Consider the following 60,948-nt stretch of genomic DNA (forward strand, 5'->3'; position numbering starts at 1 on the left):
GCCACAGCTCCACTTCCATGATTGATTTTTAAATAGAGCTTTAAAATAACAATTATGTCTTCCAGAAGTTATCTTATAAGGTAATTGCAGTTAGGTTAAAAAGATGATAAAACCTAAGGGAAATATAATTCTTAAATATTTTTTTGTTTATTTAGTTTTTAGTTATTAAAATGAAATATAAATATAACATTAATTTCCATTATTACTTATGTACTTGGGCATTTTAAAATCTATTCTTAAATTATTATGCATTATGCAAAAATTTTACTTTTTATATAAAGGATAATAAATATTATAGAAACAATTTAATCTCTTACTTGTACCTTTAAAAATTCGGAAATATTTATATTAATTGATTTTATACAGAAATATAAAATTGTGTTTGTATATATATATATGCCATATATATATTTTATTATTATTGTGAAAATACCATACAGAGGAGTTACAATTACATGGGCAAGATAATGAGTACATTTCTTTTTTTTATTGTGAAAATACTGTACAGGGGGTTACAATTACATGGGCAAGATAATGAGTACATTTCTTATCAAGCATTGTCGCCTCCTCCTTGTTTCCCCTTCCCATCCCTTCCCATCCTCCCACCCCCCTCTGTTCCCCCCATATCCTCCCTCCCTGGGCAAAGTTGTAAAGTTTGCTGTACATCTCATTGTTGTATATATATATATATCACATTTTCTTGATCCATTCATTTACTGAGGGGCACCTGGATTGGTTCCATATTTGAACTATGGTGAATAATGCTACAATAAACATAGTCATGCTGGTAGCCTTAGTATGGCCTTGTTTGTGATCATTTGGGTAAATGCCCAAAAGTGGGATTGCTGGGTCATAGGGAGCTCTATGTGGAGTCTTTTGAGGAACCTCTATACTACTTTCCAAAGCGGTTGAAAAAGTTTACATTCCCACCAACAATGCAGTAAGGTTCCCTTCTGGCCACATCCCCTCTAGCATCTGTTGTTATTAGATTTCTTGATTATAGCCATTCTAACTGGGGTGAGGTAGAATCTCAATGTTTTGATTTGCATTTCTTTTATGGCTAGAGAGGTTGTACATTTGTTCATGTGTCTATTGGCCATTCTTCTTTCCCCTTCAGAGAAGTTTCTCTTTAAGTCTTTAGCCCACTTATTTATTGGGCAGTTGTTTCTTTGAGGATTTGTTGTTGAGGGAGTTAATTTTTTGAGTTCCAAGTATATTTTAGATATGAGACCCTTTTCCATTGTATGGCTAGTGAAGATCTTCTCCCAATCCGTGGGTTTTCTATTGATCTTGCTAGCTATGTTCTTTGCCATGCAGAAGGTCTGCAACTTCATGCAATCCCATTTGTCCAACCTTTCTTTGATTGATTGTGTTTCTGGGTCTCTAGTGAGAAAATTTCAGCCTGTGCCAAGGAGACCTAGGATTTCTCCTATTCCTTCCTGTAATGTTTTCAGAGTGTCTGCTTTGACTCCAAGGTCTTTGATGCATTTGGAGTTGATTCTGGTGCAGGGTGATATATAAGGATCTACCTTTAGTTTTCTACAGGTGATTAACCAATTTTGCCAGCACCATTTACTGAAGAGGCTGTCTTTCTTTCATTCTATTTTTTTTAGCTCCCTTAAAAAGAGAATCACAAACATAGGCATACTGATTTCCTCTGATTAATTTGCCATCTGGGTAAATGGATTCATTTCTCTCAAAATGGTAACAGATTGGTTTAGTATGTATTTAAAATATAAGATTAGCTCTCCAATATTTAGTAAGAAATGGATGTACAGCGATTTGAAGACTCAAGTTACTTAAGACTTATACACATATCAAGTAACAACACATATACATACTGAAAATCATTGGTCATTGGGTAAATGCAAAACTGAATGTGTTGTCACAAAGTTCCACTTAAAATTGATAAATTTAACAGTTATATACTGTTAATGGAATACTACAAGTGTTAAGGGAGCATTTTATTCAACATAACATACACAGTAAGACAAAGTCAATCAAAATTTAATATATACATCAAAATACATAGACAATGTATTAATGAAATCTGATAATGGTAATTTTAAAAATTATTGAAGATTATTAGTCAAACAGGATTGTGAATATAAAGAAAAATCTAGAATCAATGTTTGGAGAGTAAGACAGTATGAGTTAAAGAGAGAAGAAACTAGACTTTTTCAATTCACACAGCTAAATAATTGTGGGTGATTTTAATAAGTGTTAGTAGAAATGTGCATGAGGTTTCAATGTTGATCAGAAGGGAAGCCATTGATATGACTCTTTCAGTGGACTTAGAAAGTAAAGAGTATGTGGAAAGCTACTGTGTAGAGAAACACAAGACTTACCTCATTCATCCTGTAACCTACCATACCACTCACTGGGAAGTGTGACATTTTATCTTAACATTACTTAGTGTGAGATATGAGGTAATGCATGTTTAATGCTACTTGCTTTCAGTAACATATTCTAATTAAGGTATTATTAAGATATTAAGGTATAAGCTAGGATGAGGTATTACATATGTTTTGTCCTTACTTGATGCAGCTTTTAAAATAATCAAAGACAAAAATACTTTCCTAGGGCTGGGATGTAGCTCAGTGGCAAAGCGCTTGCCTACCAAGTGCAACGTCCTGGCTTCGATCCCCGGTACCAAAAAAGAAAAGACAAAAAAAAATACTTTCCTTTTCTATTTTCCTACTTTGCTTGTTTGCATACATCTTAAGTTACTAGATCTTATCTTTTAGGTGTCTGAATAGATCAAATTAGTCACACAAATTAGGCTGAAAATGTTTTTTTACAAGAGGTTGTAAACTAAAACAACCAAGCCACCTCTTTTTGCACCTCATACAAACACACTGAGAGAAGAGTGTCCTCTTAAGCTTTGATTTTTGCCTTTTCTATTTATTTTCACAATCTTGCTTCTATTTCTGTTTCTTTCTTCACATGAAATGGGAGTTAAATTTTTACAAGAAGTAAATAAATCATTTCCTGAAAAAGATGGAAAAAGACTATAAAAGACTAGTAGCTTTGCTGAATGGTCAGCTGTTCCCACAGACAAAAGCAGCTAACACAACTGAGTGAATGAAGCAGGGCTGTGCAGCTCACACAACAGCAGCAGAATAATTGTGTCTCATAAAATATCATAAAAATTCAAATACTATTTTAGCACTTAGTTCATTTAAAAAATATTACAATACAGATTGAATAATTCAAATGAAAGAAACCAACACCTTAAGGATTCTATCTTAAATATTATCTTCAGTCATTAAAATGCTTCAATTACTAATGTAATTAGAATTAAAACCACACAGGAAAATTATAATTGCATTTATTTTTTCATAAAAGAGATATATCTAAGTGGAAAATTGTGTAATTGCTACATAATAAATAGAAAGCATATAATATGCTGTGATCTATACATTTCTGTTTAATATCTTAGTCAGTGAGTTTATGACTTGTTTGTTCCTCAGACTGTAGATAAGAGGATTTAACACTGGAATTATGACAGTGTAAAATAAAGAGTCCATCATGCCGTGATTGTCTCCTTGTTGGGAGGCGGGGAGCACATACATGAATAGAAGAGGGCCATAGTACAAAGACACAGATAAGAGATGAGCCCCGCAGGTGGAGAGGGCTTTCCGTAGGCCTTTCATTGACTTCTTCTTTAAAATTGTCAACATCACTAACGAGTATGATATAAGAACTGTCACAATAGTGAATACTTGAATTGTACCAGAAAAAATAAATACCAGCAGCAAATTAATGAAAGGATCAGTACAGGAAATGCTATACAAAGGCATTATATCACAATAAAAGTGATGTATTACATTGGAATTACAGAAGGTTAATCTAAATAAAAATCCCACATGAAACAAGGAATGAAGAAAGCCCCCCACAAATGACAAAACTAATAGCCGCAAGCATAGCCTATTGGTCATGATCACTGGATAACGTAAAGGTTTGCATATGGCTACATAGCGATCATAAGCCATTACTCCTAACAGAAAGCATTCTGTGGTTCCACCAAATGCAAAGGCAAAAAATTGGATGATGCATTCCGAAAGAGATATCATCTTCCTTGTTACTAACAAGTTCACCAGCATATTTGGAGTCACCGTGGATGATATCCAAGCATCCACAAAAGCTAAGCTCCCAAGGAAGAAGTACATGGGGATGTGCAGGTGAGAGTCCTTCCAGATTAGAGCAATTAATCCAAGGTTTCCCACAAGGGTGATGAGATAGATTACCGAGAACACTAGGAACAGTGGGACCCGAAGCTCTTGCCGATCTGTAAGTCCTGTGAGAACAAAGTCTGTCAGCAATGTTGCATTTCCCTTTTCCATGATCACAAGATGTCCTCTAAAGGAAAATGAAATAAATGTAAAAAAACAATCACTAGGATTTATTCGGTGAATATTGGAGGAGAGGAATTATTATAACTCACAATTCCACCAGAATTGCCATTTAATTTTATTCATCTAATATAGGAATGGAAAATATTGAGAAGAATTGAAGTGCTTAAAACAGCAGTCATTTCAACTTTGTGAGTGAATTATTTTTATAAATGATTATATAATCTCTTTATAAAATGCTCCCAGGAAGACTAAAATTTATGTAGAACTCAAACAATACCTGTAATTCTAACTACTCAGAAGCTGAGATCTGAGGATCATAGTTCAAAGCCAGCCCAAACAGGAAAGTCCATGAAACGCGTATCCCCAATTTATCACCAGAAAACCAAAAATAGAGCTGTGGCTCAAATGGTAGAGCACTAGTTTGAATAATAAAGCTCAGGGACAGCTCTTGGACCCTTAGTTGCAGCCCCAGGACCACAAGTATATTTGAGAGTGATGAAGTGAAAAAAGAAATTTATTCTAGCCAGGCTCCAGTGGATCACACCTGTAATCCTAGCTGCTCAGGAGCCTGAGATCTGAGGATCACAGTTCAAAGCCAGCTCAGGCAGTAAAGTCCGTGAGACTCTTGTCTCCAATAAACCACTTAATAAAAAATGGAAGTGGCTCAAGTAGTAGAGCATTAGCCTTGAGGTGAAGAGCTGAGCAACAGTACCTGGGCCCAGAGTTGAAGCCCCACAATCAAAAGAAATAAAAATTAAGAAGAAAGAAAGAAAGAACGAAAGAAAGAAAGAAAGAAAGAACGAAAGAAACAACGAAAGAAAGAAAGAAAGAAAGAAAGAAAGAAAGAAAGAAAGAAAGAAAGAAAGAAAGAAAGGAAGGAAGAAAGAAAGGAAGGAAGAAAGGAAGAAAGAAAGGAAGAAAGGAAGGAAGGAAGGAAGGAAGGAAGGAAGGAAGGAAGGAAGGAAGGAAGGAAGGAAGGAAGGCAGGCAGGCAAGCAAGAAAGAAGGGAGAGAGGAAAGAAAGAAAAAGAAAGAAAGAAAGAAAGAAAGGAAGAAAGAAAGGAAGAAAGAAAGGATGGAAGGAAGGAGAAGAAAGAGAGAGAGAAAGAGAAAGCAAGAAAGAGAGAGAGAAAGAGGGAAAGAGAGAAAGAGAGAGGGGGGAAGAAGAAGGGAGGGAGTGAGGAAGGAAGGAAGGAAGGAAGGGAGGAAGGAAGGAAGGAAGAAAAGAAGGAAGAAAGGAAGGAAGCAAGAAAGGAAGCAATCAAGGAAGGACAAAAAGAAAGAAAGAAAGAAAGAAAAGAAGGAAGGAAGAAAAAGAGAGAGAGAAAGAGAGAAAGAGAAAGCAAGAAAGAGAGAGAAAGAGGGAAAGAGAGAGGGGGAGAGAAGAAGGGAGGGAGGGAGGGAGGAAGGAAGCAAGCAAGTAAGGAAGGAAGGAAGGAAGAAAAGAAGGAAGAAAGGAAGGAAACAAGGAAGGAAGCAAGCAAGGAAAAACAAAAAGAAAGAAAGAAAAGAAAGGAAGGAAGGAAGGAAGGAAGAAAGAAAGAAAGAAAGAAAAAGAAAGAAAGAAAGAAAGAAAGAAAGAAAGAAAGAAAGAAAGAAAGAAAGAAAGAAAGAAAGAAAGAAAGAAAGAAAGAAAGAAAGGAAGAAAGAAAGAAAGGAAGGAAGAAAGAAAGATTTATTCTAAAATTTTCACAAGGCAGATTCCCTGGATGTTTACACCCACGCTTAACCTGGCACAAGAATCCTGCAAAGTAAAAAGCACAGTTTTGGTGACTAGGAAGATAGTCATAAAATATTCAGATTAGGAACTAGGATGTACTGAAAATTATATTAAAAGGATCAGTGGAACATTCAAGCAGGACATACTTCATGATAGGACTAATATCGGAGTAATACTAATAATAACTTTGGAGTCCTAGTAGTATTTGTAGGCAGAGTTGTGGATAACATATGCTTTGGAAAACAACACTATTGAGAAATCAGAATGGCAATTTTTAAAATGAGGAAGTTACATGGAGACAATAAAAGTGTCCACCAGTTTATCATCAGTGCTTGATCTTTTAAAACTGCATAGCTCTGGGTAACAAAGAGAAGACTGTACTTACCCATTTATCAATGGAGGCATACCCAAAATCTATTTGAATGTGGACAAATGCAGATAAATGCATGTGGACAAAAAGTGATTTTAATAGCTAAAGTGACAAAAATAAAAAATACCAAGACCCAGGTACCTGTGTCCTACATAGACACCAATGACATTCCAGTGTGAACAGCAGCTTCACAAGATCAACAGTCGTCACTCCTACACTCCTCTATCTAGTTTTAGGAGGTGATTTTAGCTATTCCCTGCATGACTTCATTCCTCCTCTCCCTAATGTGTACTTAACTGATTTCTATATTTCTATGTTAGAATTTTCCTTTGTTAAACTCATTTCTAATTGAACTAGAAAGACCTGGAGGTCCAGAGGTTGAAAAAAAAGAAACAATAAATCAAGAAAGAGTATAGTGATAAAGTAAGAAACAAGGAAGCTAAATATTATTGACATGAAAACAAGAAAGATGCCATGAATGACAAAATGTAGACCATTGCCAAATGCACAATTAAATGTTTAGGAAGAGAATGGGTATCTACAGAATAATGAGTGTGGAAAATAGGGAAATTTCAGTAGTGATAGTGACAGCACTTCCCTTTATGGAATAGACCTAGGATCTGTGAACAGAATGTGAACAGGAAGCAAGTGATACAGAGTACCTGGAATAAAGCAGGGAGCTCCATGAAATAGTGAGTAGTGCATATTCTCCTGAATGTCTAGTATCATTTGTTCTTTAAAAGGTTAGAAAACTAGCTGGGTGCTGGTGGCTCACACCTGTAAATCCTAGCTACTCAAGAGGCTGAGATCTGAGGATCAGGGTTCAAAGCCAGCCCGGGCAGGAAACTCCATGAAATTCTTATTTCCAATTCACCACCAGAAAACCGGAAGTGGTGCTGTTGCTCAAATGGTAGAGCACTTGCCTTGAGCTGAAGAGCTGAGGGACAGTGCCCAGGCCCAGAGTTTAAGCCCCAAAACAACAACATTTTTTTTTAAGTTTAGAAAACTTTTACCAGAATAGGATAGGTGCCTGAATGGAATGGGGAAAGGTGATCAAGGTAGAAAAGGGACAGGCAAAGATGAAGAAACCTTTGAGTGGTGAGAACAAAACACAGGGAAGGAAAAATAGGCAATAATAGCAGAGTCATAGAGGGATACATGTAGGAAAGGCAAGCCAATGAAGAGGGAAAGAGAGTAGGAGAGATTATGAGGAAACAAAAATACACAGTTAACATTGCTGTATATAAAATAGTCAAATACTCATATATGTTCATAAAACATAGATAATAATTCCTATATTTCTATACATGCATCACTATGTATTAATGTAATGAAATAAATACATGATTTATGTCTATGCTATATTAAAAGATAGTATATAAGAAAATTATTGTCAGTGTGGTAGTAATTACTATTGAGTTGCTAGACCTTAGGTTTTATTTAGAATGTGTGGTCATATAGCATGTATATTATAACCATCATAAATATTTTCTATGTAATAATCAATATATCACCAGTCTCGAAACTCTATTTTGAAGGCTTTAATATTCAAACTTAGCAGAACTTAAGTAGAATAACATTAAAATAAATCTTGTTACAGGGAACAATTCAACTACATCTATTCACTTATATAGATTTTAGTAACTAATTACTTTTTACTTTCCATTATCTTTGACAATTTTGGCATTTGATGCTCAAATTCTAATATTGCTATAAACTAATAAGCTTAAAACCTTATAAATTATACACACTATAAATAGTAATTACTCTTGGAAATAATTTCTTTTACCAATATCTTCCAAGAAATGATGAGATTCTTTAATAGGTTTTCAAATCAAAGATAATACATGATGGCACAATATGCAGAGAACAATTCTTTATACAGTGACTTATCTTGAAGGCTTCACTTGCAAAGCAGCAGAAATTTTCATTTATATAATTTTGCTTTGATCATAAGAATCAACCAATTGTATAACACTGTGTTTGCCAAGAGGATAAGGTAAAAGAACTGAAATTCCCCTAAGAGAGTCTAAGGATTCCCTATAGGGTAAAAGCAGATCTTCAACTGGGCATTGTTGGTTTTTCTGTGTGTGTGAAATCCAGGTCATCCCTCAGGACAATTTACAGGTTAGTTGATAAAACAATGTAAAGCCACTCTTGGTGACCCTGGTGTTAGCAATTGCAATTTCACGTTGCGCCAGTGTTCCTTACTACAAATGATATTTCAGGCTGGTTTATGAAAGTTCACTTTTATATAAAATTTGATGCCATATAGTCTATGTCTTTAATAAGACCAACTGTCTAGATCCCCATCGTGAGAAAACGTAAAGTGATGTTTTCTTCCTCATACAAACTACAGCTTAAGTTTCCCACATTCGCCTTCTATATGTGGAATTCTGATGCAAAGTTTTAGCAGGCAAATCACTGGAGGAGTATATAGGAAAAAAAAAAGGAAAAAAAATGCCCGTTGAGGAAGGTAGGCTAGATCTGTGTCACTCAGGCAACGATGCCTAAGAATTTCCTAGACTTTTTGTTAAAATGTAGATTCTGTTTAATTAATTCTAAGGTGAGACTCAGGAGTCTCCAGTTACAGGGAGATAATATCTGAGAGCCCTGGCCATCTACAAAGTTGTCATCATTGGTAGCCCAAGTTTATCACTGGAGAAATAAAATCTTATGGGTGTAATTGCCTGCAGAATCAAATATAGCAGGCAGAAGGAAGATCATTCCACATCAAGGTGAAGAGGCCAATATAAATGAGATACAAGGGGCCTTGTAGGTTAGCTCAGGATATTGTTCTTTACCTCAAGACAAAGGCGAGGAAGCAAAGATTATTGGGCATGGGACAATATGTTCAGTTTTTTTTTCCTTCTGAGAATAAAGATAATGTTTTCAAGGAAAGTTCAATCAGAAAAAGAGAATTACTGTTTTCTACATTTTTCATCTAAGTAGTAACATATCACGCTTCTAACAGTACAAATGGTTCTAACAACATACTGTTTGAGAAGGTAGTAATATTTAATCTTGGTTTAATATTATATACTATCTATTGTATAATAAGCACATTGCTTACTGATCCATATTAGGTACTATTTTCATGTTTTAGTTAACAAATAAATCTGAACAAATACAGACTTTTTCTATAAATGGTTTTCTATCTGTAGCATAAAGTTTCTACAATATTATGCTATTACAAATAACCAGATTAAAATTAGATAAAATCAGAATAGATATTTCTTTAAAGATAAATATTAAAAATATTCTTAGTTCATCCTTAGGGAAATGGAAATCAAAATCAATGAGATGCCACCATATCCTAGTGAAAATGGCTATTATCAAACAAAAACAGCAATATCAATTCATCAAATATTGATAAAGCTATCAATAAAGGGGAATCCTATACAGGCTTCACTAGAATTCAAATTATTGTTGCCATCATAGAGAAATCTACAGTAATTTATTTAAAAATCTATAAAAAAACATTCCATTATATTTCAAAATTCAGGATATGCTTTATCCTGAAAACTAATCAAATCTTACATGCTCCAAGGACAATTGGTATCATGCTTATTGTAATACTATTTACATTATGGATATAAAATCAGTTTAGATGTCCTTCACTAGTTAAATATGTTTTTAAATATATATATATACAGTTACATTCTTTATGTATATATGTATGTATATACATATATTTATGTATATGTATATATGCCTAAGCCAGTGGCATGTCTCTGTAATCTTAATTACTCTGGCAGATGAGTGTGAGGATCAATATTCAAAGCCAGCCAGGGCATGAAAGTCCATAATACTATTATCTTTGATTACCTACCAAAAAGCCAATAGTGGAGCTATAGCTCTACTTCATGTTCCTATGTATTGGTTAAAATATAAATCTAAATGAATATGTACTTTTTCTACAAATGATTTTCTATCTAGAATATTATGATATTGCAAACAAATAACCAGATTAAAAATAGATAAAATCTGAATAGATTGGTGTTAGAGTATAGAATAGGGTTAGTACTAACTTTGAGCAAAAATGTTCAGAGAAAGCAACAAGGCCCTGACCTGAATTCAAACCCAGGTCTGGTGCACACACACACACACACACACACACACACACACACACACACACACACACACACATTACTTATTTATTATATATAATATGCATATATACATAAATTCTTAGTGTATTTATTTATAATTTTAAATCAATATAACATTCTCATTTCAACCCATATTGCTATATACAGCAAGAGACCCAACCTAACAGAAATATCACTTTTAAAAGTAATATTGACTGTAAATTCACCACCTTTTGAAGATAAAAATATTTATTGACCAACGACTGTGATTCTTTATAGAAAAAATAGACTCCTTGATCTATGGCAAAGTAAGGTGACTATTATTTATTGCAATGAATTATATTTCTTCAAAAACAGAAGAATTATATGTTCTCATCATAAACAAAGGACAAGATTGTGGTTCTTTAGAAATTTCACTGGGTTAATTTGTTGTCATTTGAACCAGAAAAATGTCTTTCCAATGAGTCTAAATAACATGATCACTTCTTGCTCAGTAGGCTGGGTAAACACCTTGTCACCATGGTATAACCACTGAGATATCATGTGAAAGGAACAGTTATCAACCATATTGTTAAAAGTAATTACAAAAATATGAAGAAACCTCAAAATAAATAATTATATAACTAAACTCAAGATATTTAAACAAGCACTTTAAAATACAACAGATACAACTTTAAAATACAGCACATAAGTCATGAATATACAATGATATACTAACTGTAAAATACAAGTAAAATCATAGGAGTATGCATTAATGTTACTATGATACATATTAATATATTATTGATATATATATATATGAAGTAAACTAATGAAAACATTGGCAAGATTCCTCATATTGGAAGCATTAAAGAGGAGTTCTTATTATCAAAGGCAGGAAAGATAAAGAGGGAGGAAAAGGGAAAGCTAGGGAAGAAAAAGGAAGGGGAGTTAAGATGAATAAAATATTTCATTAGCTGGGTGCTGGTGGCTCACGCCTGTAATGCTACTCAGGAGGCTGAGATCTTAGGATTGTGGTTCAAAGCCAGCCTGAGCAGGAAAGTCCATGAGACTCTTATCCCCAATAAACTACTCACAAAACCAGAAGTGGCACTGTGGCTCAAGCGATAGAGTGCTAACCTTGAGCTGAAGAGCTGAGGGACAGTGCCCAGGCCCAGAGTTCAAGCCCTAGGACCGACAAAAAAAATTTTTTTAATTAGTGAATATTAATTATAAATACTGTTTTGGACATAATACTAGATATTCTGGCACATCCTGCTATTTATTCCATATTTTTCTTTTTAAAGGAGTAGAGAAAATTTTATTACCTCAAAGGAAGAAAATCACAGGAGTTGTTTCTTTAAATAGATGTACAAAGTTGTACAATGCATCTTGATCAATTTCACTCAACTTTCATCATTATTCTGCATCCCTCTTAATCCAACCAACTACGCTCAATTTTTGTATTTTCATGGAATTTGCTTCAAATATTATGACTTCATTCTCCCTGTCTTCTCTTCATTTGTCAACCCCACTCTATTTAACCATACACATTTCCTAAACACACTCCCTAAACTGTACACATTCCAGTTTCCTGATGCTCATTTTGTTGGACACTGAGTTACTTTTTCTAAGGAATTATACCACCTGAATTTTCCCCTGCAAATACCATGGTTTGATTAATATATGGGTCCCCTTCAAACAACTATATATATTTCCTTGTGTATTTATAAATTGGATCTAGCTTCCACTTATGAGATAAAATATGTTTTAACCATGATTTTTCTTTTACCTATAATATTTTATCTCTAGCAAACTTCTAAGAATGATTAATGAATATCTACTAGGTTCTCTTTCTATATTTCTAGTCATCACTTTAGTAGAATTTGCCTTTTATCTCAATGTCCTTTTACTATGGAGCCAATTAAGTATTATGTTTAGACCTGGAATATTAACGTTAGAAATCAATTTATATTGATTGTTATGAATGCATACTCACGAACCAGTTGCTTTTATTGAAGTGAGCAGACCAGGGCTGGCAGGGGCCATCTTGTCCACGTGACATAAGGTAGGGAATTGGGTTTAACTGGCCCTGCATTGTCTTCATCTTGGAGGAAAGTGAAGTCCCACCACCCAGGTGATAGACGAGCCTGAATTCAGGGAGGCAGGGTCAGGGTCTTAGATGATAGGTTACTGGACCTGCCAGTCTAGTTTCACAACACTCGAGTTTCCTGGGATCCTGCCTCTTCTCTTGACCCTTACTCTATTTAGGCCCGGACTAGCTCAGGGTGGGTTGGCCATGCCTCCTGTCCTGTCTATTGGCTCTCCTGGGGTCAACATGGTGTCCCACTTTAGCTCTCCACTGGAGCAGATCTGATTTGTTAGTATTATTTTTCTTCTGTTTCTTTCCTCTTCTGCTCTCATGTCTGTTTTCTAATAATGTTAAGTGTATTCACGAGGCTGTAGGTCTTTGGGATAAGAGTACAAATAATAGAGGCTTATAATAAAGACTCCCTATTTGACCTCTCAAAATGTGGCATCTCTGTTTTTTCACCATACATTATAAAAGTTATCATTACTTTTACATGGTTTACAAAGTACTTGTCATTGAACAAACCATTTCAAGAATACAATATATCAATATATCTCAATGTCACCCCTTTCAACCTTCTCTTCCATCTGCCCTACACAGTTGCTTTTCAAGAATGAAAAGAAATTAAAATATGTTGGCCATATTTTTATAATCTATCAATTGAATTGTTTTTCATAGGGAAGGGTAAGGCACAATGTCTTGGCCTAGCCTCTAGGCCTCATTCAAACCTACACAGACTCATTGCCATGGGCCTTTTCCCCTTTGCAATTTCTGATTTTTTCCTATACAAGAGTATGAAGCTTCTCTCATATTTCTAGTCCTCATTAATGGCAAGGTTTTACAAATATTAATTAGAAGCAAAGAGTTTAGACCTACAATCCACAAGTATTGAAACAAATCCACACATTCATAAAGTGTCTTGGAAATTCATAAGCATCCACAGTAGGAAGGCATAGATATAGGTTATGTCTTATTGAGGATGTGACTTCGAGTTTCTTTAGCTATTCTATGTCACATTTGCCTAATGGAATTTTTCCCATCAAATTTAGCTTCAAGTGAGGGAACAATAGATACTTCAGGAAATGAGGTGTACTTTTCCCAAACAAAGTACATTACTTAGAATTGGGTCTTGAAAGGGAACTGGATCTTCAACTTGTTAATGGCATATCTGGATAAACTCATAGTAGTCAAAAACTTCACAAGAGTTTTATAGAACTGGGTTTTCTATACATTTCATAGAACTTCAGTCAAATATGCATAAAGTATCATCTGTGGTGGGGATGTTGAATTAAGGTCTAATTCTATTTGTCCAAAGTTGAACTGTGTACAATGACTAAGCGTTGATGGTTCCTGAAGTCTCTGATGCCTGTGAAACCAACTCACCTCTCATACTCCTGTGCCCAGTAGCATGGTTTGCATTATCCTACAGGGAACCCTCTGGCCATTTTGCAGGAATTTTACATCACCACGCCTTCTGCTTCTGGCTGACTCAGTTTTCAAAGCAAACCTTATATAAACAGCATTCTACTAAGAATAACAATGAAATCTCCAACATGAATCAGTATGTGAAGAATTGTTACTTTTGTTATCATTAACACTATTATACTTATTTTTTTATTGTATAGTTTAATACATATTTTCTCTGTGGGAAAGATCTGGGGCTTGAACTTGGCCCGGGCACTGTCCCTGATTTTTTTTGTTGTTGTTGTTGCTTTTCTCTTAGGGCCAGCACACAACCATTTGTGCAATAGCTCCACTTGGACGTTTTGGGGGAGAGTTACTCAGAGATAAAAGTCTCATGCTTCCCTGTCCAGGTTGGCTTCAAACCTTCAAACTACAAACCTCATATCTCAGCCTCCTAACTAGCTAGGATTACAGGTATGAGCCACCAGTGCCCTTTTAAAGTCTATAACTTTCAAACCATAGCTTTCAATATATGGGTAAGGAAGAAATGGTGTATATATTTTAAATTCTTTACATTTTTGTTAAGTTGTTATGTAATTCATAGACATTTAGATTAAAGTTACAAGATTCAAAATCTGCCACATGTGAAACTAATTGCATTTCCTCTTTTTTCTTGTTCCTGGGATCAGATTTTTCATAAGCAAAAACCTTGTAAAACTGTGTTTCTGTAGTGATGTGTGTTTTGAGTCTGCATGTCTTTATTTGATAATGTGGAACTTTAAACAAAATTAATTTTCTAAGTTTAAACATTCAAGTAATTGTACTTATGTAAGAACTCTTCCTGAGGATTCTGATAAAATGTCCCATTGCATTTTATCTTGTAATCTTCCTAAAAGTTTCAAAGTCAGTTAAAATGTTGGTTCCATATTTTCTTCCACTTCTGATATCAAGATAGGGTGAAAATCTATTTCTACCACCTTTCTTGCAATTTTGACTAAACAAGCACTCCTATACAAATTAAATTTGTTCATTTTGACTTAGGTAGTTATTTTCAGTAGTAGAGAAACTCACACTCTACATAAAATATATCCAAACTGGAATTATTGCTATAGCTATCAATATTGCCTTTATAAAGTTCCTTTGTTTAGCTGCATAATATTTTTCCAAAAGAGTTGGTGAGTAAGAAGATGATCCCTGTTTAAACAAATTTTTAGAAAAAGCCTGTTTCAGTACATGAATTAACAAAGGTAAGGAAGTTTATATATTTTTTGAAATATTTGAGCTTTACCAGTGATGTTCACTATATATGTACATAATAAAGCAATCCATGTAGACAAACATCTCATAAAATAAATATTGTCTTATTGGTTTTGAAAGTACTAGCCGGGCACTGGTGGCTCACGCCTGTAATCCTAGCTACTCAGGAGGCTGAGATCTGAGGATCGCGGTTCAAAGCCAGCCCAGGCAGGAGAGACCGTGAGACTCCTATCTCCAATAAACCGCCAGAAAACCGGAAGTGGCGCTGTAGCTCAAGTGGTAGAGCGCTCGCCTTGAGCTGAAGAGCTGAGGGACAGCGCCCAGGCCCAGAGTTCAAGCCCTACAACCGACAAAAAAAAAAAAAAAAGAAAGTACTTAAAAACACATATTGCCAGCATATAATATAATATGTCAGTAATAAAATTATTGTGTTCATGCTGCTTTTATAATTAAAATATAGGGACTTTAAAATATGGAATAATCAGTATATTTTGAAGTACATTTGCATGCAAATTTCAAAGTATTTCATACTCAATCTTATTAGGTATTTTCTCTCTTCTTTTGATTTCTGTATTTAGCCACATGCCTTTTATTACTTTGCTCATTCTATTTCCTTCTTATTTTCTTTTTATCCATCTCAATATAGCTTGTCCCACTACACCCCTTAATTCCCACTAGTCTTTTTCAACAATGTTACTTCTTTCCTCCTTTTCCACCAGTTTTATCCCTCCCAACCACTCTCCCCACTTGGTTTTTATTTATGTCAAAGTGTTTAGTTTTTGTTTTCCTCCTTTTGTTTTTTGCCATTTAATAAATATATCTTGATCAATGTCCCCTCTTTGAACATTCTCACTCACCCCTCCCCCACCCACCGTTTACCTCACTCATCTGAATTTTGTTGCATGTACATTCACTTCTTGACTGCTTTCTCCCCTCTTCACTTCATTCCTCTCCCCTGTCTCCTTACTCTCCCAACCCTTTCAAGTACAGGCTTCCTGAGGACTTCTATTGCTGAGCTTTGATAACATCAGTTTGCTCAGTATCTTTTTATACTTATTTTCTTCTCTTAATTCTCAATTGAGGGATCTGTGTTGCAATGGGAAATTCCTTTATTAAATGAAAATAGACTGAGACTAGTGAGTTCAGGTAATCAGAAAAATGAACAGAAAAATAAAATTTAAAAGCCAGGCAAATAAACAGCCCAAATCACACCCAGCCTATCTCAATTAGAGCTGCTAGTCCCATTGTACCCTTCAGATATTGCAACTCACTTGCTGTTGTTTTTGTGGCCACAAAAATAGCTGTAGTCTAGGTATCCTTTCTTTAATGAAATTTTCACCTCGGGATCTCTTTTGTCCAGTTGCTTCTGTCTTATTCTCTTCGTATTCCTACTTCTGCATTTGTTTTTGACTGTGGAAGCCTAGACCATGTTCAATCCGTGTCCCAGGGAAATGAAACAGTGTCTAATGTTTTTGACTTCTTGAATAATTGTTCATTTCTGCCCATCCATCAAAAAGAGTCATATGAGCAATTCATCTAAGAAAAGGGCTCATATGGACCCATGTAATACATGGTGTCCACATTGTAGCTTCCTTAATGTAAGTTTAACAGAATACTGTCCTATTTCATCTTTATTTCTGTATGTTTAGGGTACTCAGAACTATGCTTCCAAGAAATTCCAATTACATCTAAGTAATACTTATTCTTCAGTTTATTACATGTAGATAATGTGGATGTTAAAAGATGATCCTTAAACAGACTAGACAAAGAACAAAAGTTTTCTTTTCTTTTCTTTTTTTGTCGGTCATGGGGCCTGAACTCTGGGCCTGGGCACTCTCCCTCAGCTCTCAGTTCAAGGCGAGCGCTCTACTAGTGAGCCACCTTCCCAGCCCCAAAAGCTTTAAATCTATGGTTTGAATTTTACTATTGAAGCCGGGCGCCTGTGGCTCAGCTACTCAGAAGAGTAGCTGAGATGTGAGGATCGCGGTCAAAGCCAGCCCAGGTAGTAAGGTCCGTGAAACTCTTACCACCAATAAACCACCAGAAAACCGAAAGTGGAGCTGTAGCTCAAGGGATAGAGAATTTGCCTTGAGCTGAAGAGCTGAGCGACAGCACTCAGGCCCAGAGTTCAAGCACCACGACCAACCAAAAACAAAAAATTACTATTGATTATTTTTAATGCTGGGGATTGAATCGAAGTCTTGTACATATTAGAAAACCAATTGACCTATACCCTAGCCTTCATTCAACTTATCCAGTGAACAAGTTACCACTCTTTACATCATTGTTCACCCTTAAAAATTATCTAATATGTCTGGCAATCCTAGTGAGTGTATATTCTAAATTCATTAGACTTATAACTTCTGTCAGTTTTTCACTACAAATGTCATAATACGCATATATTAGAGACTTCAGTGATACTCAAAGGACTGTAAAGTATGTATTCCTTCATATTTGAAATATTGACTATATAATCAGTTCTTTATCACAGGCTCTTCCAGGCCATGGAAATGTCTAATCTGTTTTGAGAATCCCTCAACAATACTCCAGTCCCTGATTACACTGGGAATAGTCCCTGATTAGTACCCTCTGATTCCACTGCTGTCTCCCTAACGCCATTTTATACCTTACAAATTCTTAATCAAAATATTCTATTACATCATTAAACTCACTCAGGTGAAACTTATTCCTTGAAGAATAAAGTGAAATTCCTTCACATTATAAATCAGGGTTCCAAAATACCTTTTCTTTAGGACATAAACCTTGCACAGGAATTGAAATTCCATTCCAACTTAATGGCTTTAAATAAGTTGATCAGAAGTTTGCTTAGAAGTCTCTCATTTGCATCCTACACATTTATTGAACTTAATTAACTTACATAGTTGTCATTTTTAAGTTAGCAAAATTATTTTCTTCTGCTGTGATACTAATGTCGACTTCATGCTGAAAAATATACTTTTTCAACTCTACTCCCACAGTTTCCACACCATAAATCTTAGTGAGTGTTATTTTATGTTAATTATTTAGTTTCATTGGACATCCAGTGAGGACATAGAAAAAGAAAATAAAACAGTGGTGACAGAATTTGTAGTGTAGTCAGGGGACTTACATGTTAACCACAGTGGAAAATGTATTGTGTCCTGTGCACTGTTGTTTTGCAATTATATTTATTACAGAACATGAAAAACTTAAGTTTTTATACATATATAGTTCATAAATCCATAAAATCTTAAATAAATTATGTATTTCATGTACCATCAATTCAAACAGAAACAAGTGAAAATGTTTGTTTGTCATTACATTATAAATTCACAGAGTGATGAAATTGTGTATTCCCTGCAAAGATTTGGAATTATACTTTACATAGAAAATTCTGCTATATAGCCTGGACTCGTATTATATTAAGGCAATTCCCATTTTCTGTTTGAGTTAATAGAAGAAAATTTCAGAAATAGGAATAGACACCCAATCTTCTTTAAGTTAACCATTTTGGAGATTGGTAAATTGTAATTCTTGGAAAAAATTAATCTTATTCAAAAGAGGAATAATGTTCATGGTAAGAGAATCTGGAAAAATTAGAAAGTTAAAAGAGTGCAAAGAGGGGCTGGGAAGGTGGCTTGGTGGTAGAGTGCTTGCCTTGCAGGCATGAGGCTCTGGGTTCGATTCCTCAGCACCACATAAGCAGAAAGAGCTGGAAGTGGTGCTGTGGCTCAAGTGGTAGAGCACTAGCCTGGAGCTAAAGAGCTGAGGGACAGCACACAGGCCCAGAGTTCAGGTCCCATGACCAACAACAACAACAAAAAAAACAGTGGAAAGACGACTATGAGTTTTCTCATAGAGAAAATATCTGAAAACGCTTATTAATTCAGAAAACTAATACATTGGAAAAGAGAGTTTTAGTAGACATAGGAGAAAAACATGAAAATTCGATGTAAGGGAAGAAATTCTTCAAACTTGCTTAAAAAATTGCAAAACACAGTATAAAGTCAAATCAAAGGCAAAATAAAATAGTAACCGATAAATAAATAAATAATAAAGAAAAGTCTTGATAGCAGTTAAAGGTTATTGAAATTTGTAATTCATATATAGACCTTGAAATGTATATTAATCAAAGTCAGATAATATTAAGAGGCTATACCACTATTCCTATTAGGTGGCTGGAAAAGAAGGAAGTCTTTGTATGTTACATTTCCTCATTTTCTATACCCTTTACAAATCCATTTACAGCTCTGTCCTTCCATCCACTTCTTAACCCTGAAATACTTTTAACTACTGATATAATGAAAGCCCTCATCCTAAATTCAGCTCACCTGAGAATTTCTGAGAACCTTCTCTTGGGTATTCTATTGTGTTGATATTCTTATTTTTCCAAGCATGAAACCAGCTAATTCTTCACAGTAAGTTCTCTGGCTAATTTGTACTCTTCTTCAATAGCTTTTGATGGATTACCATTACTACCATTATATACATATATGCATATTTATAATATAGATAGCTTCATCCTCATAGGTTAATTGATTTATGAATACATACAGATGACAAGTTGGCTATACATGCACACACAGCTAACACACTCTCACATATTTTATTTTCACATATAATAATATAAAAATGCACTTCATCCAAATCTTTATTTCTGACAAGATGTGCAATATACTGTACTTTCCCTTAAGACAAAATATGAAAATACTTACTATTTAAAGGATATTTGCATATAAAGGATCTAATCCAGAAAATTTCACCAGTTCCCTTGAACACTGCTGAGACTAGATTAATGATACATTTCCTAACACAGTCATTCAAAAGAATTCATGTTTATCTACATATATAAGCACATATATTTTTATCATTCTGCAAAATCTTTTGTTGTCCAGGAGATTATTGACAGAATTATCCTGGACAAAGAAAAAATATGTTTACATCTTAGGCAAAAACAAGCAAATATAAACTACAACTAGATATTTTTCCCTAAAAATCTAGGTGTGAGCTAGTTATGGAAAGAAATGTATGGCATATTGTATCAACTACTGAATATGTATACATTCAGTATAGACATATATATATAGACATGCAGAAGTTTGAATCTAATATTTTTTAATATTTATCCTACAAATATGATAGAAGCTTGAGGAAATGAGATTCTGTGTTGACAGACCCATAGGAAAAAAAGCCTTTACCAATCTTAAGAAAGTTTTCAGAAAATCATTTTGACTATGATATATGTTTCATTAGAAGCATTGTAAAGCAAGAAATTAGAGTCAAATCAAGGGTTATTTTTGCTTGTTGTAAGTGGACTGTATGCTAAGTTATAATGCTTATGTACAAAATCAAAATGTGAACCACTTATGGAAAGAAATGTATAGACCATGGATAGCATGTTATAATCTATTTTTTATTTTTATATATGTTTTTATTGAAAAATATTGTACAGAGGAGTTACAGTTGCATGAGTAAGGTAATGAGTATATTTCCTATAGAGCATTGTTGCCTCCTCCTTTGTTTTTCTCCTACCATCCTTTTCTTCCCCATCCCCCTAACTTTCCCCCCCTCATAAGTTCTAAAGTTTGTTTTCAACATAGTGCCTTGTACATCTCATTGTTATAATATGTCAACGCCTTTCTTTCCCCAAATGTATATACAAGATGCAGGACACTGGAATTGAAAACAGTTACATCAGGGATTGTACCATGGGGAAAGAACATACAAAGAAACAAAAAAATCACATAGTACATTATAAGTACATTAAAAAGAACAACAAGAAAGATAAAACCTCTTGTGTCCCTATCTTGGGGTTCATTGCCTGTAATATCATCTTATGTGGTCATATGTATATAGCTTTTGACCTTTTCTGCATGTCCTAGACATATACTAGTTCTTGCAGATAAGGGAAACAATGGAATCTATGTTTCTTTAGACCTGGCTTACTTCACTTAATATAATTTTTCCAAGTCTTTCTATTTCCTAACAAATAGGGCAGTGTCATTCTTTCTGATGGAGCCATAGAAATCCATTGTATATATACTGCATTTTCTTGATCCATTCATCTACAGAGGGGCATCTACGTTGGTTCCATATCTTAGCTATGGTAAATAATGTTGCAATAAATATACTTGTGCTGGTAGCTTTAATATAACCTTGTTTGTGATTGTTTGGGTAAATGCCAAAAAGTGGGATTGCTGGGTAATAAGGGAGCTCTATGTGTAGCCTTTTGAGGAACCTCCATACTACTTTCCAAAGTGGTTGAACAAGTTTATACTCCCACCAACAATGCAGTATAGTTTCCTTTTAGCCACAACCCCTCCAGCATCCTTTGTTATTATATTTCTTGATTACAGCCATTCTAACTGGGGTGAGGTGGAATCTCAATGTTGTTTGACTTGTATTTCTTTTATGGCGAGAGAGATTGAGCATTTCTTCAATTGTCTATTGGCCATTCTTATTTCCTCTTCAGAGAAATTTCCCTTTTAAGTCTTTGGCCCACTTATTTATTGGGCAGTTGTTTCTTTGAAGATTTGTTGTTGGGAGATTTAATTTTTTGATTTCCAAGTATATTTCAGATATGAGGCCCATGTCCTTCACTATGGCTAGTGAAGATCTTCTCCCAATCAGTGGGCTTTCTATTGATCTTGCTTGCTATGTCCTTGCTTGTTGTGTTTCTGGGTCTTCATTAAGAAAATTTTGGCCTGTTCCAAGGAACCCTAGAGTTTCTCTTATTCCTTCCTGTAATGTTTTCAGGGTGTCTGCTTTGACTTCGAGGTCTTTGATCCATTTGGAGCTGATTCTGGTGCAGGGTGATATATAAGGATCTAGCTTTAGTTTTCTATGGATGTTTAAGCAATTTTGCCAGCATCATTTATTAAAGAGGCTGTCTTTCTTCCATTCTACTTTTTTTAGCTCCCTCATTGAAGATTAGATGGCTATAGGTCTGTAGGTTCATTTCTGGGTCTTTGGTTCTATTCCATTTGTTCTCAGTTCTGTTCTTGTGCTAGTACCAAGCTGTTTTGATTACTATGGCTTTGTAGTAGAGATTGAAATTTGGTATTGATATTCCTCCAGCACTGTTCTTTCTGCTAAGGATTGTTTTTGCTGTTCGTGGTCTTTTATTGTTCCATATGAATTTTTGGGTTGCCTCTTCTATTTCCTTGAAGAATAAAGTTGGAATATTGATAGGGATCCCATTGAATTTGTAGATAACCTTTGGAAGTATTGCCATTTTCATGATGTTAATCCTCCCAATCCAGGAGCATGGGAGGTTTTTTGACTTCCTACGTTGTGCTTTAATTTCTTTTTTCAGGTTTTTAAACTTTCATCATAGAGGTCCTTAATGTCTTTAGTTAAATCCTAGGTATTTTTTTTTTATTTTTTATTTTTTGGTGAGTCATGCGGCTTGAACTCTGAGCTTGGGCACTGTTCCTGCCCTCTTCAGCTCAAAGCGCGCACTCTACCACTTGAGCCACAGCTCCACTTCTGGTTTTCTAGTGGGTTTTTTTTTTTTTAATTGGAGATAAGAGTCTCACAGACTTTCCTGCCCGGGCTGGCTCTGAACTGTGATCCTCAGATCTCAGCCTCCTGAGGATCTCAGCCTGCTAGGATTACAGACGTGAGCCACTGGTGCCCAGCTTTGTTGATTCTTTCTTTCTTTAGATTCTAGTTCATTTAATTCTGATTTAATTTTAATTATTTGTTTCCATCTACTGGATTGGGGTTTAGCTTGCTGCTCTTTCTCAAGGAACTTCAGGTGTCTCATTAAGTTGTTGGTTTCAGATCTCTCCAATTTGATGATGTAGGAACTCAGAGCTATAAATTTGCCTCTGAGTACTGCCTTTCCTGTTTCCCAGAGTAGCTAGTGATTTGTGTGTGCATACATGTTCAATATCATGGACATTTGAATTTCCTTTCTAATCTCTTCCATGGTTCAAAAGTGTGTTGTTCAGCCTCCATGTGTTACAGGACTTTCTTTGGTGGCTTTTGGTGTTGAGTTCTAATTTGATTCCCTTGTGGTCTCAGAGAATGCAGGCATGTTTCTGAATTTGGACAAATTTGCTTTGTGACATAAAATGTGGTCTATTTTGGAGAATGTTCCATGTGCTGCTGTATTCTGATGCTGCTGGGTGAAATATCCTGTAGATGATTGTTAGGTCTAGTTAATCTATGCAGTTGTTTAGGTCTGAGGTTTCTCTGTTGAGTTTTTACTGGGTTGATATATCCAACAGAGATAGTGGTATGCTAAAGTCCCCAATAATTAATATCTTTGGATCTATGTGAGATTTGAGGGAAAGTAATGTTTCTTAGATAAATCTGGGTGATTCACTGTTTGGTAAACAGATATTTAGAATTGTAATATCCTCCTGAAGGAGAGATCCCTTTTAATTTGTAATGATCTTCTTTATCACTTCTTGCTAATTTTAATATGAAGACTATTTTATCTGATATTAGGATTGCAACTCCCAGCTGTTTATGGGGGCTGTTTGGTAGATTTTATTCCAGCCTTTCACTTTCAGAATATGTTTTTTTTTGTGGGCAAGGTGTGTCTCTTGAAGGCAGCAGATAGAAGGGTCTTGCTTTTTGATCCAACTAGACAATCTCTATGCCGATTAATTGGAGAGTTAAGTCCATTGATATTAAGAGTTAGGACTGAGAAGTGTTTGGTCCTGCCATGTTATCCACCTTCTTGGGGTCTGTGCCAACTGGGTTCTTCCTATGATTCTTGGATTCTCAGTTTGGGTGTAGTTTCTTGGTCTTTGTTTTTGTCTTGCTGGTTTTCTATATGTAGGACATCTTTAAGTATCTTTTGTTGGGCTGGTTTGGTGGAGATATATTGTTTCAATTTTTCTTTGCTGTGGAAGGTTTTTATTTGACCTTCCATTATGAAGGAGAGTTTAGCTGGGTACAGAATTCATGGTTGATAGTTATTTATCTTTCCAGAGTGGCATACATCATTCCAGGCTCTTCTTAATTGTCTCTGCTGAGAAATCGGAAGTTATTCTGATGGGTTTCCTTTTATAGATGATGGATCTTTTCTCCTGACAGCTTTAAGGATCCTTTCCTTGGTCTGAATTGATCCTGTGCGTATTATAATGTGACCGTGGGATGTCCTGCTATGTTCTGGTCTACTTATGATTCTAAAGGCGTCTTGTATCTGAATAGGCCTATCTTTTTGCATATTCAGGAAGTTCATAACTTGTTTTATTCTATTAACTACTGAATATGTATAGACTCACTAGGTTTGATTATGTGCATATATATTAAAAGTGTGGATCACAGTGACCTCCCTCAAAAATACTACTCAACTTTTTAATTGAGAAAAAGGTGATATCTTTCTCTCAGTGTGTAGTTCAGTATTATTCCTTTGCAATCAGTGTGATTGAAGAATGGTGTGTCTTGCCTACATTGGCTTATAATTGCTATGTAGCCATACCTAAGCCTGTGATTCTGTTGCCAAGTAACTACATTCAACAGATAATACATGAAGATATTGTTTTATCATTTATCAATGTCTTAATACATGTTGTAATTCAAGAAAGTTATTCTGTCAGATTAATCTGTAAATCCAACACATATTACTTCATTTACAATCTTCAACCATTGTTAATGACTTCTGTACTCACATTGCTATTCATTATCCAAGAATTTTTATTTTTCAGTTCAAGAACAGTATTTAGCATTGGGCCTATTCTTGTCTCTTACACACTTGTTCTCTTTACAGTTTTGACAAGTCTGAAAAAGGTATAACAAAAGCTTCTATGACTAGAGACTATCTTCCTAATGTAGGTCAATAGTATGGCTCACTCCTCTTCATGAATGTGCACACTTTACATGAAGATGATGAGGATTTCTTTCTGTGTCACATGGATAGCTCCTGTTTTAAATCCAATGATCTACAATAACTCAATAGCTATGTACATATGACCATATATAACATGATGCTAATGGAAATGAACTCCAAGATATAGAAACAAAAGAATTTTTTGTTGTTGTTGATGTTGTTGTTGTTAATGTACTGTATGAAGTTCTTTTCCCCCCCTTTGGTTTATCCCCTGTAGTTGTTTTTGATTCTGGAACCCTGAGACTTATATATACATTTATCTGATTTGGGAGAATGAAGGGGAATAACAAAATGGTGAAACAAAGGCAAAGGGCGAACCTAATGCAACAGCAATGCTCACAAGACACTAGGTTGAAAATGAACTTTACAACTTTGGGGGGAGAAGTCATGGGGATACATAGTAGGAGAAAATCCAGGCTAGGGCCTAACAATGTTTGACAAGAAATGTACTCATTACCTTACTGATGTAATTGTAACCTCTCTGTACATCACTTTTACAACAAAATTAAATTTTTAACAATCCAATTATCTATAGTCTGAGAACCAGGAAAGTCCTAGGTTCACTAAAATTTCTTTTGAAAATAAATGTTGAGCTATTATATTAATCTCATTTTTTAAAAAAAGTTACAAAATCATATGTGGGGGATTATGGATGCTCTGGCTTATATCAAAGATCTTTACCTTCTGATTGTCATAGAGTGTAATAAACTATATTATACTAACTAATGAACTTTTTAGAAGTTATATAACTATTGCTCATAAACACATAAGCAACTACAACAAAGTGTTCACTAATTCTAAACATATTTTATTGTATACTAACTACTTTGAGTAGTTTTTGTCCTAAAAAGACTTCAAGCTTGGCACCTGCACATCACTCCTGTAATCTGAGTTATTTAGGAGGCTAAGAGCTAAAGATCAAGATCGAAAGCCAGCCAGTGCAGGAAAGTCTGTGTCTTATTTCTGCTTCACCACCAAAAAAAAAGCAAGAAATAGACTTGTGTCCCTAGAATTCTAATTTTGGGCAAAAAACTCAGAAACACCACTTCAGCCAAGTTCATGCCATGGTACCAGCACAAAAAAAAAAAAGACAGAAAGAAAGAAAAGGAGAACTTCCAATTATACTTTTCACACAAAATTTTTCTGGATAGTCTGGGACTAATATCACATATTCTCCATAGTAATGTCAAACTTCTGCTGAGTGAATAGAAGAAATTCCAAAAAGACTGATATCACTCAATCGCACTTCGTAACACCTTTTTGGAAAATGATTAATTTCACATTTTGGAGAAATTTATCTCCTATATTAAAGAAAGAAGTAAATCAGGAAGTAGCGCTGTAGCTCAAGTGGTAGAGTGCTCGCCTTGAGCTGAAGAGCTGAGGGACAGCGCCCAGGCCCAGAGTTCAAGCCCCATGACCCACCAAAAAAAAAAAAGAAGAAGTAAATCAATATTGGAAGATAACCCAGTCCAAGGCATATATATATATATATATATATATACATATATATATATATACATAATTTTAATACTTTCATTGTGTCATTTAGGAGTAATAGTCTATGATAATTTTCACTCAATATATCAATTGTATCACCTGGTCTGTTAGTCTCCTTTGATCTAGATCATCTTTAAACATCATCCTGGTGTTCTGATCAGAGGGCCTATATGATTCTAAACCTTAATAAATTCACAAACTAAAATAAAATTTACAAGACTGTGAAGTGCCTTCATTTACTATCTCATTTAATTAAGTTCTTGATTTCCTTGATTTAACTAGATTTCCTTATGAGTTTTCCAATGATGTATGGAAATACATGAGAACATATACTGGTTACTAATGACTTAAGTTATTACTAGCCTAAAGAACAGGAAGTTCTGAACATGAGACTGAGCCAGGAGGACTGAATAGGATCAGGCCAGGTCTACTGGTGTTCAGATCAAGCAGCTCTGCAGATACTGAAATTTTTGTAAACCAAAGCAGAGAGGGAGAACAACCAGAATCAGAGAAAGAAAAAACTCTTCAAATGTTCAAGGTCAAGATGAGCAGTAAATCATATCACAAGGCCAGGATGTCTCTGCAGGATTATAGCCCTAACAGAAGAAATGTAACATTCCCTGGTATAAACTGATCATTTGTTCCTCAAGTCCAGGATGTTTAAAAATAGAAAAAATTGCTTTAGAAGCTATGTCCAGGAACAGTGGAAAATCCACTGCCAACATTAGCCTATTCCTACAAGTCTTAAAAACCAATAAAGGCCTGTTGTGTTCATTTACCCCTGTATTCTAGCTAATCATTTGGGCCAATATCCAGCATCATAAAAAAGAACACAGTTTGTTATCATGGTTCAATTTCACCAACAAGTAAGAAGATTGTGAATTAAAGGCCAACCTTAGCCAAAATTCTTTTTTATAGATTTTTTTTCTTGTAAAAATACTGTACAGAGGGATTACAGTTATATGAGTAAGGTAATAAGTACATTTCCTATCGAACATTGTTGACTCTTCCTTTATTTTTCCCCTGTCATCTCTTCCTTCTCCACTTCCCCAATTACTTCCCCCACCTCTGAAGTTGTAAAGTTTATTTTCAACATAGTGTCTTGCACATTTCATTGTTACAATGGGTCAACCTGTTTCTCTATTTAAACATTTTGGTTTTTTTCACTTCCCCTTCCCAAATTAGAAAAGTATATATACAAGATGCAGGGCACCAGAATCAAATACAGTGAAAACAGGGATTATACCTTGGGGAGGAACATACCAAAGAAACAAAAAAAAAATCACATAGTACATCATAAGTATGTTAAAAAACAATAGCAAGAAAGAAAAAAGCCACTTGTGTCCCTTGTGTCTTGGGGTTCAGTTTGCTTAACATCATCTCATATGGTCAAATATACATAGCTTTTGACCTTTTCAGCTTGTTCTAAACATATACTAGTTACTGAAGATAAGGGAAAACATGGAACCTATGTTTCTTTGAAACTAGCTTACTTCACTTAATATAAATTTTCCAAGTCTTTCCATTTCCTCATATCTTTCTTTTTCTTTTTTATTGTGAAAATACCATACAGAGGGGTATGAGCAAAGGTAATGAGTACATTTTTATCAAGCATTGTTGCCTCCTCCTTTGTTTCCCCATCCCTTCCCATCTTGCCCCCCGTCGTCTCCTCATCCTCCTCCCTCACCAAAGTTGTAAAGTTTGTTTTTCGACATAACTTCTTGTACATCTCATTGTTGCAATGGGTCCGCCCTAACCATCTTTCTGATGGAGGTAGAGAATTCCAGTGTGTGTGTGTGTGTGTGTGTGTGTGTGTGTGTGTGTGTGTATCACATTTTCTTGATCCATTCATCTACTGAGGGTCATCTAGGTTGGTTTCACATCTTAGCTATGGTAAATAATGCTAAGATAAACATAATTGTGCTAGTAGCTTTAGTACAGCTATATTTGTGATCATTTGGGTAAATGCCCAAAAGTGAGATTGCTGGATCACAGAAACAACAAGTCAAAGAAAGGTTAGACAAATGGGATGGCATGGAATTGCAGAGCTTCTGCATGGCAAAGGACATAGCTAGCAAGATCAATAGAAAGACCATGGATTGGGAGAAGAACTTCACTAGCCATAGTGAAGGACATGTGCCTCATATCTAAAATATACTTGGAAATTAAAACCTTAAATCCTCCAACAACAACTCCTCAAAGAAACAACTGCCGGATAAATAAGTGGGCTAAAGACCTAAAGAGAAACTTCTCTGAAGAGTAAATAAGAATAGTCAAGGACACATGAAGACATGCTCAGCTTCTCTAGCCATAAAAGAAATGCAAATCAAAACAACATGAGATTCCACCTCACCCCAGTTAGAATAACTATAATCAAGAAATCTAATAACAAAAAGATGCTGGAGGGGATGAGGCCAAAAGGGAACCCTACTGCATTGTTGGTGGGAATGTAAACTTGTTCAGTAGTATGGATGTTCCTCAGAAGACTCCACATAGAGCTCCCCTATGACTTAGCACAAATACACACACACACACACACACACACACACACACACACACACACACACACATATCATAGATACTTTTCCCAAATATGACAATTGTGTAATTTCCAAGTATTTTCAAAAAGTAGAACAAAATACTCAAACTTAACTTCAATGCTTCTGTGACTGTTTTGCTTAAAAGAAAAAGAATACATTTACAAAAACTACATTTAACAATGTGCAACCTTATAAAATGTTTTTATTTATTTCCTTCTATAGTTATCAGAGTCTTTTCAGTATTAACTCTACATATTTCTCTTGAATGTTTTTGTCACTGAATCTATGACCTGCTTATTTCTCAGACTGTAGATCATGGGATTTAACAATGGAATTATAACAGTGTAAAATAGAGAGTCCATCATATCCTGATCATCTGATTGTGCAGATGAAGGGAGCACATACATAAAGAGAAGAGAACCAAAGTATAAAGACACAGATAAGAGATGGGCTCCACAGGTGGAGAAGGCTTTCCTTATGCCTTTGGCAGACTTCTTTTTTAAGATTGTAATAAGCACAAATGTATAAGAGATAAGAACAGTCCCAATGGTGAATGCTTGTATTGAGCCAGAGAAAATAAAAATAATTAGGTAATTAAGAGAAGGATCAGTACAGGAAATCTTTAGTAATGGTATAACATCACAGTAAAAGTGATGTATGATGTTAGAATTACAGAAGGTAAGCCTAAATAAAAAACATTCATGAAATGTGGAATGAAGAAATCCTCCTATAAGTGACACAACTATTAGCCGGATGCAGAGTCTGTTGGTCATAATCACTGGATAAAGTAAAGGTTTACAGATGGCCACATAGCGATCATAAGCCATTGTTGCCAAGATAAAACATTCTGTTGTTACAGTGGCTACAAAGAAAAAATAATGTATCTTGCATTCAGTAAGAGTTATCACATTATTCTCTGTTAACAGGTTGACCAGCATCTTTGGTGTTACTGTGGATGATAACCAAGCATCTACAAAGGCTAAGTTCCCAAGGAATAAATACATGGGGATGTGAAGGTGAGGGTCCTTCCAGATGACAGCAATCAGACCAAGGTTTCCCACAATGGTGATAAGATATATCATCAAGAACACCAGGAACAAGGGGATTTTCCACTGTGCTTGATATGGAAGTCCTGTGAGAACAAACTCTGTCAGCAATGTTGCATTTTCCTTCTGCATGTTCTCTCTAGTTGTCTCCTGAAAGGGGAAACATTAAATGTAAGAACATTTTTAATGTTTATCAAATGAAAAATAATAGAGATGAATTAGAATAAGACTAGGCATTTATAAGAATGCTGTCAATATTTAATGAATTAACTATAATGAATGGAAAGTATTTAAGAGAATTGATGAAATCCAAAAATCCAATATTTTCTTTGTCATACCAGACAAGCAGAAAAGATCAAAAGCTATGTGCATGTAACCATATAAGATGATGCTAAGTGAAATGAACCCCAAGATAGAGACACTAGAGGATTTTTCTTTTTTGCTGGCATTTTTAATGTACTATGTGATTTTTTTTTTTTCTTTTTTATGTTCTTCCCTCTATGGTATAACCCCTGTTGTCACTGTACTTGATTCTGGTGCCCTGAATCTTGTATATAAATTTCCTAATTAGGAGAAGGGAAAGGAAATAACAAAATGCTGAAATAAGGATATAGGTTGACCCATTGTAAGAATAAAATCTTCAAGACATTATGTTGAAAATGAACTTTACAACTTGGGAGATGAAGGGAGGAGTTGGCGATGTATTTAAAGAGAAAGGACATTTTAAGCATTTGTTAAATTAGATGGAATATTATGTAATAATAATCTCATGAGTCTGACATATGGATTTAGTATCAAGGACAAAGATTCTTTAAAGTTGAAATCTTTGTGACAAACTTTAACTTTCATTTTAGTATATGACATACATACTAAAACTTTTAACACAGACAATGAAAATCTTTTATCTATTTTTCTTATAGAAAGTATACTTCAAGGATGGGAAACTTGAGTCAGAAGTAGAACTGAAAACATTTTTTATATTGTCTTCAGATCCCAACCACACATGCACATCAGAATTTTCTTAACAGATTGATCAACAAAATACAAAATGTAAGGGATAATTATATGTATTGTTAAAATATACACTATAGAAATACATTTTTAAATGCTACATAAAGGATTCATAGATGTGCAAAGTCCTTAGTCAAGCCCTAAGGAAACATTAGGTGTGAAGAGGAACAAAAAGAAATTAATTGAAAAGTATTCAATTTGGAAAATCAATAGGAATCCTTGATACATTTGATGTGAAGAAATTTGCCATTGAAAATTAGCAGTGTCACATGGTGATAAGAAAGAAACATAGGTCCCATTGTTTCCTTTATTTGCAATAACCAGTATATGTCAAGGACAAGCAGAAGAGGTCAAAAGCTATGTTCATATGACCATATATGATGTGCTAAGTGAAATGCACCCAAGATAGGGACACAAGAGGTTTTTATCTTTGTTGCTGTTGTTTTTAATGTACTTATAATGTACTATGTGATATTTTTGTTCCCTTTGTATGTTCTTTCCTTATGGTGTAACCCTTGCTTTCACTGTATTTGATTCCAGTACCCTACATCTTGTATATACATTTTTTCTAATTTGGGGAGGGGAAGAGAAATAAGAAAATGCTGAAATAAGGATACAGATTGACCCATTGTAACTATGAGATGTACAAGATACTATATTGACAATAAACTTTACAACTTTGGGCCGGGTAGGAGGAGTTGGGAAGGTGGGAAAGGAAGGGATGGTAGGGGAAAAACAGAGGAGGTAACAATGCTCAATATGAAATGTACTCATTACCTTACTCATGTAACTGTAACCCCTCTGTACAGTATCATTACAATAAATATATATTTAAAATGTATAAATAAAATATATTTTTAAAAGAATGAAAATGAGAACTAGTGTCTTTCTCAGAAATACAAGAGGAAACTGAAAATCTAACTGAGATGTAGTTAACAAAATTCTACTATTTGCAAACTTAATTATATGAAACAATGTAACAGTTAAAGTGTTAGCTATAGATGACATATGCATTGAGTTTTGGCAAAAGAAAAAGAGAAGTGAAGAGATAAGAATTATGACGTGTTATTAAACAGATTACAAAACAGATATAGTTGAGTATGTCTATAATCTTAGCATGTGTGAAGTAGAGATTGGAGGATCACAAGTTCCTAGACTATCTGTCCTATATAGTATGACCCATCTCACATTTGTTTAAGAACAGAATATGAAGGATATGGAAGCAATGTACTAGCTAGAAGAAAATGGATCCTTTCTCCAACTACGTAAATGGTGATGGCACAGAGACTAATAATTTTCTAGAGCTCAGAACACAAATTTTATCCCTATTACACCTAGATGGAGTGACATTGATCAAGATATATTTCATTCCTAAATGTCATTATTAAATGTCAATTCCTTTGTACAACTATGTAAAGATAATTAAAATGTAAGCAAAGCATAGGTTTAGTCAACCAGACCAACCCACCATATATTTGGGATTTAAAGAGCTGAAGACAAAGGGCTAGAGACCAAGCAGAATTTTTTTTTAATTACATGTCTAGTAGAGATACCTAGATATCAGTAGATGTTGCGTATACCAATGGAACAACTGGTGTGAGCTATGACCTAAGGAGGTGAGCAGATCAAGTGTTGGTGAGTGAATATTTGTCTGCAGGGTGGCCACCTAAATTCCTTTTGTTGCTGCTGCCTGTTTTTATAAGTGATACCCTCAATGTCCTCAGTCTTTCTAAAATAGAGATAAACCCATGCAATAAATTCATTTACTGCATTGTGGCCAATGAGAGAGAAAAAGTCCCTTATGACACTTAGAGATTTGCCATTTCAGGGTGTGTTTCCAGAAAGATATTATGTCAAGGCCTGGAACTGCAGGATGGAAAAAAATTTCCAATATCCTGCAAGGCTTAAGAAATTTCACAAGACCCAGTTTGCTTCTGACGTGGACAATTCAGGAACATGACAAAAACTTTAAGTATTCTAATCTGCACTATTTTCCCAATGCTTGATTTATTTACCTTCCTGTTCTTCAAAAGATGTTGCATCTACGTCTCCCCTTCCTATTTCAGAAGTGTTATCAAATACTTTCTTCATCCCAGTAGAACACTTCCATGTTTTATTATCTGACTGTTGTTTGCCAGTCTATAATGTTTATATAAAATTATGTTGACATATTTAACTAAGTTTTCAATTTTCTTATTTCACAGCTTCAGACGTGGTCATTTTACTTTCACCATTTACTTCAGAAAAACAGTGAGCCACGACTGCAAAATGAAACAGGTTTTACAGATAGCCAGTAGTAATTAAGGTAGTAACCTGTATTTTAATTCTTGAGATAATTTTCATTGCATTCAATCTCAAATCACACAATAATTGAAAATTTTCCAAATTTCATTTGTGGGTAGTACATTTTGAGTTATAAAGTAGGAAAGAGCAGTATAAGAACATTTTCTGTGTATCTCCTTATAATAGTTATGTGTATGTCTGTGTGCGTGTGTGCGCTTGTGCATGTGTATGGTGCTGATGTCATTACCAGAAAATCAGTGAAAGAATAGAACTAATATTTGACAAAACTTTAAAAATTGTAACCAGATTTTGTGTTTTATTCAACAGATAATCTTCTAGTAAGAATCAACAAAAGGGGGGGAGGAGGAGTTGGAAAGGTGGAGAGGGAAGGAATGGTAGGGGAAAAACAAAGGAGGAGGTAACAATGCTCAATAGGAAATGTACTTATTGCCCTATTCATGTAACTGTAACCTCTCTGTACAGTGTTTTACAATAAAAATATATTTAAAAATCAACAAGGACAAACGTCTTGTATAAAAATTAAGATTGAGTTTTTTAAACACAATTTTCATCTTCATCTGGTCCACCAAATTTCTACTAGGTAATTATAATTAGGATATTAAGGTAGGAAAAGTTCATTAAAAAGAATAAATCACTTGCATCAAGGAACATTGTATAGATGAATGTGATCATGAAAACTGCTTATACAACTAATATATTGATAATCTTTAAAAAAATTATCACCTCAAAAAAATAAACCAAACTTTTTCAGCTATTTTGCTTTTCAAGCTTTTAGTCCTAAAAATAATGTGCATAAATACTTCCCTGAGAGTTTTCCGTTCCCTTATTTCTGTTTGGGCATCTCGTAAATCCAGTCTTAAATTGTTATAAATTGAACAGATATTTTACTTTCCATACAATGAATAATGAATATGATCAAAACCATTTTTTTCTTACCCATACCTTGAAAGAAATTGTGGAGGAATTTAAACTGGCAGGCAACTTATAAAAGAGAAAATAATAGACAAATATAACACAACATGAATGAATATATGTAACATTTCTTGCACATTGATTTCTAAGATTCATTTCCCAAGCTGTATTGTGTTTATATATGATATTAAAACAAAAATCAATCATTTGTGCAATGTTGTACTCTTGCCAAATGAGTAAGAAGTGAAGTACCAGAGAGTCAGGGATTCCCTTTAGGACAAAGCATTCTCTGCTGGGCATTGCAGAATTAGACAATCTAGAGAGAGCTAAAAATTATTCCACAGGGTTTACAAGATTTGAAATTATCAAAATGAAGTCATAAAATTCTATAGACAGGTTTATTTTATAAATTGATATTCTACTGGACTCATATTGTCTCCAAGAAGTCATGTTTAAGCAAACTTAATACATTCTATATACAAGTATATATACAAGTATATTTTCTAAATGTTTTGATTGCTTATGGTTTTTTAGAGGTAAGTAAACCTGATTTTAATAAGGTCAATGAGCTTAAGTCTGTTCAAGAGACAAACCCATCAGATTATCATGAAATCTATAAATCATATTCTAGCCATTTACTTTGCTCCACAATTAAGATGACATTTAATGAGAAAATTTACAAACCAGAGGCCTAAAGGACTAGATAGGCTACAGAGCAGATTAAGGAAAAGGGATCTTGATTCACGACCAGCCTCAAACCAAAGCAAGTCTATCTGTTAGAGAAATAACTAAAGCAAGTAGGGTTGTGGTCGTAGGTCAAGTGGCAGAGTATTTACCTTACTGACCCAAGGTCTTGACTTCATGCCCCATGAAGTCAAAACAAAACAAATAAAGAAAAAACAAACAAGGACAAAGGATATCATATAGGTAACCTAGAATTCTGCTTGGAGATTTTGTGAATAAACAGATTCTTTATCACTCGGCATGGATTTGGGCACTAGAGATTTCATTTCTAAATTGTTCTGTCTGTGTAGACTAGTCAAGCAAAACTGTTAATTGAAGAAGCTAGAAATTATTACTGGAATTTTCTTGTACAAAGAGAAGCAAGAAAGAGTCAGGTATGGCCAAAGAGGAGGCACAGGAAAGATTACATGAGGCTTTGAGGCAAACTGACACTGGTGTTTACTACAACTTCCAGGACATTTGAAAACGTTACGATGATATACCAGCATATTCATGTTTCCCTTTGAGTATCAACTATGGAACTTGTTGCTAAACATTCATTTGTGAAATACTTTCATTAACTGAGTATTTAGAGTGGACTTCTAAGAAGTGATACATAGCTTCCTAAAATAGAAAGCTTTCATTTTTGAATTCTTTTTAATGTAATCTCTGCTAACAAGAAGTAGAAAAATCCCAGACACTAAACAATTATGTGACATGCTTTGAATGCTGCAACAAGAAATATGTAGAGAGAAAAAAAGAGTATATGTGAAAGCAGAGCTACAGTAATCACCATAAGACCAAAGCTGTGACCATGTTTATCAAGACACTATTCTAGAAATAGAATCTACCTAGGTGCCCACCATATGTATGTTTGTATGTATGTGTGTATGTGTGTTTGTATGCACACATACATAGAGATACACACATATGATTGTATACATGATTGTATATATGATGATAAATGTAACAAAGATTTGCCCTAAACACAAAAGATCTTTTAAAACCTGGATCAACATCAGTAGAAACCTGCTACACTATTAGACCACACGTGCAAAATCTACATAGGAAAGAAAAATCTTGGCCCCTTGTTGGGTCCCTCTGACCATTCTGTGATCCTGAAATGGGGCAGAAAACAAATGATCTCACTTAATATGATTTTTCCAGGCTCAGAGAAACAAAGGATGTATGACTTTCATTATATGTGACAGTGAGATTTCACGTATAAACCTGTAAGTATTCAAGCCCCATGACTGACAAAAAAAATAAAATAAAATTATATATTGGGCTGGGAAGGTGGCTCCGTGGTAGAGCGCTTGCCTTGCATGCCTGAGGCCCTGGGTTTGATTCCTCAGCACCACATAAGAAAAAAGAAAAAAGCCGGAAGTGGCGCTGTAGCTCAAATGGTAGAGCACTAGCCTTGAGCTGAAGAGCTGAGGGACAGCGCCCAGGCCTAGAGTTCAGGCCCCACAACTGGACCAAAAAAAAAAAAAAACCTGTAAGTAAATACATTGGGTGGGTTGGAAGTGTATGCATTAACCGAAGCATGTAGATTCTAGAGAGAATTTAAATCATGTAATTCCTTAGAAAGACAAAATCAAAGTTCAAACAAGTAGACAACAGGATCGGTGTATTTAGAAGAAGAGGGGTGAGGTCAAGGGGAATGGGGAAGATAAGTAAAAAAGAGAAGAGAGGGAGAATAAAATCAAAAATTCATAGTACACCCTACAAATTAAGAAGATGGAAGCATGGAATCTTGGGTTGCCCCATTCATAAGGAAATGGAAAGACTCGGAAAAAATCATATTAAAAGAAGAAAGCAAGACTCAAAGAACCAGAGATCCCTTGGTTTCCCTCATTTGTCATAATTAGTATATATCTAGTATAGTCCTAGCAAATAAGCAGAATAGCTCAATAGCTATGTACATATGACCATATAGGATGATGTTAATGGAAATGAGCGCCAAGATACAGAAACAAGAGTTTTTTTTTCTTTGTTTTTCTTTTTTTTGATTGGTCATGGGGCTTTGAACTCTGAGCCTGGGCAATGTCCCTGAGCTTTTCAGCTTAAGGTGAGCACTCTATCACTTGAGCCACACACCACTTTTTGTTGTTGTTTTTAATGTACTATGTGATTTCTTTTTTCTCTTGTGTTTTTTTTAACTTATGATTTGTCCCCTGTTGTCACTGTATTTGATTTTCGTACCTTGGGTATTATATATATATATATATATATATATATATATATATATATATATGTATATATATATATATAATATATACACATACATATATATAGATGTATATATATATGTGTGTGTGATATGTGTGTGTACATATATATATATATATGTATATATGTTCATCTGAACTGGAGAAGTGAAGGGAAATAACCAAATGTTGAAACAAGGACAAAGGGTGAACCAGTGCAACCATGATGCTCACAAGACACTAGGTTGAAAATGAACTTTACAACTTTGGGGGGAGTAGTTGGGGGTATAGTAGGAGAAAAACCAGGGAGGGCATAATAATGTTCTACAAGAAATGTACTCATTATCTTACTGATGCAACTGTAACGCCTGTGAATATCACCTTTACAACAGAATTAAATTAAATTTTAAAAATTCCTATGGTCTATAGCCTGAGAACCAAGGAAGTCCTAGTGTCTATGAATTTTTTGAAAATAAATGTTAAGATATTATATTAATGTCTCAATATTTTAAAAAAGTTATAAAATGATATATGGTGGATTGTGGATGTTCTGGCTCATATCAAAGATCTTTACATTCTGATTTTCATAGAATGTAATAAACTACCTTTTACTAACTAATGAACTTGTGTGTGTGTGTGTGTGTGTGTGTGTGTGTGTGTATGGTCAGTCGAGGAGCTTGAACGTTGGGCCTAGGAGCTATCCCTGAGCTCTTCAGCTCAAGGTGAATGCTCAATTACTTGAGTCACAGTGCCACTTCCGGTTTGGGGGTAGGTAATTAGAGATAAGAGTCTCACAAACTTTCCTGCTTGGAGTGGCTTTGAACCACAATACTCAGATCTCACCCTCCTGCGTAGCTAGATTACAGGCATGAGCCACCTTCACCCAGCAACTAATGAACTGTTCAGAGGTTGTATAACTATTATTCATTAACACATAAGTAATTTTTAAAAAGTGTTCATTAATTCTAAACTAGAGAAATAAAACATTTTACTAATTAATTTATTGTATATAACTACCTCGAGTAATCAATAGTGTATCTTGTCTTAAAAGGACTTCCAAGCTTGGACCCTGTACATCACTTCTGTAACCCGAGCTATTTAGGAGGCCAAGAACTGAAGATCATGATTCAAAACCAGCCAGCCAGTGGAGGAAAGTCTGTGTGACTTATTTCTGCAAGAAATAGAGCTGTGTCTCTTGTGGTAGAGCTCTAGTTTTGAGCAAAAAATCTCAGAAGCACTACCTACACCCTCAGTTCATGCCATGGTGCCAGCACACACACAAAAAAGAATGAAAGAAAAAGAAAACTTCTGATTAGACTTTATACACAAAATTGTTCTGGACAGGCTGGGACTAATATCATACTCTCCATAGTGATGTCAGACTTCTACAGAATGAAAAGAAGAAATTCCAGAAAGACTGACATCATTCAATAGCACTTCATAACACCTTTTTTGAAATGTCACTTCTTGGGCAAAATTTATCTCCTATATCAAAGAAAGAAGTAAATAAACATTGTGAGATAACCTAGTTCAAAGCACATCTCTAATTTTAATACTTTCGTTATGTGATTTTAGAGTAATAATTGTTAATAATTTTCATTCAATTGTAACATCTGGTCACTTAATCTCCTTTGATCTAGCTCACCCTGAACATCATCCCAATGTTCTGATCAGAGGGCCTACATGATCTTAAACCTTAATAAATTCACCAACTGAAATGAAAATATACAACTCTGTGAAGTGATTTTATTTGCTATCTCATTTAGTTATGCTCTTTAAATTCTTGATTTCCTATGGAAATACATGAGGGCACATATTAGTTATTAATGACTTAAGTCATTAATAACTTAGAGAACAGGAAGTTCTGAACATGGGAGTAATCCAGGAAGACTGAATACGGTCAGTCCAGGTCCGCTGGTGCCCAGATCAAGCAGCTCTGCAGATACTGAAATTTTTGTAAACCAAAGCAGAGAGGGAGAACAACCAGAATCAGAAAAAGAAAAAACTCTTGAAATGTTCAAAGTCAAGAAGAACACTGAAATCATTTCACAAGGCCAGGATGTCTATAAAGGATTGTGGCCCTAACAGAAGAAATGTAACATTCCCTGGTATAAACTAATCATTTGTTCCTCAAGTCCAGTATGTTTAAAAAATAGCAAAAATTCCTTTAAAAGCTATATCCAGGAACAGTGGGAAAACCCCTGCTCACATTAAGAATGTAGGAATTGTAGGAATGGTCCTACAAGTCTGAAAAAACAATAAAGCCTGGGGGCTTGTTGTGTTCACTTACCCCTGGATTCCTAGCTACTCATTTGGGCCACAAAATTCAATTCCCAGCATCACAAAAAAGAACAGAGATTGTTATCATGGTTCAACATCAGAAGCTAAGTAGCAAGATTGTGAATTAAAGGCCAACCTTAGCCAAAATTCATACACGCACACACACACACACACACACACACACACACACACACACACACTCACACACACACACACACACACACACAGAGATAGAGAGAGAGGGTAGGGGGAGATACATATGTCATATATGTTTTTTCCCAAGTGGTACAATTGTAATTTTGAAGTTTTTCAAATATACAACCAAACACTCAAATTTAACTTCAATGAATCTGTGACTGTCTTTGTTAAAAGAAGAACACTTTTACAAAAACTACATTTAATAATGTGCAACCCTATAAAATGTTTTTATTTATTTTCTTCTTTAGTTATCAGTCTTTTCAGTATGAGCTCTACATATTTCTCTTGAATGTTTTTGTCACTGAATCTATGACCTGCTTATTTCTCAGACTGTAGATCATGGGATTTAACAATGGAATTATAACAGTGTAAAATAGAGAGTCCATCATATCCTGATCATCTGATTGTGCAGATGCAGGGAGCAGATACATAAAGAGAAGAGAACCAAAGTATAAAGACACAGATAAAAGGTGGGCTCCACAGGTGGAGAAGGCTTTCCTTATGCCTTTGGCAGACTTCTTTTTTAAGATTGTAATGAGCACAAATGTATAAGAGATAAGAACAGTCCCAATGGTGAATGCTTGTATTGAGCCAGAGAAAATAAAAATAATTAGGTAATTAAGAGAAGGATCAGTACAGGAAATCTTTAGTAATGGCATAACATCACAGTAAAAGTGATGTATGATGTTAGAATTACAGAAGGTAAGCCTAAATAAAAAACATTCATGAAGTGTTGAATGAAGAAATCCTCCTATAAGTGACACAACCATTAACCGGATGCAGAGGCTGTTGGTCATAATCATTGGATAAAGTAAAGGTTTACAGATGGCCACATAGCGATCATAAGCCATTGTTGCCAAGAGAAAACATTCTGTCGTGACACTGACTACAAAGGAAAAAAACTGTATTTTGCATTCAGTAAGAGTTATCATATCATTCTCTGTTAACAGGTTGACCAGCATCTTTGGTGTTACTGTGGATGATAACCAAGCATCTACAAAGGCTAAGTTCCCAAGGAATAAATACATGGGGATGTGAAGATGAGGGTCCTTCCAGATGACAACAATCAGACCAAGGTTTCCCACAATGGTGATAAGATATATCATCAAGAACACCAGAAACAAGGGGATTTTCAACTGTGCTTGATATGGAAGTCCTGTGAGAACAAACTCTGTCGGCAATGTTCCATTTTCCTTCTGCATGTTCTCCCTAGTTGTCTCCTGAAAGGGGAAACATTAAATGTAAGACCATTCTTGAAACATGTATGAAATGAAAAATAATAGAGATGAATTCGAATAAAACCAGGCATTTATAAGAACATTGTCTATTCGTTAAATTCACTCTAATTAATGGAAAACTATTTGAAGGGATTTGTTGGAATCAAAAATCAATTAATTTCCTTTACTCAGTTTTTATTAATTAATACATTTAAGGAGAAATAAAGGCCATTTCAAGCACTTATTAAATTATGTAGACTACCTTGTTAAAATAATCTCATAGGTCTGACATATGGATTCAGGATCAAGGACAAAGATTCTTTAGTGACAAACTTTAAGCTTCACATTAGTGAATAATACACATACTAAAACTTTTAGGACAGATAATGAAAATCTTTTCTATAATTGTTCTTATAGAAAATATACTCCAAGGATGGGAAACGAGTCAGAAGTAGAAAAGAAGACATAATTTTTATTGTGTTGAGATCCCCAAGCCGCATGCATGTCAGATTTTCCTAACAGATTGAGCAACAAAATAGAGACTGTGGGGTTAAGAATATAGTTTAGTGGTAGAGTACTTGCCTACCATGCAAGAAGCCCTGTGCTCAATTCTTCAGTACCACCTAAAAAGAGAAAGCCAGAAATGGCGTTATGACTCAAGTAGTACAGTACTAAACTTGAGCAAAAGAATCTCAGGGACAGTGCCCAAGCCCTGAGTTCAAGCCCCAGGACTGGCAAAAGTATAGATAGATAGTAGATAGATAGATAGATAGATAGATAGATAGATAGATAGATAGATAGATAGATAGATAGATAGATAGATAGATAGATTGATTGATTGATTTTGGGGGGGGGGGTCCGGTCATGGGGCCTGAACTCTGGGCCTGGGTGCTGTCCCTCAGCTCTTCAGCTCAAGGCTAGCACTCTAACACTTGAGCCACAGCACCACTTCTGGCTTTTTTCTTTTTGCTTATGTGGTGCTGAGGAATCGAACCCAGGGCGTCATGCATGCAAGGCAAGCGCTCTACCACTGAGCCACCTTCCCAGCCCCTAGATAGAGATTTTTGAGGGATAATTATATGAATAGTTAATTTTTTTTCTCAGTTGTGGGGCTTGAACTCTGGGCCAGGACGCTGTCCTTAGCTCTTCAGCTCAAGGCTAGGACTCTGAAACTCGAGCCACAGCGCTACTTCTTGAATAGTTAAAGTATAAAGTCTAGAAATACATTTAAAATATACAACACAGCTGATACATAGACATTCTAAGTCCTTAGTCAAGGTCCAAGTAAACAATGTCTGATAAGAAATGTACTCATTATCTTATGTATGTTATTGTAACCCCTCTGTACATCACCTTGACAATAAAATTAAATTTAAAAATAAATAATTATAAACAAAAAAGAAAACATTAAATGTGATGAGGAAAAAAAGAAATTAATTGAAAAGTATTCAAATTGGAGAATCAATAGGAATCCTTGAGTTATTTGATATGAAGTGATTTGTCATTGAAGGACAGCAGTATCATGTGGTGATAACAAGGAGAATGAGAACTCAGGTCATTGGCAGAAAGGCAAAAGAAAATTATGACAATCCAAGTGAGATATAATTAGAAATTTTCTGCTATTAGCAAATTTAAATATATGAAACTTATTGTGACAGTTAAAATGTTAGCTACAGATGACATATGCACTGAATTGTGGCAAAAGGAAAAGAGAAATGAAGAGATAAGAACTGTGAGGTGATATTATACAGATATTATAAAACAGATTTGGGTATGTCTATAATCTCAGCATCTGTGTGATCTGAAGATCACAAATTCTAAAACAGTCCATCTTATGCAGTATGACCCATCTCACATTTGTTTAAGAACAGAATATGAAGGATATGGAAGCAATGTTCTAGCTAGAAGGAAATGAATCCTTTCTCCAACCACATAAATATTGATGACACAAGAGACTAATAATTTTCTAGAGCTAAAAACTCAAATTTTATCCCTATTGAAGCTGGACTGAGCCAGGCGTCGGTGACTCACGCCTGTAATCCTAGCTACTCAGGAGGCTGAGATCTGAGGATCATGGTTCAAAGCCAGCCCTGGCAGGAAAGTCTGTGAGATTCTTATCTTCAATAACCATTCAGAGAACTGGAAGTGGCGCTGTGGCTCAAGTGAAGAGCACTAGCCTTGAGCTGAAGAGCTGAGGAACAGTGCCCAGGCCCAGAGTTCAAGCTCCACGACAAACAACAACAAACTGAAGCTAGACCGATGTTGTTCAAGATATATTGTATTCCCAAACATCTTTATTAAATGGCAAGTCCTTTGTACAGCTACGTAATGATAATTAAAAATAAGCAAAAACTATAGGTGTAGTCAATCAGCCAACCTACTATAGATGTTAGAGAGGGGAAGGGAAAAGGCTAGGGACCAAGTAGAACTTTTAAAATTGCATCTTTAGCAGACATACCTAGATTCCAGAAAATATTCCCCACATATCCCAATGGAACTGCTGGTGTGAGCTGTGACCCATGGGAGCTGAGCAGAGAAAGTGTTCGGTAGTGCCTTTTGTCTGCAGAGTAGCTACCTTAATTCATTTTGTTGCTGCTGACTGTTTTTATAGGTGATGTCCTTGTCCCAGTTTTTCTATTTTTTCTTTTTTTATTATCAAGGTGATGTTGTCCCCAGTTTTTCTAAGAGTTAAACCCATTCAATAAACTCATTTACTGCATTGTGGCCAGTGAGAGAGAAAAAGTCCTCTATGACCCTTAGAGATTTGTTTACAGGGTGTATTTCCTGACAGATATTATGTCAAGGCCTGAAACTGTAGGATGGAACAATTTTCCAATATCCTGCAAGGTTTAAGACATTTCACAAGACCCTGTTTGCCCTCTAACTTGGACATTTCAAAAACATGACAAAAACTTTAAGTATTTTAATATGTACAATTTTCCCAATGTTTGATTTATTTATCTTCCTGTTCATCAAAAGATGTTGCACCTACATTTCTCCTTCCCATGTCAGTGCTATCAAATACTTCTTTCTTCATCTCAGTGGAATGTGTTTTATGATTTGAGCTGACTGTTGTGGTTTGTCAATCTACATTGTTTGCATTTAACTTTATTTTCAATTTCATTTCACAACTTCACTTGTAACCATTTTACTTTCACCATTTTCTTTAGAATATTGATGAGACAAGCCTTCAAACTGAAACAATTTTTACATATAGCTAGTAGTAATTTAGGTAGTGACCTATATTTTAATTCTTTTTTTTTAATTGTGAAAATACCATATAGAGGGGTTACAATGACATGGGCAAGGCAATGAGTACATTTCTTATCAAGCATTGTTGCCTCCTCCTGTTTCCCCTTCCCATCCCTCCCAATCTCCAACCCCCTAACCCCCCCACATATCTCCCCATCCCCTACCCCCTACCTCACCCCCCCTCCCCGCCAAAGTTGTAAAGTTCTTTTATTGACATAACGACTTGTTATACTTTAATTCTTGAGATAGTTTTCAATGCATGCAATCTCAAATCACAAAAATAATTGAAAATTTTCCAGATTTCATTTGTGTGTAGTTCTTTTTGAATCATAAAGTAAGAAACAGCAATAGAGGAACATTTCTGTGTATCTCCTTATCAATATTTATATGTATGTCTGTGTGCTTGTGTGACTATGTGTATGTTTTATTACTAGAAAGTCAGTGAAATAGCTAGAAGAACTAATATTTGACAAATCTTTAAAATTTTTAACCAGATTATGTGTTTTAGTCAACAAATAATCTCCTAATAAGAATAAACAAAAAGGACAAACATCTTGCATAAGAAATTAGGACTGAAAATTTTAAACACAGTTTTAATCTGCATCTGGCCCACCAAATTTCTACAAGGTAATTATATTAAGGTAGGAAAAGTTCATTAAAAGGAATAAATCATTTGTATCAAGGAACATTGTATGTATGTATGGATATAATTGATACTGAAACTCCTTATACAACTAATATATGCTTATCGATAATCTTTAAAAAAAATTATCACATCAAAAAGAAGAAACCAAACTTTTTCAGCTATTTTGCTTTTCAAGTCTTTAGCCATGAAAATTAATTGGATAATACTTCCCTGATAGTTTTCCATTCCCACATGTCTGTTTGGGCATCTTGTAAACCCAATTTTAAATTGTTAAAAATTAAAGTTATTTTACTTTGCATATAATGAATAATGAATATAATGGCAACCATTTCTTTCTTACCCGTACCTTGAAAGAAATTATGGAGGAACTTAAACTGGTAGACACTTACAAAAAGGAAAATAAAAGACAAATATAACACAACAATAACAAATTTATGTAGCATTTCTTGCACGTTGATTTCTTAGATTCATTTCCCAAGATGTATTGTGCTTATAAATACGATTTTTAAACAGGAATCAATCATTTGTGCAACATTGTACTCTTGCCAAATGAGTAAGAAGTGAAGAACTAACTTTCTCCAGAGATTCAAGGATTCCCTTTAGGACAAAACACTCTCTAATGGGCATTGCAGAATTGGACAATCTAGAGAGAACTATAAATTATTCCACAGGGTTTTACATGAATTAAAATTGTCAACATGAAGTCACAGAGTTCTATAGACAGTTTTATTCTTATAACTGATATTCTACTGGACACATATTTTTCTCCAGGAAATGACACTTTTGAAATAATTAAGCAAACTTTATACATTCTAAATACGAAATAAATTTTCCTAATGTTTGGATATTTATGGTTTTTCAGAGCTAAGTAAACATGATGTTAATAAGATCAACAAGCTCAAGTCTTTTGGACAGACAGTGCCCCATCATATCATCATGAAGTCTGTAGATCATACTCTTAGCATTTACTTTGCTCCACTAATTTAAGGTGACAATGAGAAAAATTATAATCCAAGTCTGGAGGGGTTAGACAAGCAGATTAAGGAAAAGGGATCTGGATTCAATCTGGATTCAAGGCCAGCCTCAAACAAAAGCAAAACTCTATGTAAGAGAAAATACTAAAGCAAGTAGGGTTGTGGTCATGGGTCAAGTGGTAGAGTATTTACCTTACTAATGCAAGGTCCTGACTTCAAGCCCCATAGAGTCAAAACAAAACAAATAAACAAAAAAGAAAGAAAACAAAGACACAGTATATGATATAGAGTAACCTAGAATTCTGCTTGGAGATTTTGTGGATAAACACATTCTTTTCCAGTTGGCGTGGATTTGGGCACTAGAAATTTTATTTCTAAAATTGTGTTGTCTGTATAAACTAATCAAACAAAAGCGTTCACTGAAGGAGCTAGATATGATTACTGTAATTTTCCTGCACAAAGAGAAGCAGGTTGGAAGTGGTGCTGTGACTCAAGCAGTAGAGTGCTCGCCTTGAACTGAAGAGCACAGGGACAGCACCCAGGCCCAGAGTTCAAGCCCCACGACCGACAAAGAGAGAGAGAGAGAGAGAGAGAGAGAGAGAGAGAGAGAGAGAGAGAGAGAGAGAGAGGCAGGAAAGAGTCAGGTGTGGCCAAACAGGAGACATAGGAAAGATTGCACAGGGTTTTGAGGCAAACTGAGACTGGTTGTTTACCACAACTTTATGAAGTGGTGCAAGCATATTCATAGTAGAACTGGGTTTTTTCTTTTTATACATTTTATTGTCAAGGTGCTTTAAAGAGGGGTTACAGTTGCAGAAGATAATAAGTACATTTCTTTGCAAACTTGTTAACACCTCCCTCATTTTTCTCTGACTTTCCCTCCCCGACAACATTCACCCTCCAAGTTGTACAGATCATTTCCAATATATTGTCTTGTGCATATCGCTCTTCCATTGGTTCCCTTCTTGTCCTTTGTCTCACCATTCTGGGACTTGTTGCTAATCTTTCATTTATGACATACTTTCCTTAACTGAACAGTTAGAATGGACATCTGAGAAGTGATACATATCTAAAATAGAGATCTTTCATTTTTTAATTCTTTTTAATGTAATCTCTCCTAGCAAGAAGTAGGAAAATCCCACAAGTTTTTTGCTGAAAACTCATTAAACAATTATCTGAGATTCTTTGAATGCTGCAATAAGAAATATATAGAGAAAAAAAGAGCATATGTGAAAGTCGAGCTACAGGAAGCACTATAAGACAAACCTGTGACCATGTTTATCAAGACACTATTCTTAGAAGCCTGGATATACAATCAGCCTAGGTGCCCACTATATGCACGTTTACATGTATGTGTGTACAGATGTTCATATGCATGTTTACATTCAGGTGCACACATACGATTGTATACATGATTGCATACACAATGAGAAATGTAACAAACATTTGCCCTAAACACAAAAGATCTTTTAAAACCTGGACCAACATCAGTAGAAACCTGCTACACTATTAGCCCACATGTGCAAAATCTGCATAGGAAAGAAAATTCTTGGCCCCTTGCTGGGTCCCTCTGACCACCCTGTGATCCTAAAATGGGGCAGAAAACAAATGATCCCACTTAATATGATTTTTCCAGGCTCATGGAAACAAAGGATGTATGACTTTCATTATATGTGAGATATACGTTTATACATTTACGTATCTCATTATATGTGAGATATACAGGTTTATACATGAGATTTCTCGTATAAACCTGTAAGTAAATACGTTGGGTATGTTGGAAGTGTATGTATTAACTGAAGCATGGTAGATTCTAAAGAGAATCTACCATGTAGAATCATGTGATTCCTTAGAAAGGCAAAATCAAAGTTCAAAAAAGTAGATAGCAGGATCGATGTATTTAGAAGAATTGGGATGAGGTCAAGAGGAATAGGGTAGATAAGTGAAGAGGGGAAGGAGGGAAGAGGGAGAATAAAATCAAGAATTCATCATACATCCTACAAATTAAGAAGAGTCATTCTTTTTGATGGAAGCATAGAATCTTGGGTCACCCCATTCATAAGGAAATGGAAAGACTTGGAAAAAATCATATTAAATGAAGTAATCCAGACTCAAAGAAACATAGATCCCTTGGTTTCCCTAATTTGTAATCATTAGTATATATCTAGTATAGTCCTGGCAGATGAGCAGGATAGCTCAATAACTATGTACATATGACCATATAAGATGATGTTAATGGAAATGAACTCCAAGATATGGAAACAAGTTTTTCTTTGTTGTTGTTGTTTTTGTTATTGTGAAAATACCGTACAGAGGGGTTACAATTACATGGGCAAGATAATGAGTACATTTCTTATCAAGCATTGTTGCTTTCTCCTTTGTTGTTTTTAATGTGCTATGTGGTTTCATTTTTCTTTTGTGTTTTTCCTTTATGGTTTATCCCCTGTTGTCACTGTATTTGATTTTGGTATCCTTGATACTGTATAGACATTCATCTGAATTGGGGAAGGGAAGGAGAACAACAAAATGGTGAGACAAAGGACAGAGGGTGAACCAATGCAGCAGTAATACTCACAAGACACCATGTTGGAAGTGAACTGTATAACTTGGAGGAGATTGAGGGAAAGGGAAAGTGGAAGAAAAATGAGTGCCGGAGTTATAAGTTCAACAAGAAATGTACTCACTACCTTATGTATGTAACTGTAATCCCTCTATACATCACCTTGACAATACAATGAAACTTAAAAAAAGAAGAGTAAGGAAGGAATGGGTATGCGAGAGATGGATGAGAATGTTAAAAGGTGGGACCATTGATCAATATGTGTTGTATTCTGCATTGTTAAAATGACAATTACTTTGTAGAACGACTTAAAGATTATTTTTAAAAAAAACAAACAGTGAGCTGGGAAAGTGGCTCAGTGGTAGAGTGCTTGCCTCGCATGCATGAGGTCATGGGTTTGATTCCTCAGCACCACATAAACAGAAAAAGCCGGAAGTGGCGCTGTGGCTCAAGTGGTAGAGCCCTAGCCTTGAGCTGAAGAGTGGATAGACAGCGCCCTGGCCCAGAATTCAAGCCCCTCGACTGCTAAAAAAAAAAAAAAAAGAAAGAAAGGATCCCATATCCTGAGCCTTCCTGGGCAGCAAAAACTCTGTATAAATAATAACAATAATAAAGTCTAATGTTCAATTATAATTTTGCATATGGCATAAAATACTTAATTGTAATGAATTTTTATTTCAAGAAAAAAAGTCTTCCACTGTGCCATCTAAACATTTCCTTTCCATTGTTTTCTCAGTGAGTTTATGACTTGCTTATTTCTCAGACTGTAGATAATGGGATTTAGCACAGGAATTACGACAGTGTAAACTAGAGAGTCCATCATGTCCTCCTCATCTCTCTGTGAAGAGGCGGGGCGCACATACATGATAAGAAGAGTACCAAAGTATAAAGACACAGAGAAGAGATGGGCTCCGCAGGTGGAGAAGGTTTTCTTTATGTCTTTGATGGACTTCTTTTTTAAGACTGCAAAGATAACCAAAGTGTAAGAGGCAAGAATAGTCACAAAGCTGAATGGTTGAATTGAGCCAGCCAAAAAATATACCAGCATAAAATTAACTGAAGGATAAGTACAAGAATTCCTCAATAAAGGCAAAATGTCACAATAAAAGTGATATATTTTGGAAGCACAGAAATTTAATTTGACTAAAAAATGCTGGTGAATTATGGCATGAAGAAATCCTGCTATAAACGTCAGCACAATTACTTGGATGCATAGCCTATTGGTCATAATCACTGGGTAATGTAAAGGTTTGCATATGGCCACATAGCGATCATAAGCCATTGCTGTCAAGAGAAAACATTCTATGGTTGCACTGGATGCAAAGGAAAAAAACTGTGTCAAACATTCGGAGAGAGATGTCATCTTGTCCTTGACTAACAATGTGACCAGCAGTTTGGGTGTCACTGTAGAAGATACCCAAGTGTCTACGAAAACTAAATTCCCTAGGAATAAGTACATGGGTATGTGTAGGTGAGGGTCATGCCAGATGACACTAATCAGACTGAGGTTTCCCATAATGGTCATGAGATATATCACCAGGAACAGCAGGAACAGGGGAATTTTCCACTCCGGTTGTTGTGTCAGTCCAATGAAAACAAACTCTGTCAATGAAGTTACATTTTCCTTTTCCATGTCCTCACTGCTACATCCCCTGAAGAACAAAAAAAAAAGACTAAGTATAAACATAATATTTTGATGTACTTGTGAATTTAAAATTGTTCAAAAATAATGGAAATAAACCATAAAATTTCATGAGAAACTCACATATTAATTAAATATGTTACAATAAGTGAAGCTCTCGGGAGTACTGAAAGAAAAAGTAAATTTTAGTTCTTTGAATGTTTAGAAATAAAAATATTTAGAGAAAAACTTAAAATAAATGCTAAGTTTATTCTGAGTCTGACAAATGCACAGTCAAGGAAAAGATCTTTTTTAAGTCAAGGGCTCTAAAATTAGCTGAAAGCTGTGCATAACAGCTTGAATTTTATTTATCATATAGTAGTAATGCAGTAGTGAATACTTTAGGACATATAACCTATCATTTATATAATTGTTCTTAGGGTGAGAAACAAGGGGTAGACATATTAAGAAATAGGCTCCATTTTCCTAGGCTCACAAACCAGATCAGATATCAAGAAGCTAGGGAAATTGAGAGATGTGGAGGGTTGGGTAGAATGGCAGAGGGTGCTAAAATGGGAAACATTGCTCAAGAAGCCTTGACACATTGTGTTGAAACTCTCTTGTACAACAATTTAAGGTTAATAAAGAAATAAAATAATTAATTTTAAAAGATTCACCAAAATTTAGAGTGACAAATTACTGCAAGAATAGATACAGTGATTCACTTTCATGTAAAGTACCTAATTCCTATGTGAAAAGATACTGGTAGTGATAAGAATTATGAAGAAATTATTTTTTATTTTTATTTTTTGATGAAGAAATTAAATCAAAAAATTTCACTGATTAGCATCATTAGGGTTTTATGTGATATTATATGCAAAGAGAATGATTAGTGAAAGATATTCAGTGACATGATGACAAATAAGACTGCTATCTCAGGGTCTTTGGTAGGTATATTGAAAGTACATCTTCTGAAATTCCAGGCAACAAGCACTTCGTGTAACATTATCATTCATAAGATAAATGATTCAGGAGTTATTATGATAATAAAAGGAAAAATAACATATCTTTTATACAACAAAAAGTACCCAAAGTAGAACGAAATGAAATAAAAAGAACATAAGTAAATTTCAAACCGGGTATGCTTATTCACATCTATAATCCCAGCACATGGAAAGCTGGTGCGGAGCATCACAAGTGAGAAATATAACTTGTGTTAAATAGTTCAATTTATTTCAAAGTATTATTTAAACATACATTATAAAATAGCTGCAAGCTACTGGATTGCTCAGAGCTCTTTTCTTTTGCTATTACCAAGACTTTAGTGACAAGACTAAATCAAACAATAAACAATTAGTGACCCTTTCCCAGTTAAGGAAATTAATCTAATCTTGGTCAAATTAACCCACCACCGATTTGGAATTTGAAGAGGGGAAACCAAAAAAAAAAAAAAACAAAAAAGAGAGAGAGATCAGTGAGAATTTTGAAATTGCATCACAGGCAAGAACATTAAACAAATGTATTTCCCCTTCAATATTGAATCTGGCCACATAACTGAGATTTGTAAGAGTTCATCAGCACTAACAGCAGCCTTCATAGAGCTAGGATTGAAAAATGAGGTTTTTTTGTTTGATTGTTTGTTTCTGCTCAGTAATGGCTTCTATTCATTTTATTCTTGCTATTTTTAGAGCTGATTTCCCCAAAGTCCTCAGTTTTATGTTAGCTCCAATACTCATTCAATAAATTCATTACCTGCCAAGTGATTGAATAGAGAAAACATTTTCCTGAGTTGGAGAGTTATTGTCTGCAGATGGATGGTTACCTCAGACACAATGGCAGAAACGAAAATGCTCAGAGAGAACTATAGTTCAATACCCTGTAAAGCCTGAGCGATTTCAGAGTTTCCAATGTCTATGACCACTGTAATCTGTACCATTTTCCAAATAACTTGATATATCTTCAATATAGCCAAAGAATACTGTAGCTACACATACCCTTTCTCATTCTCTATAGTAAACAAAGGAATCTCTCTTTTTAGTGGAACACTGACTTAGTATAAACTTCTGTCCTCTGATTTGAAAATCTATTGTGCTTGAAGAAAACTGTCTTAATCTGTATTTTAACTTATATGTTAATTTTCCTGAGGCACAGGATGGCTGGTAAGTGCTTTTCTTTCAACAATTACCTTTTATCACAAAAATCTTAAGCCAAGATTGCAAGCTAAAGCAGACTTCTTAAATAAATAACATACTGTGGTGGTAAATGCATTTTAATTTGATGTGATCTCACTCCCATATAATTTTAATTCACAAAATTATTTGAAAGTTCTCAATTTCTATTGGTGTACAGATATCATTTATGACATAAGTTCAGGGAAGACCAAGAGTAGGATATTTCCTATTTAATCCCTTGTATATGAGTATACATGTGTATATGCATACAAATGATCTAATACTTATGAAATAGCAGAAAAGTTAATATGTAAATTATACATTAAGAGTTTTCGTTATACATTTAATTAAACAGAATGAGGATTTTTAAGTAGAATGAAAGAAGGATATTTTATAAAGCAAGTTATAATTGAAATTTTAAACTAAGTTTTAATTTGATGTTTTGGTACCACATATTTATTTTATGTTCTTTACAGTTAGAATAAAAACAATAAAATACAACTAAGAGAAACTAATCAATTTCCTAGCTAGCTATTTTTCTTACATTTCAGTTCTTTCCTCATGAAAATAAATACAGAGATAATTAACTTATAGTTTTCTTTGTCCACTTGTCCATTCTAGTATTCTGTAAATGCAATCTTAAATCACTAGAACTCAACAAAAGAATTAATTTTCTTTGCAAATAAGAGTATTTTAGAAATCATTTTCCTACCTTAGAAAAAATCGTAGAGAAGTTTAAAGGCAACAGGCTTTATAAAGGCACAATCTATAAAAGTCAGAGCACAGCCATGACAAAATTACAGGAAGCAATTCTAACACATTTGTACACTCTGAGACTTCATTTCCTAAGCTGAAGCAATGTTACTCTATAAATATGCCTTCAAAATAAACTCAGCCAGTTGTACAACCATTTACTCTTGCTAAAAGTCAAGTGAGAACTGAATTCCCCAAGAGCCAGTGGGCTCCTATAGGACAAAGGGAAAGCATTCTACTGGGCATTGCAGACCGACAATCTAGGGAAACTTTAAATTGTTCCATAGTGTTTTTACAGAATTAGAATTTATAAATATAAAGTCACCTCAGAGAATTCTGTTTAAATTACTAATATTCTATTGTACATCTCTATTTTCCAGCACAAGTGAAATTGCTGGAATGTTTAGGAAAACTTTTACTTTATATGTAAAATGTAGTCATTTGAATGTTTCATCTTAAATAATTTTGTAGCACACCTTCAATCATAATTTTAACAAGGCCAAAGATCTAGTGTCTTTTTTTAGGAATTAATACCAACCTAAAGTTATAATAAATCACAACACAAATTCCAAACATGTGCCTAAATAACTCTATCAGTTTATGCTGAAATCTGTTGAAAATGTTTACCAGCCAATAGTTACGATGGAGGAATAAAGAAACAAAGATGAGAAATGCGTGGAAAGTGCATTTGATAAGGTCTAACACCCCATTATAATGAAAGCTCTGGAGAAATGAAGAATCCATGGAACATTCTTCAATATAATGAAGGCTGTGTATGACAAACCTACAGCTAGCATTATACTTAATGGTGAAAAGCTAAGCCCATTTCCTCTTCAGGAACAAGACAAGGATGTCCACTCTTTCCACTTCTCTTCAATTTAGTATTACAAAGCCTAGCTACAGCAATCAGACAAGATGCGAACATAAAGAGGATACAATAGGAAAAGATGAAGTAAAATTCTCCCTCTTAGCAGATGCCATGATCTTGTATTTAAAGAATCCCACGGACTCCATTATCAAGTTACTCAAGCTGATTAAAGAACTTTGGCAAAGTAGCAGGGTATAAAATTAACCCTCAAACATCAATGGCTTTTCTGTATGCCAATAACAAGAAAAGCGTGGCTGAAATCAGGAGAACAACTCCTTTTGTAATAGCCCCACAAAAAATAAAATACCTAGGAATTAACTAAACAAGTGAAGGACCTCTATAATGAAAACTTTAAAAACCTGAAAAAGAAAATTAAAGCAGAACTAAAGAAGTGGAAAAACCTCCCATGCTCCTGGATTGGGAGGATTAACATCGTGAAAATGGCAATATCGCCAAAGGCTACCTACAAATTCAATGCAATATCCATCAATATCCCAACCTCATTCTTTTTTTATTATTAAATTTTTTTATTGTGAAAATACTTTACAGAGGGGTTACAATTACTTGAGCAAGGTAATGAGTACATTTCTTATCAAGCATTGTTGCCTCCTCCTTAACATCCCTGCCCTCCCATCTCCCCCTCTCCCTCCATCTTGTACATCTCATTGTTGGATTGAATGCACTTGTATCCATATTTAAACAATTTGTTTTTTCCCTTCCCCTACACAAATTATACCAACATCAAATACAGTGAAAACAGGGGCTATACGGTGGGGGAGGGACATACAAAGTAAAAAAGAAATAATCTTATAAATATATTAGAAACAATAGCAAGAAAGAAAAACCATTTGAGTCCTTATCTTGGGGTTCATTTTGCCTAATATCAACTTATCTGACTGTGTCTGCTTGTCTCAGAACTATACAGGTTATTGCAAATAAGGGAAACCTTGGGACCTATGTTTCTTTGGGCCTGGCTTACTTCACTTAATATAATTTTTTCCAAGTCTTTCCATTTCCCAACTTCATTCTTTAGTGAAATAGAAAAAACAAACTCAAAATTCATATGGAACAATAAAACACCCCAAATAGCAAAAACAATCCTTAGCAGAAAGAACGGTGATGGAGTAATAGCAATACCAAACTGCAAATTCTACTACAAAGCCATAGTAATCAAAACAGCTTGTTACATTCATCCATTGAGGGACATCTAGGTTGATTCCATATCTTGGCTATGGTAAAAAAAAAAAAAAAATCAAAGAAGATTGGGAAGATAGGGTTGGATCAAATTTAAAAGTTTCTTGCCTGGCAAAGGACATAGCTAGCAAGCTAAAGAATTCAGAGCCTGAAATATTTTATTATTAAAAAAAAGTTAAATAGAAAAAAAAATAGGAAGCTCACCAAATGGGGGAAGATTTTTTCCAGTTATATATGAGACAAGGCCTAATATCCAAAATATAAACCCTCAAAAAATAAACCCTCAAAGAAACAACACAATTAATGAATGGGTCAATATACACATGAGAAAATGTTCAACATCTCTGGCTATAAAAGAAATGCAAATCAAAACACTGAGATTCCACCTTGCCACTGTAAGAATGGCCAATATCAAGAAAACTAACTATAACAAATGCTGGCAGCATGGATGGGCCAAAATGGAACTCTATTGCATTTGTTCAACCCCTCTGGAAAGCGGTATGGAGGTTCCTCAAAAAACTAAACATAGAATCTCTTATGATCCAGCATTTTCACTCCTGGGCATTTATCCAATGGAACACAAACCAGGCCACACTAAACCTACCGGCACTGTCACAGTCATTGCTGCACTATTTACCGTACCCAAGATGTGGAATCAGCTCAGAGTCCTTGATTTTTAAAGGAATAAAGAACGGAAGCATGCCTGGAAGGTTCTTGGCACATATTTAAACATATCTGTGTTCTTTTTATCATAGCTAACTTTAAATTCAGACTGAGAAAATATTACTCTGAATTTATAGGTCTTTGCATTATTCATGCTATTTCTTTGGGTATGCTTTGTATAATATTGTTACAGATATGCTAAAAAGAAAAAAAGCTTAAAATTATCTTAAAATATGCATATATACATACAGATATATATGTATTTATCTATATACATAAAGCTATACATAGCTTCCTTCATATCTCCAGGTTAGGAAATTAATATACTCAGAATACATGCAGAATAACTCTATTTTATTAGTATTTTCATGTAGTAGATTAAAGCAAGCTGTTTTGTACATAGCTGGATAAAATTTTCTATTAGACATCATCCTTTCTATGAGAAATGATCTCTAAATATTCTCAATGAGGAATAAAACTTCATTAGTGTAGAAGAAACTCCATTTCCTTATGTCATGAATTTAGTCCTTGATTCTTACTAAAAAAAATTGTCCAGATAATTTTAAAACATCATTCCAATGGAAACAGTAATATTTAAGAAAATGCATGTAATCATAAAGGAGAAAAAGTAACAGCCACTTGGAATGTAATTCATTTTGTATTTCTGTGGCCTTAGGCGTATCTCCCAGAGGAACTAAAGGAAAGTATATGAACTGCTCTAATCTTGTAGAGCTTTAGAATCCTGCAATAATGATACATTTTAAATATTTGTATGGTTTGTATTCTTTAGTTATTAATATTTAATAGCTTCTTTATGAAACTTTGTCATGTTCTGCACACATACACACACACACACACACACACACACACACACACACACACACTCTTAAGTATTACTGAAAAGAAGTTGGATTCATGATAGTTTTGACTGCCATAAGTTAGCAAGTTGAATTGGTATGAAGCAGTCAATACAACTTAAGACTTTTTACTGTTGAGAAATAATGTGAGCCAGACACCGGTGGTTCAGGCTTGTAATTCTAGCTACTCAAGAGACTGAGATCTTAGGATTATAGTTCAAAGTAAGCCCAGGTAGTAAAGTCCATGAGACTCTTATCTCCTATTAACCAACACAAAACTGGACTCAAAGAGATAGAGCAGTAGCATTGAGTAAAAGAGCTCAGGTAAAGCACCAAGGCTCCAAGCTCAAGCCCCACAACCAACAACAACAACAAAAATTAATAGTTACAATTAATAGTTGCAATTAATAATTGTGATACAGTGTCAAGTGTGCCTAGCAGGCATATATAAGTCATTAAATTGCTTTAAAGAGTGATCATTTCATCTGTCTTTGGATCTTTGGTACTCTACGGAAGACCTACAAGTAGTCTCACTGTTATATTTTAGCAAGGTCTTGAATAAAATATATCCCTTTAATAATAAATAAAGCTGTAGAACTTTTTGTATAGGAGAGGTTAGGAATTTTTTAAGGGATCTAATGAATGATAGCCTATACCTGAGAGAGTAAAGTAGATCCACAAGTCATGCAAGGCCCCTCGGGTATAAAACCAGTACTATTTGCATTTGGAGAATTGTGGAAGAAATTTATGAGATGAATCTAGTTACATTGGAAATGATCCAAGAAAAGGCACTCAGACACACAAAACAAATAGGCAACATATTCACTGAATACATCCTCTCACACATATGTGCATATACATATTTGTATATGTACACCATTCAGGCACACAGAGTGGTAGTAATGACAATCCATTAACTGTTATTGAAGAAAGGTATACTCTAACTAGTACTTTAATTGTAAAGAATCATCTGGCAGCAATGTTTGGAAGAAAGAGAGTGTCGGGAAGTTGGGGACAAACATATTGAAAGTTTTACAAAAACACAGGTGAGTAGATTCTGCAGGAAATACCTCAGTTGTGCGTGGAATCTTCATGCTGGGAGAGGTGAAGAGCTTGGTCTTACTAGTCACAGAGAGGGTCAAAAGCTAATGATCAAGGATATTACTCAGGATAAATTTATGGAAATGCTTATTTTTACATCTTTCTCAGAAACTTCATGAACATTATGACATCGTATCATTTGATCATTACAAAATACACTTAACACTCTTCATTTCAACTATACATACATAGATATTCCTGATTTCTTAACACTTTAATTTTTAAAGCTAACAAAAAATAAAGGGTCTAGGATAACCAAGAGCCATTGCTTTCAATTTTCTACTCTCTTTGTACATTTCCCTTCAGTTTAAATTTCAGCTTAATTTCTTAATATCATGAATTAGTGGAACTTTTCAGATTTTAAAAAATACAGGAATAGAACTACAAGAAAGACTGTGGAGAGTGAGGGTACTGACTTGTCTTCAGGCCTTTAACCGCACTGGGCACAATAGGTACAGAACACTCACTTACAATTTTGGCATGTCATAGATCTGTTATTATCTCTACCTTTCTGATTATTCCACTGTGTGATACCTGAGCTCAAATCTGCCACTTGCCACTAGAGTACAATGTGAGACTCTTTGATAGTTAGCCACATTCCACGGATTTGGTCTGTTCCTCCTCTATACAAGTAAATATGGTGTTTAACCAAGTTACATTACTGGGATAATATCTATGACAAATTTTTTGCAGAAATTACAGAATTTTATAGGCTAATACCTTTGTTAATGCACCTAGAAAAATTTGGGTTGTCACAAAATTACTGGTTTGCTTTTGAAATATATATACAGATATTTTAAAGACTATTCTTAGGTACCTCTAAGTTACCTTATTAAATGCCAGGCTTATTATAATTGCAAAAGTCTTTAGACAATGAACAAAGTGCAGCCACATTAAACCTATGTTATTTTGTGGATTTTTTTTTTTACAAAAGAGGAACAGTAAAAATATGATTTCTCTGTATTGGGGCTTAACTCAGGTACTCCTCGAGCCCTGCTTTTTTGCTAGTTATTTTAGAGACATAGGTCTCACAGGCTATTTTGCCTAGAATTGCTTCCAACAGTGATTCTCTGAATTATATCCATCCATCCAATAGTTTAGGACACAGTTTTAAACATTTCTTTTCAAGATTTTTTTCACTGAATCTATGACTTGCTTATTTCTCAGACTGTAGATAATGGGATTTAACACAGGAATTATGACCGTATAAAACAGAGAATCCACCATGTCCTGATCCTCTATCTGTGGAGAAGCAGGGTGCACATACATGAAGAGAAGAGGCCCATAGTATAAAGACACAGAGAAGAGATGGGCCCCACAGGTAGAAAAGGCCTTTCCTATGACTTTGGCAGATTTCTTTTTTAAGATGGTAAAGAGAACAAGTGTGTAAGAGACAAGAACTATCAAAATAGTAAACACCTGAATTGAACCAGAAAAAATAAAAACAATTATATAATTAATAGACGTGTCAGTACAGGAAATCTTAAATAATGATATAATGTCACAATAAAAGTGGTGTATTGCGTTGGAATTACAGAAGGTTAATCTCAACAAAAAACCTTCATGAAGTAAACCGTGGAAAAGCCCGGCTAGAAATGATGAGGCTATAAGTCGGATGCATAGTTTATTGGTCATTATCACTGGGTAGTGTAAGGGATTGCATATGGCAGCATAGCGATCATAAGCCATGGCTGACAAAAGAAAACATTCGGTAGTTGCACTCAGATTAAATAAAAAAAATTGTGCCATGCATTGGGACAGAGAAATAGTATTCATTTTCGTTAAGAAGTTACCCAGCATCTTTGGAATCACAACCGACGATATAGATGTGTCCACAAAGGCTAAACTCCCAAGGAAGAAGTACATGGGGATGTGAAGGTGAGGGTCCTTCCAGATAAGAGCAATCAGACTGAGGTTCCCCATGACAGTGACGACATACACTCCCAGGAACAGCAGGAACAAAGGGATCTTCCACTGTGGTCGCCGTGTGAGTCCTATGAGAACAAACTCTGACAACAACGTTCCATTTTCCCTCTCCATGTTCTCACAGGATGTCCCCTGCAACAAGATGAAATACGAGTAGTAGACCATTCAGTAGGGCTTATGAAGTGAATGCTTAGAGGAGTAGAATTGAAATAAAGGCAAACATTCAATGGAATGAAAATTTGACTTTATTTACCATTATTGTACTAGAGGGAAAATTTTTCAGAGATTAATAGATATAATCATTTTATTCCTGTTCATTCAAAGTGACCACAAATAAATAGGTTTGAAGACTGAAAATTGTCCTCTAGACATGTGGAAAGAATGTTGGTGTTTTAGAAAATCCTATCTCTGGGTCGTGGAGACAATGTCAAAGGAAAATACATTTGTAAGTGTTTGGTAATAGTGTGAATTGAACACTGAAAAAAATCTAATCTAATTGGAATACAATCATGACTTTTAACTCACTGAAATTCCCCCCCTTCCTCCCTCCCTCTCTCTTTCTCTGTATATATATCTCTCTCCCTCTCCCTGTGTATTTCTGTGTGTGTATCTGTGTGTCTGTGTGTGTGTATCTGTTTCTGTGTCAGTAGCTGGACTTAACTAAACTAAGGCCCTCTTACTCTCACTCATTTTTTATGCTCATGGCTGACATCCTTCTACTTGTGCCACTCCTCCAATCTAGCATTTGGTTGGTTAATTAGAGATGGACACTCAAGTATCTTTTCCCTGTCCTGACTTTGAACCTCAATCCTTAGATCACAGCCTCCTGCATATCCAGGATTACAGGTTTAATCCACCAGTTGCTTAGTTGAAATCTTAACACAGGTGTAAGCATTGAAAAAAATATTATAAATTATATTTAGCTAATCATAAAATAGCAGATAAAATGGGTTTCTGGTAAGAAATATTGTTACCAGAAAGATTAGTCACAAGTTCTTTCATTTTCAAAGCTTCTTAACCAGATTATATATGAGAACTGTCTTGAGATATATATGAAAAATATATATTATGAAATATTTCAGTAGAAATTGAGTCAGTACTTTTAAAATAAACTGTAACCATCTGGATTTTATAAACAATCACCAGATGATTTAAATTTATGTAAGGTGATTGTACTATGACAATGGAAGTAATGAGGTAGACACAGCTAGATTAAAAGATTTAATAGAGACACTAGTAGGAAGTGACACAGTGAATCAGTTAGTGAATAGACAGTTATAAAACAATGAATTGGACAGCTTGATACAATACTAACATTCTACAAGTAA

The 60,948-nt window shown here is 34.8% G+C and overlaps 5 protein-coding genes across 5 annotated transcripts; all 5 read right to left on the reverse strand.

Moving 5' to 3' along the window:
- Positions 1-3,416: 3,416 nt before the first annotated feature.
- Positions 3,417-4,346, reverse strand: LOC122105591 (olfactory receptor 186-like). The gene has a single exon (XM_042676889.1). The coding sequence runs from the start codon at positions 4,344-4,346 to the stop codon at positions 3,417-3,419; it is 930 nt and encodes a 309-aa protein (XP_042532823.1).
- Positions 4,347-29,381: 25,035 nt separating this feature from the next.
- LOC122105601 (olfactory receptor 5H8-like) lies at positions 29,382-30,344 on the reverse strand. Its single transcript, XM_042676906.1, has one exon. It carries the CDS (start codon positions 30,309-30,311, stop codon positions 29,382-29,384), a length of 930 nt encoding a protein of 309 aa, XP_042532840.1. The 5' UTR covers positions 30,312-30,344.
- A 9,745-nt stretch (positions 30,345-40,089) lies between these two features.
- On the reverse strand, positions 40,090-41,052 carry LOC122105603 (olfactory receptor 5H14-like). Its single transcript, XM_042676909.1, has one exon. It carries the CDS (start codon positions 41,017-41,019, stop codon positions 40,090-40,092), a length of 930 nt encoding a protein of 309 aa, XP_042532843.1. The 5' UTR covers positions 41,020-41,052.
- Positions 41,053-49,172: 8,120 nt separating this feature from the next.
- Positions 49,173-50,126, reverse strand: LOC122105633 (olfactory receptor 5H8-like). The gene has a single exon (XM_042676958.1). It carries the CDS (start codon positions 50,097-50,099, stop codon positions 49,173-49,175), a length of 927 nt encoding a protein of 308 aa, XP_042532892.1. The 5' UTR covers positions 50,100-50,126.
- An 8,678-nt stretch (positions 50,127-58,804) lies between these two features.
- Positions 58,805-59,734, reverse strand: LOC122105620 (olfactory receptor 187-like). Its single transcript, XM_042676938.1, has one exon. It carries the CDS (start codon positions 59,732-59,734, stop codon positions 58,805-58,807), a length of 930 nt encoding a protein of 309 aa, XP_042532872.1.
- Positions 59,735-60,948: the final 1,214 nt, after the last annotated feature.

The sequence above is a fragment of the Dipodomys spectabilis genome, unplaced genomic scaffold (assembly GCF_019054845.1).
Source record: "Dipodomys spectabilis isolate Male_0828 unplaced genomic scaffold, ASM1905484v1 ptg000032l, whole genome shotgun sequence".
NCBI lineage: Eukaryota > Metazoa > Chordata > Mammalia > Rodentia > Heteromyidae > Dipodomys > Dipodomys spectabilis.

What these genes read in the sequence shown, in the direction of transcription:
- LOC122105591 (XM_042676889.1), bottom strand. Translation starts at nt 4,346, where the DNA reads ATGGAAAAGGGAAATGCAACATTGCTGACAGACTTTGTTCTCACAGGA.
- LOC122105601 (XM_042676906.1), bottom strand. Translation starts at nt 30,311, where the DNA reads ATGCAGAAGGAAAATGCAACATTGCTGACAGAGTTTGTTCTCACAGGA.
- LOC122105603 (XM_042676909.1), bottom strand. Translation starts at nt 41,019, where the DNA reads ATGCAGAAGGAAAATGGAACATTGCCGACAGAGTTTGTTCTCACAGGA.
- LOC122105633 (XM_042676958.1), bottom strand. Translation starts at nt 50,099, where the DNA reads ATGGAAAAGGAAAATGTAACTTCATTGACAGAGTTTGTTTTCATTGGA.
- LOC122105620 (XM_042676938.1), bottom strand. Translation starts at nt 59,734, where the DNA reads ATGGAGAGGGAAAATGGAACGTTGTTGTCAGAGTTTGTTCTCATAGGA.